The sequence below is a fragment of the Pongo abelii genome, chromosome 16, assembly GCF_028885655.2.
Source record: "Pongo abelii isolate AG06213 chromosome 16, NHGRI_mPonAbe1-v2.0_pri, whole genome shotgun sequence".
NCBI classification, from domain to species: Eukaryota; Metazoa; Chordata; class Mammalia; order Primates; family Hominidae; genus Pongo; species Pongo abelii.
Window position 1 is genome coordinate 49,410,016 of NC_072001.2, and position 72,089 is coordinate 49,482,104.

Sequence of the window (72,089 nt, forward strand, 5' to 3'; positions counted from 1 at the left end):
TATCAGCAGAGTAAATAGAAAACTAAAGAATGGGAGAAAATATTTGCAAGCTATGTATCTGATGAAGGTCTAATATCCAGCATCCATAAGGAACTTAAACAATTTTACAAGAAAAAATCCATTAAAAAGTGGGCAAAGGACATGAACAAACACTTTTCAAAAGAAGATATACATACAGCCAACAAGCATATGAAAAAAATTCAGTATCACTGGTCATTAGAGGAATGCAAATCAAAACCACAATGAGATACCATCTGACATTGGTCAGAATGGCTACTATTAAAAAGTCAAAAATAACAGATGCTGGTAGAATTGTGGAGAAAAGGGAATGCATATATATACACTGTTGGTGAGAGTGTAAACCAGTTCAACCATTGTGGAATGCAGTATGGAAATTTCTCAAAGACCTAAAAACAGAACTACCATTCCATCTGACAATCCCATTACTAGGAATACACCTCAAAGAATAAAAATTGTTCTGTCATAAAGACATATGCATGGGTAAGTTCTTTGCAGCACTATCCACGATAGCAATGACATAGAATCAACCTAAATGCCCATAAATAGTAGATTGGATTAAAAAAAATGTGGTACATATACATTATGGAATACTACACAGACATAAAAAAGTACAAGATCCTTTGCAGGAACATGGATGGAGCTTGAGGTCATTATCCTTAGCAAACTAAGGCAGGAACAGAAAACCAGATACTACATGTTGTCATTTATAAGTGGGAGCTAAATTATGAAAACGCATGGACAGAAAGGTGGAAACAACAGACACTGGGGCCTACCAGAGGTTCGAGGGTGGGAGGAGGGAGAGGATCAGGGAAAGGAACTATTGGGTACTAGGCTTAATACCTGGGTGACAAAATAATCTGCATAACAAATCCCCATGACACCAGTTGATAAACCTGCACACATACTCCTGAACCTAAATTAAAAGTTTTTTAATAAAGAAGTCACTACATTATTAAAATTGCTATTGTTATGGATTTGATTAGCCATACAATATGCTTGGTTTCAGGCACAAAACAAGAATTAGCATATGCTTTTACAGCAAAAGATATACAACCTAGTAGAAGACAGACATAAAATGAAATTAGAACAATAGAATAATACTTGTTCAGTAATTGACATCTTTACTGAGTATGTTACCTGTCAGGAGATGTTTTATAGAGGAAGTCACAAATTTTACCTAATTTGACTCAATAAGAAAAAATTAACAATTTTGAAATTCTATTTTAATCTCTAAATTTGTATGCATAAAAAGAGTCTCACCTGTAATTTCACCCATCCAGGAAACGACACTGACAATTCAGGTTTTTCCCCCAAGCTGCGAAACATATCTGTTGTTTCACATCTTTATGTTCAAAGCCTATCTCTATCCCCACCTAGCTTTTAAAGAATGAATGACATTTCTATGTGTGGTGTTTATAAACATCCAGAAATAATGTACATAAAGCACCTAGTTGGTGTTCCATACACTGAGCACTGAAGGAACATCATCAAACTAATAGGTTCTCTGAATGACAAAGAGATATTTCCAGCTGGAAAGGCTTGGTTAGACATGCTTGTGCTTCAGCAAATGCCCTTCCTGCCTTTCAGTCAAGAGGATAGAGGGTGTAGCTGGGTGTTGGGAAAACAGCTTGATTAGGGGCAGTTGATACAAGGGGTGGAGAATGTGGGAGCTTTCTGTTGGCTAGTTTAACCCTTTTCCTGTTTAGAAAAAAAAAGTGCAGCTTGCTACCAGAACTCATTTAATTTTAGATAAACACGCTCATTGAGGCTGGAGCAAATCTGATTTTCAATGTGAAAATAAAATATAAAAACTGTTCCTGAAGTTATTTCTTTACTTCTTAACAGAGAGCATAAAATCGTCTGAATCACCAGAATCATCTATTTAGGATGAATCTTTGGCCAACAACTGTTCGAGAATGATGTTAACATCATGTGTAGAAATGCAATGTTTTCTAGGATTTGATGTTTTCAGCTATCGAGCATTACTATATTTTATAAATGGAAAGACCACTACTAAAACCAGAATGGCTTAAATAGAATGATGTCTTGTTTCCAAAGTCTATATACTAGAGTGATGTGAAAATAATAATGAAAGCAAGATTATTCGTGGCAAAATTATCTCAGCATAAACACCACAGCCACAAGCACCACCGGCTAGTATTCTTGGGGCAAACGGGAAAAGGATGAAAAGAATGCTTGTTGAGTATTGAAAAGAATGTGACTTACATGTCAAGAAATCTTCCCTTTCTAATGAGTATCTATAAAAAGAAACTCTTGACTAGCAGTTTTAACTTGTTGGTAAGATTAATTAAAGACAAAATTTGCGGAGATAGCGCATGAAATAACATGACAATTGCATTCAGTTTATACCTGTGTACAATGAATCATATGACTTTTATTATAAAGGTCTGTGTGGCTAAATAGTTGATCTGACACACAAATATTTGCTAATATGTAAAAGAAAGAATGAGGAATGGATGGCATCCTGGGTAGTTTCCAGGAAATCGATACTTTCAATAGCTTGGACTTTCTTGTAATGTTGTCTATACTTAGCACATGTTCAAGTTCTTCCCCAGGTATGGGTACTTTTCTAATTTCTTGTCACTCCAAGAATGACATCCCAAGCCAGATCACCTTTATTGCTCAAAGAAATATGTATGGAGCTTCACAGGCATTCCTATTTCCTCTGACATTTATGTTTCCTACAGTGTCCCTTTCCAGCATGTCCTGAAATAGGACATGTTCAGTAATATGAAATTTGTTGTCTGACAATGTTATCAACGGAGCAGAAAACTTCCTCAAGATCCCCTGAGACCTGTGTCTCATATTCACAAAAGTAGTTATTACTTTAGGTGCTGCTAGACTGTGAGCTTCTCTATATTTATTAATTACAACTCTCAGCTGCACTGGATAGAAAAGAGCTGGCGCTTTATGAGTTTTCTCATTTCCCCAATCCTGCAATGTTTTGGACTCTGAATGGGGCAAAAAGTAATTCACAAAAGCAACAGTTGTTGTTTGTCTCATACAATTAAATTCTTGGAATTGACTCCAGAGGTGATGTTTTGAGGGGAAACAGAGTATATTGGTCATAAAATGTCTTTGCCATTTGTTGAAATTGGAGTTCGATTTGGAGATGAAATCTGATAAAGTAAACGGAAAGTTGCACTGGTGTTTGGAGACCTAGGTTATTGTCTGAGTACTTGTGCTGACTTTCTGGGAAGCTTTAGCTAAACATATTATGCTTTTCTGTGCTATAATTTCTTCATGTGCAAATGTCGGTAGCTGTGTCTACTTTTCTATCAGATGAAAGATTTTTACTTGTAATTGCATGTATATAGCAAGGTACTTAACTCTAAATTACAGTCATGGCATGCAAACTGTAGAGTCACACAGTGTCCTGTGCTTGGTTTAAGAGTCAGCTGCCACCGCATTGAAACTTAATAATTTTTGAATAAGGAACCCAAAATTTTTATTTTGCCAGACCCCAGAAATTATGTAGCTGGTACTGATTCTATTATTGTGATTACATTCATTTGTAACTAAGAAAACTTTATATATACAGATCTCCACATTAAATTTTTTTTCAGTGATATAAGTTAACAATTTATCCAATGTTTTAAAAGAGAAGTTTTTTATTAGGTTGGTGCAAAAGTAACTGCATTGCGGTTTTTTGCCATTGAAAGTAATGGTAAAAACCATAAATACTTCTGCACAAACTCTAATTGTTCCTATCCCATAATAGCACTCAATATTAACAAGTTTAATATACTACTAATATGAGTAATTTCTACTTGATTTTTTTATAAGATACAGCCATCATTGTCTTATGGGAAAACAAATTAAATCCTTGGGGACAAATGAATTGATGAACTTTTGAAAAATACACCTTGGGCCAAGGTCACATATTCTATACATCTTTATTACTTTTGAAAATACTGAAAGTTTTAGGTAAAAACTGTCTTCTATCACCCAAAGTCCCTGAGCACCTGACAGCTGTCAAGTAGAATCCTAGACACAAGTCAACTCAGCAATACCTAGCAGAGTGGTGGCCACTGCTGTGTCTGTCATAAGCTATAATTAATCAATTTTTTCTTGAAAATATATTACTGAATATGATGAGTAAGTGATATTTACAATATTTATGGGGGTGAGGAGTATGATTAACCAGTTTAGTTAATAAGACACATTTTCAGAAGAGCCATCCACATTAGGTTTTTCCTTGTGACTTACTTTCCCCTGTCATACAGAACTAATAAGTTAGAAGTTCCTATTTCTCTGGAATTGGAACTTTTTCCTTACTTTTTCTTTCTTTTGGAGGGGAAGGGAAGGAGGGTCATAGGGTTGCTATTTGCTTACGTTCTTACCCATATAATTGACACATGAACCAATCACAAATGTGTATCCTTGTTGCATTTCCAGTTTGGGGTTTATCAGCTTTCACTTATTCAGTTTGCCAATCACAAAACTCATGATGTTAAAATGGTGTTTGGAAGAAACTCCCCTCTCATATTATATGTGTGCTGTCATTATGTTCCTTTTGTCATATATGAAAACATTTTTGCTTGAGGGAGCTTATAGTTTTGTTTGAAATGTAAACATGCAACTGTTGATTTAAAAATTATGTCCAATTTGAAAATGAAATCTGATAAAGAGCTAGGCTAGAATTAGGAGACCTAGGTTATTGCCTGTGTACCCCAAATGATTTATTGAGAAGCTTTAGACACACCATACCTTTCTGTGTTACTACAGTAAAGTATAGAAGGACCACCTAGTTTGAAATGGAAGAGTAAGAAAGGAAACTACATTTCAGCTTATACCTGGATGACACTAGTACCTGTCTGAACTCCCCTGCTTGACTTTAAAGACAGCTTGTAAGCAGAAGGTATGAACCAAAGAGAATGGATATGTAGAAGGTATATGATGAAAACTACAGTCTGGTCAAATATAAGGAAATAAATTGAAGTTAAGGAGAGACTTAATTTTTTAAAAAAGGTAAGAAACAGTAGGTAGTGGGAGATTATCTGTATTAAAGGCCAGCAGCTTATGGTTGCAGAATCTGAGGATAAGTCAAATTTAGAGTATGCAGTGCTTCTGGGGAATGTTTTCTTTCTTTTAAAAGGTGCTATGTGAAAGCTCCATGAGGATGTAGGGTCCCTCTTATTTTCTGCCATGTCACAAGGCATATAGACAGTGTTCTCAAGAATAAACCCCCTATATCATGTGTTGAATATTTGAATGAATTGTCCAGCCAGTATTTAAGTAAGTTGAAACTGAGAAGACATATTTGTCTGATTCATACCATGCTAAAATCTACCTAAGTTGTATGCCTGGTAAATTGTCTCCCTGGATAGCTTCCTTACACTTCAGTAAAACACTTTGTGCACATAACTAAGGGCTATGCTTATTTTAGATGAACAGACAGAAAAGGAAAAGCACATCATGGATTATGAATGGAGTAAAAATGTCCAAGAATAATTGAACCTCTTACTTTACCATTAAAAATAAGTTTTAAGAGCTATTTCAAAGTCTAAAACATAATTTTTAACTCTCGCTTCTGTGTGTGATTTTAATATACTAACCTCTCCGTTGGCAGAGTGTAAGGGGTTCTAGGGGGTCAAGGACTTCTTAATGACAACCTAGAAACATTTGTCTCAGTGCTGAATAGACAGCTTCCAGAATTTTCATCTAGGTCACTTGAAGGACTCATAACCAAATCTAGGACCCAATATATTCTCTGACAGTGAATTTTTTTGGGGTAAAGTTATAGACTATTGATAAATGTTCTATAAATTTCCATTTGCTTTTCTTATATTGACTATTTTAAAAATACCTAATTCTGAACTCCGAAAGGGTGCATTTATGGATGTGATTTTAACTACAGAAAAACAAACTATACCAAAGAGAAGCTATTTATTTAGCTAATGACAGAATGTTAATATAAACCAGTGACATGCATCATGTGAGAAACCATTAAAACTAGATTAAAAAATGCCTTGAAGGAATAGTGGAATTCAAATGAAAATATTTTTAATGAAAACATTATAGGATAAGATCAATATAATTAGTTTTTTAAATATTTTGAGTATTGATTTTTAAAAAATTTTAGGGTATTTATTTACCATGAGGAAAAAAGAGTAATTAGTGACTGATTCTTCAGGCAGAATAAAATCTATTGTTAGAGAATATTTTAAAAATCTAATGAAGGAATGTGAGCTGGAGTCCCTTATATTAAGATGATTAAATGAATCATGTTTCATGTATTTAATCAAGCAAAATCATGTCAGTGAAGTAAAGGGCATTATTTTGAATCACAAGGGCTAATACTGAATGGCCTCAGATTCTCCTATCAATTACAGTCTCACAAAGATTTGCAGCCCTGCCCTGTGGGGCTCAAGAGAGGGCATGTGGGTCACTGTCAGAATCACATAGAAAGAAAAGTTCCTTGGAAGGTGGGCTAATGTTTTATTTTTCTTGTATGGACAGCACATTTAGCAGAAATGAGGAAAGGCAGTGAAGAACTAACAAATAAAAGGGACTTAATCTATTCTATTTTACTTTCTTAAAATTTTTATTCTACTCCTCCTCTCCAAAGAAAAAACTGTAATTCTTCCAAGGTATAAGTGACATAATGTGAGATATCTACTTAATCAGAGTTCCCTGAGCAGGGAAACTTGAAGATTTCAAAAATTTGAAAGTAAGTTCTGTGCTGGAATGTGAAATTCAGTAGGAAAACAGCCAGGACCTGTGTTTAGTCAATAGGGTTTGGGTGTCTCAGTACCAGTAGGGTCCATGCTGTGTAGAGTCCCTGGGTTTCTGTTGACCATAATGTGATAAACAAAAGAGCTATTCCTCAGAAATGTGGGGAACCTTTAATGGATCTCATTATTCTTGGTGTGGATATGACTGACTTGTTTGTTTGTTTGTTTATTCATTTATTGAGACAGAATCTCGCTTTGTTGCCCAGGCTGGAGTGCAATGGCACAATCTCAGCTCACTGCAACCTCCTGGGTTCAAGTGATTCTCGTGCCTCAGCCTCCCAAGTAGCTGGGATTACAGGTGCCCACCACCACACCCAGCTAATTTTTTGTATTTTTAATAGAGACAGGGTTTCTCCATGTTGGCCAGGCTGGTCTCAAACTCCTGATCTCAGGTGGTCCACCAGCCTCAGCCTCCCAAAGTGCTGGGATTACAGGCATGAGTCACTGTGTGACTTGCTTATTTTTGATTCCTGAAGAACATGAGCTCTGAGGTCCCTATTAAGGATATAAAAGCCTGTCTCTCCTCCCAGGTCCATCCTACCTCAACAATTGTGTCTTTGGGGATTTTAAATTATTGCTTTGTTCCCCTTTTTACAGCTCGACCTCTTTCACCTTTAGCTAGAGCTCTTCTGTAGTTCATTTTCAAATCCATCTAGCGTATATACATCATGTTTACCCTTTTCAGGATTTGTGAAAATAAAACAAAACATCTGTGGTAGATTAAAGATGGTTGAAAATACTTTGCTATTCCTCCAATTTAGGTGTGGAATCTAATTATGCTCCCCTTGAATCTGGCCTAGCTTATGGACTTATTAACCAGTGGATACTGCAGAAGTAATTTTATGAAGTCCTGAGGGTAGATCATAATAAGTCTTGCAGCTTCTGCCTGGACGTCTTAAAACATTCCTTCTCGGACCCTTGAGTCTCCATATAAGAAATCTGACTACTCACCTGGAGAGAACCTGTGGAGAGGGCCTGAAACCAAATGAAGAGGGACAAGTCACACAGGAGTTTACGTTTTCAGCCCTCCCAAACAAGGGACCAACCATGTGAGTAGCTATATTGGACCTTTGGTCTAAGATGGATGCTGGATCTCTTAAACTGAAAGAAGGGAAGAAAAGCAGTATGGGGACCTCCCTCCACCAAAAGACTGAAAATGCAGTTGCAGTTGAGGACTACGAAGAAAATAGGAGTTCAGGAAACAATGTAACCATAGCAAAACAAGATAATTCAACAACAGAGAGAATTACACCCTGAGTAGGAAAACTGCAATAGGGGGAGCAGATCTGAAAACTGATGAATAAAAGTGCTAGTTACTCAAGAATCAAAAGGAAGATAATTAAAGGTAGCCACAAATAGGAGAGATTTCTATAATCGCATATAAATGCTCCTCAATTTTTTTTTTTTTATTTGAGATGGAGTCTGGCTCTGTCGCCCAGGCTGGAGTGCAATGGCGCGATCTCAGCTCAATGCAAGCTCGGCCTCCAGGGTTCACACCATTTTCCTGCCTCAGCCTCCAGAGTAGCTGGGATTACAGGTACCTGCCACCATGCCTGGCTAATTTTTTGTATTTTTAGTAGAGACGGGGTTTCACTGTGTTAGCCAGGATGGTCTCAATCTCCTGATCTCATGATCCACCCACCTCGGCCTCCCAAAGTGCTGGGATTACAGGCTTGAGCCACTGCGTCCGGCCCAATGCTCCTCAAATTTTTGACTAGCTTTTTAGGTCTGCATTAACAAAAACTGGAAGACTGGCATATAAATAACTTATCTTTAAAGAGCTTTCTTAGTAAATGTTCTCAATGACTACTGCTTATATTTTACTGACCACCTTGTACAAGAATAAAGCTGCTAATATGTAGTATTCTTTTTTTTTTTTTTACCTTGTGGTTTATTGTCAGCAAAAAATAAAATAGGATTTCTCTCTATAAAGGGGAACGGAATACTGAAATCAGGTTGCTAACTAGAATTATTTGTCAAAAAAAGATAAGTACTGTCTAAGAACAAGAATGCTAAGAATGACATGATTGTGATCATGACCCAATCCCTACTCCCTCATTTTGTCTTTGAGGAAGACATGAATGATATTCTCTGAACCGATTTATTGAAAAATATTTAATTAAAGGAGCAAGAACATCTTTGGGAAGAAATGTAATGGTTATTATCTGTGCTAAGATACTAGTGAGAGACAATGAAATTGGAATAGATTCTTTGGATGCTATGATTACAAGAATGATATTGCCATAAGGAACTTTGGCCATGGCTAATGGATTATGAGGTCTCTTGGACTGAAATGATTGGTCAGATGATTAATAAATTATTTGATATACATTTTTAAATAGCACAAGAACTAGCGAACAGAAAACAATTTTCTATCATTTCTATGATAGAAAATCTTCACTCCTTTCCCCATTTTCCCACTTGGGTCATTTCAGTTTCTTTTCCAAGTATACAACTTTTCTGTTCGTTCTACTTATTTGATTATTCGTCATATTGCCTCTTAAACTTTTGTGTTATTAATTCATATTAATATGTAACTTTTGTGAATACTTTATTTCCAAAACTCATCTGTAATTTTTCTCAGGAAGGAGCAATGTTCTGTGCTTCTCATTTCCCAAAGTGCCTAGCTCAACAATGAACATATGCTATCCATCTGTAATTACTTTCTTGAACTGACTGAACACAACATCTAGACAGGAAATAGCTATTAATTTTTGCAAACACTACCTTCAATCAGAAATCCTTCCCCTATCCCTGGGATGATATATTTGAAAAACAATGGTTCCTATATTTCTCTTAAACATTTAAATAATCCACTTTGGACATTTGGACATTTAAATAATCCACCTTCAAGTATTTTCTACATGCAATTCTATTTTTATGTAGTATAAAAACAGCTAAATATATTTAGGCCAGGCGGTTGGCTTATGCCTGTACTCCCAAAACTTTAGGAGGCCAAAGTGGGTGGATCACTTGAGGTCAGGAGTTTGAGGCCAGCCTGGCCAACATGGTGAAACCCCGTCTCTACTACAAATACAAAAATTAGCCGGGTGTGGTAGTGGGCGCCTGTAATCCCAGCTACTCGGGAGGCTGAGGCAGGAGAATCAGTTGAACCCAGGTGGCAGAGGTTGCAGTGAGCCGAGATCCTGCTAATGCACTCCAGCCTGGGTGACAGAGTGAGACTCCTTTCCAAAAACAAACAAACAAAAAAGACAAAAAGAGGTATAAAAGATAATTTGAAAAAAATTGGACAAAATATTCCTAAATGAAGAAAAGTCATCAGTTCAGACATCCAGAAAATTCATCAAAACTTGAGCAGTATAAATTCAAAGGAAAACACATGTATGCATATCAAATAAAAATGCTGACAATTGAAGATAAAGAAGAAATTCTGTTTCATGTTTTAAATTTTTAAGAGTTTTATTTTAATTAAAGGACAATTGTGTCTATTTATAGGATATAATGTAATATTTCAATACATGTATACATTTTGGAATGATCAAAAATCCTTTCTTTAGCTTTTTGGAAATATACATTATTATTAACTATTGTTGCCTTACTGTACAAAAGAACACTTGAACCTACTTCTAACTGTAACTTTGCACCCATTGAGCAACGTTTTCCCTTTCACCTCCACCTCCCTGCTTCCTCTAGCTTCTAGTAACCATATATGTACTCTCTACTTTGTCTGTCAGTTTGACTTTTTATGATTCCACCTATAAGTGAGATTACATGGTGATATGGTTTGGCTCTGTGTCCCCAGTCAAATCTCATCTCAAATTGCAATTCCCATAATCCCCACATCAAGGGAGAGACCTGGTGGGAGGTAATTGGATCATGGGACAGTTTCCCCCATGCTGTTCTTGTGAGAGTGAATGAGTTCTCAGGAGATCCAGTGGTTATATAAGTGTTTGACAGTTCCTCATTCACATACTGTCTCTCTTAGTTGCCACCATGTAGATGTCCCTGCTTCCCCTTCTGCCACTATTGTAAGTTTCCTGAGGCCTCCCCAGCCATGTGGAACTGTGAGTCAATGAAACCTCTTTTCTTTATAAATTACCCAGGCTTGGGCAGTTCTTATAATAGTATGAGAATGGACTAATACATATGGTATTTATCTCTCTGTGCCTGGCCTCTCTCACTTAACATAATGACCTCTGGATTTATCCATGTTGTTGCAAATGACAGAATTTCCTGTTTTTATTAAGGCTGAATAGTATTCCATTGTGTATATATACCACATTTAAAAAATAAGTTTATCCATTGATAGACACTTAGGTTGTTTCCATATCTTAGCTATGGTGAATAATGCTACAATACACATGGGAGTATAGATATGTCTTCAGCATATTGATTTCAATTTCTTTGGGCATATATCCAGTACTGGGATTGCTAGATCAAATGGCAATTCTATTTTTAGTTTTTTGTGGAATCTTCATACTGCTTTGCAGAATGACTGTAATAATTCACAATACCAACAAAAGCCTATGAGGGTTTCTTTTTTTTCACATCCTTGCCAACAGTTATTTTTCATTTTTTGATAATAGCCAATATAACAGATATGAGGTGATATATATGACTGTTTTAATTTGCATTTATTTGATGATTTGAAATAATAAGGTTTTATTTTCAAATATCTGTTGTTCATTTGTGTGTCTTCTTTTAAGAAATCTCTATTCAAGTCTTTTGCCCATTATTTAATAGGGTTATTTGTTTTCTTGTTATTGAGAAGTTAGAGTCCCTTGAATATTTTGGATATTCACCCTTTATCTAATATAACATTTCCAAATATTTTTCTCTTCATTCTTAGATTGTCTCTTCATTCTACTAATTGTTCTCTTTGCTGTATAGAAGCTTTTTTTAGTTTGATGCAACCCTATTTGTCTGTTTTTGCTTTCTTTGCCAATGCTTTTGAGAACATATTCACAAAATCCCTGACCAGACCAATGTCATGGTGTTTTTCCCCTAGATTTTTCTTCTAATAGTTTTATAGTTTCAAGTCTTACATTTAGGTCTTTAATACATTATGGGTTGATTGTTACATAAAAGGGGAGATTTTCATTCTTCTCTATGTGAATATTTAGTTTTCCCAACACCATTTATTAAAAATAATGTCCTTTTCCAACTGTGTGTTCTTGGCTCTTTTGTCAAACACCAATTGATCATATATATGTGGACTTATTTCTAGGCTTTTTGTCCCATTCCATAGGTCAATGTGTCTGTTTTTATTCCAGTACCACGCTATTTGATTACTATAGCTTTGTAATGTACTTTGAAATCAAGTAGTGTGATGCCTCTACCTTTGTTCTTTTTGGCCAAGATTATTTTGGCTGTTAGAAGTGTTTTGTAGTTCCACAGGAATTTTATAATTACTTTTTTTTTCTATTCTGCAAAGAACAACATTGGAATTTTGATAATGATTGCATTGTAGAGCCCTTCGGGTATTATGGGCATTTAAACAATATTAATTATTTTAATTCATGAACGTGAGATATCTTTCCATTTACTTGTGTATTATTCAATTTCTTTCTTAAGTGTTTGGTAGTTTTCAGCGTACCGATATTTCATTTCCTTGGTTTAATTTATTTCTATGTATTTTATTATTGATGCTATTGTAAATGGGATTATTCTCTTAATTTGTTTTTCAGATAGGCTGTTGTTAATGTGTAGAAATTTTATTGATTTCTCGTAGTTGATTTTGTATCTTGCAACTTTAAAATTGTTTATCAGCTTTGATGGTATGTATTTCTCTTCTCTTATTGTTCTGACTAGGACTTCCAATACTATGTTGAACAGAAGTAGTGTAAGTGAGCATCCTTGTCTTCTTCCTGATCTTACAGGAAAAAGCCTTCAACTTTTCACTGTTGAGTATGATGTTAGCTATAGGCTTGTCATATATGGCTTTTATTCCATTGTGAAACATTATTTCTACACTGAATTTGTTGAATTTTTTCATGAAAGGATATTAATTTTATCAAATACTTCTGCATTTATTGAGATTATCATATGGTTTTTGACTTTCATTCTGTTAATATGATGAATCACATTTGATTTGTATATGTCGAACCAAACTTGCTTCCCAGGGTAAATTTCATGTGATCGTCATGAATGATTCTTCTTAAAATTTCTCACCTTTTAAAAAAATTATGACACATAATAATTTTGTGTATTTATGGGGTCATTTTAATGTACTTTTGAACAGGTTTGCTAGTATTTTGTTTAGAATTTTTCCATCTATTTTCATGAGAGATATTGGCCTATAGTTTTCTTTTCTTGTAATGTCTTTGTATAGCTTTGGTAGCAGAGTGATACTGGCCTTGTAAAATGAGTTTGAAAGTATTCCGTTCTCTTTAATTTTTCAGAAGAGTTTGATAAGAATTGGTACTAGTTTTTCTTTAAATGTTTGATAGAACTCATTCATGAAGCCACCTAGTCCTGGGCTTTTCTTTGACAGGAGACTTTTAATTACTGATTCAATCTCCTTACATGTTATTGGTTTGCTTAGATTTCTAATTTCTTCTTGGTGCAGACTGGTAGCCTATATGTTTCTAAGAATTTATTTTTTCTAGGCTGTCCAATATGTTGGTGTATAATGGTTCATAGTTGTCTCTTATGATCCTTTGCATTTCTGTGTTATTATTTGTAATGTCTTCTGTTTCTTTTTTTATTTTATTTATTTGAGCCTGCTCTCTTCTTTTTTCTTACTCTAACTAAAGGTTTGTCATTTTTTTTTTTTAGCTTTACAAAAAACACTTGATCTTTTCTATTTTGTTTTCGGGGTCTATTTTTTTTTCTGCTCAAATCTTTGCTTTTTCCTTCCTTATGTTAGCATTTGGCTCAGTTTGTTCTTCTTCTAGTTCCTTGAGGTATAATATGAGGTTATTAGAGATCCTATTTTTTATGTAAGTGTTTATTGCTATAACCTTCACTCTGGAACCGCTTTTGTTACATCCCATAAGTTTTGGCATGTTGTGTGTCATTTTCATTTGCCTCAAGTTATTTTTTAAGTTTCCCTAATTTCTTCTTTGACCTAATTGTTGTTCAGGAGCATGCTGTTTAATTTCCACATTTTGTTTTTTTTCCCATGATTCCTTCTGTTATTGGTTTCTAGCTTGTATTAAGCGAAATAACTAGAGAACTAAGAGAAACCAATGACATTGTTTTTGGAAAAGATATGTGATATGATTTCAGTCTTCTTCTAGTTGGACTTGTTTTGTGGACTAACAAATGATTTATCCTGGAGAAGTTTTGTGTGCACTTGAGAAGAATGTGCATTCTGTTGCTGTTGAGTGTAATGGATTCTTATATATCTGTTAGATCTGTTTGTTCTAAAGTGTAGTTCAGGCCCAGTGTTTTCTTTGTTTTTTTGTTTGTTTGTTTGAGATAGGCTGTCACCCAGGCTGGAGTGCAGTGGTGCAATCTCAGCTCACTGCATCCTCTGGCACCCAGGTTCAAGCAATTCCCTTGCCTCAGCCTCCCAATTAGCTGGGATTACAGATGGGAGCCACCAGAGCCAGCTTATTTTTCTATTTGTAGTGGAGACAGGGTTTTACCATGTTGGCCAGGCTAGTCTCAAACTCCTGGTCTCAAGTGATCTGCCCACCTTGGCTTCCCAAAGTGCTGGAACTACAGGCGTGAGCCACACACCTGGCCTAAGCCCAATGTTTTCTTAGTGATTTTCTATCTGGATAATATGCCTAGTGTTGAAAGTGGGCATTGAAATCTCCTACTATTATTGTATTGCAGTCTGTGCCTCCCTTCAGATCTCTTAATTTTTAAAATATATTTAGGTGCTCACATTTTGGATGCACATTTATATGTACAATTATTGTGTCCTAAAGAGAAAATTTTAAACATAACCAGGGGAAAATACAAAAATAGATACATTATAATAAGAGGTCAATGATCAGAATAGCAATTGCCTTATCCTCAGAAATAATGAGAAACAGAAAGCAAAAGAGTTATATGTTTAAAATACATAATTTAGAAAAAATATCTATCAACTTAGAATTTTATATCTAGAAATATATTTCAAAAGCTAAGGTGAAATAAGGATATTTTTAGATAAAAAAAGCCAAGAGAATTTGTTATTAGATCAATACAACAAGAATGTTAAAAGCATTTTTGGCAAAAGAAATTAAAAATTAATTAAATTAAGGGTCTATGGGTAGAAATGTAGATTACTGGAAATGGTAATTGGTAATGGTTGAAGATGAGACATAATTTTTTGTTTTTAAATATTTTTAAATCTATTGACTATAGCTATATATATGTTTAACTATATAGTCAAATGTTATTTATTTGTAAAATATATTTATTTATATATCTATGTCTAGGTATCTAGATATATAATATAGATATACAAATTTATATCTCTCTCTATATTTTAGATATAGATATATAGACTACATGTTCTATATATTGTAGAATTCAAAACATGTAGAATTATGACATAAACAAGAATATCACAAAGGATGGGAGAGAAACTGAATTATAATATTACAAGGTTCTTACATTAAGTATATATATTCTATAATAATTTAAAATAGAGATGGCAAATTAAAGAAGAAAGCATTTTAACCATTATAGTTACCATATATTAAAAACAAAACATTAAATACCAAAGATTATCTAAAGAAAGCTAATAGTGGGAAGGAAACAGAATATCAAAAATTCTTCAAAAAAGATAGGAAATTAGACATAAAAGAAGAGAGAAACACTGAAAACAAATAAAAATAAATAGCCGGGGACAGACTTAAACTCAACCACATAAATCATTACATTAAATGTAAGTATACCAAAAATTGTAATTAAAAGACAGAGATTGCCATAAGGAATAAAATAGAAAAACACAAGTATATGCTGTTTACAAGATACATTAATTGCAAAGACACACAAAATGCATTTTGTTTCAGGCCATTTAGAGTAACAGGGGTTGGATATACCCTATGACCTTAAAATAACAAGATAATTAAGAGAAATCTATAATACAATAGTTTTTAGACACCAGAAAACAGGCAGAGCAGGACTATGTCCAGAAATTTGAACTTCAAATGGAAAGCTACACACTATATTAGTGATCCTAATCAGTGTAATACAGTGAGAAAAAGAGGTAAAATTATTTAAGATTGGAATGGAAGAAGTAAAACTGTCTTTATTTGCCAATAGCATTACTGTTTATTTAGAAAATCCCAAGGAATCCAAAAAGAAGATATTAAAATTAATAAGTGACATTAGTAGGATTTAAGGATATAAAATTAATACACATAAAAACTTGATTAGAAAAAAAGAGGAGCAAGATGGCCAAATTTAACCTTCCAGTGATTGTCCCTCCCGCGGGAACAACTGAACAACTATCCACATGGGAAAGCTCCTTCCTATGAACCAAAAAATTAGGTGAGCAATCACAGCACCTGATTTTAATAAAACAACAACAAAAGAGGCATTAGAAAAGGTAGAAAGAAGAGCCTTGCATTGCCTACACCACCATTCCTCCAACCCTAGGCAGTGAAGCATCTAGAGAGAATCTGTGTGATTTGGAGAGGGAGAGTAAAATGCAAATGTGGGACTTTGCATTGTACTTCATTGGTTCGCTGTTACAGGGGAACACAACAGAGGGCAGAATTCTGCTGATGCCCACAGAAGGAGCATTTAAATCAACCCTGGACCAGAGAGGAATCCTCTACCTCAGCAGGAGGAAACTGGGTGCTAGCCAGCATCATTACCAGTTGACTAAATTGGCCAAAGATCCTGAGTAAATTTGAGTGGCAGTCAGGGCCACAAGTATTACAGTCTTTGAGGAAGCCCTGGTGCTGCACTGGTCTTAAAGGCAGTGAACTTGGGGCACCACCCAGTGTGACACAACCTGTGGTGGCCATGGGATTGCCTGTATCACCCCTCCCCCAACTCCAGGAAGTGCAGCTCTGTGATAGACTCCCTCTGCTTGAGGGAAGAAGAAGGAGGAGTATAGAGAACTTTGTCTTGCAACTTGGGTATCAGCTCAGCCACAGTAAAATAAAGCACTGGACAGATTCGTTAATCCCTTGATGCTAGGTCTTTGCTCCTGGATGGCCTTTCTAGACCCATCCTGGGCATGAAGGAAATCCACTGTTCTAATGGCATAAGGCCAATCCTGGCAAAATTTGCCACCCACTGCCTAAAGTGGCCTTGGGCCTTAAATAAACATCAGCGGCAGCCAGGCAGTAGTGATCCAAAGACCTGGTTAAGCCCCAGTACTGTGGTGGTCTGAAAAGCCATTTGCCTCAGTTATGACCCAGTGCAGTGCCAGCTGTGGTGACCACAGCAATGCTGACATCATCCCTCCCCCAACTCCAGGTAGCCCAATGCAGGCAGAGGCTCCTGATTGCGGAAGAGAGAGGGAAGAGAGGAGGTAACCCAAGGAATCCTCTTGTTATCTGCTCCAAATCCAAGGCTGTGTATGTAGGACTCCGTATATCAAGAGTTGTAGTGTTCCTGGGTTTAGGGTGCCCCTAGTGCTAAAACAGCTGCAGTAACCACAGCCTTAGGTCACAACACTCAAACCCCTTTGAGTTATTGGAAAGGCCTCTCAGAAATGATGCACACAAACAAGCCCAGACAGCACAAATTGGAATAAATACACAAGTCTCTAATGCCCAGACATGGACAAATGTCCAAAAACATCAAGAAAATCTAGAGAAACATGACCTCACCAAATGGACATCAGTGACCAGTCCTAGAGTGATGGATATATGTGAACTCTCTGACAGGAATTCAAAAGAGCTGTCTGGAGGCAGCTCATCAAACTTCAAAATAGCACAAAGAAGAAATTCAGAATTATATCAGAGAAATTTAACAGAGATTGAAATAACAAAAAGAAAGCAAGCAGAAATTCTGCCCCTGAAAAATTTAGTTGACAAATAAAAAATGCATCAGAGCCTCTTACCAGTGGACTTTATTAAGCAGAAGAAAGAATTAGTCAGCTCAAAGATAGGATTTAAGAAAATATATAGTCATAGGAGAAAAAAGAAAAGCCAATAAAAAAGAAGCATGCCTAAAAGAATCCAGAAACTAACCTCAAAGGACAAATCTAACAGTTATTGGCCTTAAAAAGGATGTAGAGAGAGATTGGGGTAGAAAGTTTACTCAAAGAAAATAACAGGAACTTTCCAAACCTAAAGAAAGATATGAATATCCAGGTACAAGAAAGTCAAAGAACAGTAAGAAGATTCAACCCAAATAATTATCTCAAAGTATATAATAATAAAACTCAAAGGTCGAATATATTTTTAAAGAATGATCTGAAAAGAAACAAGAGAAAAGGGGAAAACAGCATATAAAGGAGCTCTGATATTTCTGACAGCAGACTTCTCAACAAGAACCTTATGGGCCAGAAGGGGGTGGGATGACATATTCAAAGTGCTGAAGTAAAACAATTTTCAACTTAGAATATTACATTCAGCAAAATTATCTTTCAAATATGGAGGCTAAATAAAGACTCTCCCGGACTAACAAAAGCTGAGGGATTTTGTTAACACCAGATCTATCTCACAATGTATTTGAGAGAATTTGTCAATCTGAAAGAAAAGGATGTTAATGAGCAATAAGAAATCATCTGAAGATATAAAACTCACTGATAGCAGTAAGTACACAGATAAATACAGAATACTCTACCACTGTAATTGTGGTGTGTAAACCACTCATATCTTGAGTAGGAAGACTAAAAGACAAACATATAAAAAATAATAACTACAAAAAATTTAAAGTGATAGACAATATAAAAAGATAAATAGGGGCAACAAGAAGTCAAAATATGGAGTGGATTAGAATGAAAGTGTAGTTTTCTTATTTTTCTCTTTGGTTGTTTTTTTTCTTTGTAATAAGAATCAAGTTGTCACCAGCTTAAAATAACTGATTATAATAAGATGTTATTTGTAAAGCCATATGGTAACCACAAAAAAAACCTATTAACAGTTACACAAAAATTAAAAAGCAATGGATGAAAACATACTACCAGAGAAAATCAACTATACACAAAGAAAGGAAGAAGGAAATAGAGGACCAAAAACCAACCAGAAAACAAATGACAAAATGGCAATAGTAGGCCCTTATATCTCAATAATAATACTAAAAAGACCCAACTACAGGTGGCCTGCAAGACACTTCCATCTATAAAGACCAACAGACTAAAACTGAAGGGATGTAAAAATGTATTACATACAAATGGAAACCAAAAAAGAGGAGGACTAGCTATATTTATATCAGATAAAACACTTTTCAAGACAAATATGGTAAAAAGAGACAAAGTATGTCATTATATAAAAATGAAGGGATCAATTCAGCAAGAGGATATTACAATTCTAAGTATATATGAACCCAATGCTGGAGCATTTAGAATACTGAGTAAATACTATTAGAGCTAAAGAGAGAGATAGACCCCACTACAATAATAATTGGGCATCTCACCATCCAACTTTCAGCAATGCACAGATCATCTAGACACAAAATCAGCAAACTCCTAACTGAACCTGCACTATAAGCCAAACATACCAAATAGACATTTATAGAACATTACATCCAGTGACTACAGAATACCTATTATTCTTCTCAGCACATGGGACGTCCTCAAGGATAGACTGGAAGTTAGACCAGAAAATACATCTCAAAAAATTAAAAAAAAAAAAGAAAAAATATCAAGTGTCTGTTCTGACCACAAACAAATAAAGCTATGAATCACTAACAAGAGGAACCTTGGAAACTGTTCACACACATGGAAATTAAGCAATATGCTCCTGAATAACCATTGGGTTAAAGAAATAATGAAATTTAAAATTTTCTTGAAACAAATGAAAATGGAAATAAAACGTACCAAAAATCTATGCAATGCAGCAAAAACAGTACCAAGAAAGTAGTTTATTTATTTATTTTTCCTTCTTTTTTAAATTATTATTATTATTATTATACTTCAGGTTTTATGGTACATGTGTGCAATGTGCAGGTAAGTTACATATGTATACATGTGCCATGCTGGTGCGCTGCACCCACTAACTCGTCATCTAGCATTAGGTATATCTCCCAATGCTATCCCTCCCCCCTCCCCCCACCTCACAACAGTCCCTGAAGTGTGATGTTCCCCTTCCTGTGTCCATGTGTTCTCATTGTTCAATTCCCACCTATGAGTGAGAATATGCGGGAAAGTAGTTTATAACAATAAACACTTACCCCCCGAAGTGTGATGTTCCCCTTCCTGTGTCCATGTGTTCTCATTGTTCAATTCCCACCTATGAGTGAGAATATGCGGGAAAGTAGTTTATAACAATAAACACTTACCTCAAAAAGTAGAAAAACTTCAAATAAACAACCTAATGATGAATCTTAAAGAGCTAGCAAAACAAGAGCAAACCAAACTCAAAATTAATAGAAAAATAAAGATCAGAGTAGAAATAAATGACATTGAGAGTAAAAACTAAACATAAAAGAGTAATGAAAAAGAAAATTTGATTTTTTTTGAAAAGAGTAACAAAATAGACAAACCTTTAGCCAGACTAAGAAAATGAGAGAAAACCAGATAAAATCAGAGAAAAAAAAAGGTATACAGCTGATACCACAGAAATAAATGAACTTTTATCCTTCTACCCTTTATATGTACTGAAATTGAGTTGAAAAGTATTATAAACAGATGTTTAGAAACTATGAAATAAAACATTTAGAAGAAAATGTTAGAGAAAGAATAAGATTTGTTAGATAAGGCAGCAAAAGCTTAAAGCATAAAATTAAAGAATTAGACTTCAAAACTAAAAAAAAAAGTGATCTTCAAAAAACATCATTTGGAAAATAAAATAATAATATACAGCCTTGGCAGAAATATTTTCAAAACACATGTCTAATAAGCTTCCATATCTCAAAAATTTTGGCCCCTCAAAATTGGGAAAACTTTGGAACAGAAACATCACAGTTACACAAATGTCTAATAATCACATTAGTAGGTGCTCAACCTCATTAGTTATCAGAAAAATGTAAATCACAAGCACAATGAGCTATACCCATTAGAATAGCTAATATATGTATATACAATATATATATACTATATATATATTGTATCTCACTAAATGTCCTTATCACAATATGTTTATCCATTCACCTGTTGACTGACATTGTCTTTTGCTAAACAAAAGAAGCCAGACACAACTAAATGATTACTAATTACATTTACATAAAACTCTTAAGAAGACAAATCTAATCAATGGTGACAAAAAGCAAATGGGTCGTTACCCTGAATGTAGGATTAGAGTTGAAGATTGACTGGGAAAGGGCACAAGATAACTGCTGCCTTAGTGGTTATATGAGTGTATATTTTTGTCAAAACACATCAAACTGCATCCTTAGAATTGGTGCATTTTTTTCTATGCAAATCATAGTTCAATTGCATTGTGGATTTTTTATAAAAGAAAACTAAATAGCTAGAATTAAATTAAAAACATTCACAAAACCATACAAAAAAGCTGTGCATTCATTGCAGCGAATTAAGAAAAATTAAATAAATATAGCAAGCTCATATTGTGTAAATCCGTGTTACAAAAATAAACAATTCTCTACAAACTAAAGAATAGATTTAATTCATTCACAATGAAAATCCTAAGAGAGATTTGTTTGTTTACAGATTCATCCTAAAATTTACGTAGAAATTTAAACAACCAAGGATAACTAAGGCAAATCTTAAAAAAAGAAAACAAAGCTAGAATACCAGCTATTCAGGCTTATTATGCAGCTATTCCAATTAAAACAGTGTATTCTAACTTAAAAGCAGACTGATAGGCCAATGTAACAGAATAAAGAGTCCTGATCCACAAATACTGTAATCTGATTCATGTCAAGACTAACATTACTGAGCACAGAATTTTTTGATTAATAAATGGTTTTGGGATTATTGTATACTCATATATAAACAAAGTAAATCTTGATCTCTTTTCACTGTATACACAAATTTAGTTGCAGAGGGATCGCAGATGTAAACATAAAAGATTAAACAATTAAAGGAAAAATTAGAACATCTTTATAATTTTTAAGTAGGTAAAAATAAAATCTAGTCTAACCTAAAAGAAAAAAAAGACAAATTGGACTATATTAGAATTAAGAAGTTTTCTTCTTCAAAACACAACCCTAAAAGAGTAAAAATATAAAATACAGTATGTTAGAGGATATTTATAATACACCCAATGAAAAATTCATACCTAGAATGTGCAAAAAAAATCCTTTAAAAATAAGGGCAATATGAACAATTCATTTAAAAATTATTAAGAAATTTTAAGATGTACTTATTATAAAAGTATATTCCAATTGACAATGAACATATGAAACAATGTTAATGCTTACCATTATATGCCACCAGAATGCCTAAGGAGAAAAAGTCAGAAATATCAAAACTTGGTACAGAGGTGGAGTAACTAGAACTCCTATAACACTGATGGTGGGAGTGTAAGTGGGTACAAATAACTTATTTGGAAACTGCTCGGCAGTGTCTACTAAAGCTGAAAGAATAAATCATGTGGCCCAGCATTTTACTTTTAGGCATATATATCCAACAAAAATGTCTTCATATTTCACCAATATATTTGTATCAAAATTGTCATACTGTCACTATTCAAAATAGCTCAAAACTCACCTTTATTTGAATAGACAAATATTAAGGTATTGACACAATAGAAAACTGTAAACATATTGAGAAAAAAACAATAGAATCAGAAGAATTTATACTGTGTTATTACACTGATATTAAATTAAATCATCCCAATATAAAATGTAGTGTTAGACATCAATACAGTGGTTATACTTGGGTGTTGAGTGAAAACTGGAGGACAGTTGTAGAGGAGCTCTAGGGGCTAGCAATAATCTTCTTAAACTGAATGGTGTATATGGGCATGCCTATTCAGGTATGTTCAGTTGGAAAAATTCAGCAACATGTAAAAGTCTGATTTGTATACTTTCCTTTATATATGAGGTACTTTGATTAGAAGTTTATAAAAATGAAAATTTAGGGAAAACTGCATTTCTAACAAAATCAAAATTCATTGTTCTCAGCTTTGGCAACTCAGCTCAAATTCTGAAATAATAGAAAATGTTCTTGCTATACAAGCTATAAATATACTTAGAATTCCTAATCCTGTATTCTTGTATGCATAAAGGCAACAGATTCTGGCATAGCCCCATGTTAGAATTTATGCTATTTAAAGTTAGAACAAATCATTACAATATTTTCCATAAAACTACTTTGAATGTTCTGGCTCTGAGAATAATTGGAAAAGCATGTTATTTACCAACTCATGTGAGGAGATGAGGAAGCTAAGTAAAATGAAGTGTTCTGTAACCAATACTTCAGTTCCATTAAGATTTCGGGGGGAGGGATAGCATTGAGAGATATACCTAATGCTAGATGACGAGTTGGTGGGTGCAGCGCACTAGCATGGCACATGTATACATATGTAACTTACCTGCACATTGCGCACATGTACCATAAAACCTAAAGTATAATAATAATAATAAAAAAATATATATATATAAAAAAAAAAAAGATTTCATGGAGTCTGGGCAAGAAAAAGGATACTAGGACTTTGAGCAAGATACTAACCATGTTGGAAGAGTTTATTTCTTTTGAGGCTTCTCTCCTTGACTTGTAGATGACTGTCCTTTCCCTGTGTCTTCACTTCGTCTTCCCTCTGTATATGTCTGTGTCCTACTACTAATTTCTTCTTCTTACTAGGAGAGCAGTCATATTGTACTAGGGCTTACCCTAATAACTTCCTTTAACTTTGATTACTTTCTTAAAGTCAGAATCTCCACATACACTCACATTTTTAGGTACTAGGGTCTAACTTCAACATATGAATTTTGTGGGGACACAGTTCCGCCCATAACACCAACTAATTTGAAGACTGTTGCAGTACTCTTCATTTCACACCCAAGAACTATTAAAAAAAGCACCTCCCACTTTCATGCTAACAGCACCCAATTTTGCTAGGTACCAATTATTCCTAGGCTTTCTGGTTCCTTCCAAGACCTAGGATATGAATAATCTAGGCCAACTATTGTCATATCACCTCCCTTTCCACTCTAGTCATGGACAAGTGATATAGCCCTGGCCTATGAGATATACAGGAACTGCATAAAGTGAGCATCTTAGAAAGGGTTTCTGTTTTTAAATACAGAGAGAATGCAGGAACTAGTTTAATTTATGACTGCAGATTCTGTTGCATGAGGATTTGAAGCTCGAAGTTAAGGAGATATCTTGCCGCTTTGAAGGTAACGTTTCATACACTCTAATAAAGCTTAGGGAAGAATGAGGAAAAGCCAAGGAAATCTCAGTGAAAAAGCTGATGTGTAACTGTGACAATAGGGAGTTGTTGAATTAACCTTGTAATTGTCTTGCCCTGACTTCTTGTTGAAAAAAAATGAATATCGTCTTCTCTGTCAAACTAATCTGAGTTGGATAATCTATTTCTTGCAGTCAAAGGCATCTTAATTGATAAAAGGATAATATAATCTATACTTTGAGAGTATTTCTATTGCTCATTTCACAATTATTCTGTGGGAAATGGAAGAAGGGAATTGTTTCTTTTCTTTTTACACAGCTGCTGAAAAAGCCTAGACACTTCACTACAGATGGAAATAAGACATCACACCTACTTTGTTTTCCAGCAGTATAATTTTACATGGAATAAAAAGTTCATGCTTAGGGAAAGAAATTTTTGTCCAAAAAGTGCTTACAGTTGTTCTGTTATGTTCTTATCTTTGTCCCAGCCTACCTCCTGAAAGCTTTGGTTATTAATTTTAGACTTGCCGGCATTGACAAGATGACTTACGAAAGTTCCTAATGCCTGGTCTTGTCCAATGTTGTGAAAGCAATAAAAATCTCCTAGGTTTTCATTCTTTACACTAATGCCAACAAATTTCATTCCAACAGACATCTCTTACAAGAGGCGAACTTCCAGGTTTCTCTGTCAGATCACTCATGCATATAATTTATGTGAAATCACCTCCCACATTAAGTGCTAAATAAAAGTCACTTTATACTTCAAGAAGTGTCCCTAACAACTTTAAGATCCACAAAAGATCTATCATAAATGCCACGCAAATCCGGATTCTCTCTCGCTAGGTAGAGGGTTCTACTTCTTCATTGCTTCCAATTTCTTTCCAGTGCTTTGCTCATATTCAATTTCAAACTGAAAATTAACATCAAGGCAAGTATTTGAAAGCTTGTTTGGCTTCAACTTATATTCATCTGATATAGTTTGATGAGATGACATTTTATGTTTCCTGAGGACTATGAATGTTCTTCTAGTCACTCAATCTAACAATTACTGGATTGGTTTTTAGAATAAACATAGATAGATTTCAACGAAAGGAGGCTACTCTCTCATCAAACTTTAAATAAGGTAGCTGGCACTATATATTATACTTCTCTTTCAAAATTGTTTCTAAAAATGTGAAGAAAAATGACATCTAAATAAATCCATGTGAAAGTCATCAGGTTGTTTATGCTCAGTCATTGATCTTCAACAGATTTAAGATTATTGGTGTCAGATGAGACTGCTAGTTAAAATCAAAATTGCCAATGCCCATTTCAACAATCTCTCAGTTATCTTCTGCATCTATTTTGCTTCCTATGAACTTTGGCACTGACATATTCATTTGATTAGGTGGCACATCCAAGCCAAGTTTTTACTGAGATTAATGATTAATCATGTAACATGTGTTTCTGGAACAAACTTTGAGACTGAGAATCTGGTAAACAGTTTGGGGGAAATTATCACAAGGTATATACCTATATGAAAGCTAGAATGGAGAGAAACCAACCTGCAATGAGGTTGCAACAAAGACCTCAATAGAGCCTACAGATTGAAGGAAATGTCACTCTAGAACTGCAATAGCATTATGGAGTTGTCTTAAATAGAGGGGCTGGGGACTCACGCTTCTATATCCATTCACAAACCAATTATTGGCTGCCAGACACTCCCAGGAGGGAAAGAGTATAATCTCAGGAAGACTACTTCCTTGTTGCTGAGGGCGATTCCCAGTGAGTGAAGCAGCAACCATTCACAGTAGCTAGCAGATGAGTGCTTCACTCCAGAAAGAAAATATGGACAGAATACGGCTCTTATTGACAGCTTGTTAAGGTAATTCTATCTGGGAACAGCTACTCCAGGATTTGTCTTATTCTTATTCCTTGGGTTAATGGGAAATACTGTAAGCTCTACCACTAATAGTGGTCTTGGGGTGACAACTTATGATATAATTTACGTACTCTACAATTCTTTTTAGATTCTTCTCACATCAGCTTGCACCTCTCCTGGTGTAAATGGCTTGCTTGTGTGTGCACACAGATTCTCATCCTTGAGGGATATGGGCCACAGGTTACAATGCACTTATCAGGCTATGGCTGCTGCACTTACTCATCTACCATTAAATCCAAACATGAAAGCACCAAAAGGTACCCTAGTGTATCACCTGTGTGTCAAACATATTCTCACCAAACTTCTGAGGATCAGGGGCAATTACCCCTGCAAACATGATGATTCCTTGCCTTCCCTTCTAGTCTTTGGTACAAATGACTGAGTGGTAGTCACAGTTTAAATTTCAATGGGACTCTTACTAAATTCTCTAGTGGCAGTGATCACCATCTGAAGCCAGGTTCTCTCTATAGATGTACAAAGCCTAAAATGTTACATGGCTAAAAAGCACACATTTCCCCAAGCAGATCAAGAGGGTGACATTAAGCAGGGTTATTTCTACTTTTACTTGTTGATTCCCAGACCCATGTCTTCTGCCTATTAAGGAAACAACACTTAATTTATGAAGATCAACACATTCTGGGCTGGGCGTGGTGGCTCACGCCTGTAATCCCAGCACTTTGGGAGGCCTAGGCAGGCGGATCACGAGGTCAGGAGATTGAAACCATCCTGGCTAACACGGTGAAACCCTGTCTCTACTGAAAATATAAAAAAATTAGCCGGGTGTGGTGGCAGGTGCCTGTAGTCCCAGCTACTTGAGAAGCTGAGGCAGGAGAATGGCATGAACCCGGGAGGGGGAGCTTGCAGTGAACCGAGATTGTGCCACTGCACTCCAGCCTGGGCAACAGATCGATACTCTGTCTCAAAAGAAAAAAAAAACCCACACATTCTGGTGGATTTTATGCATTCAGAGTGCCATCTCTGAACTGATGCCTGAGCAGTATTTTTTAGATGTTATTTCAGTGACCTCTCAGGCTGGAGCTTCTGAGTGTTTGCAGTGTGCAGGAGCTTCACTATAGATCCCATGATCCTTTAGTCAATTCCAGACTTTCTTTGCTATTAATTAGGCCCCTTGATCTGAGATGACACTGTGAGGGATCTTGTGTACATGTATCAGATACTCTGTAAGCCCTCAGAAGTTGTGCTGGGCAAGGTCCTGAGGGATGAAAAGGCAAACCTCTATCTCAAATCCAGCCAATCCCAGTGAAGAGGAATGAAACTCTGTCCCTTAGGGGTAGAAGGTTCCTAATCTAGTCAACTTGTCAGCAAATTGCTGGTTGATCTCCTCAAGAAATTGTGCCATACTGGTGATGTGTGTTGTTCTTTTATGGGCAGTTTGAGGCATTCAGCAGTGGCAGTAGCCAGATTAGTTTTGATGAGTGAAAGCCTGTGCTATTAGGCCCATGCATAGGCTTCATCCTGCCACCATGCATGAGCCCATTATGCCAGGAATGGGGTGATCATTGATAAAGGCTATCTGATGTCAACTAATCAAGTCATTCTGTCTATTCAGTAGTTTTATGACTCTTGTGGTGGATGCTGTCTGATGGGAATTAACATGTGATACAAAGATCCTCACATGTTGTACCCACTTTCACTCTTCCCCACACTTCCCTGACTTCAGTCTTTTAACATTTCTTTTTTAAAGCCTATAACCAACCACCCAGGTCATTTGCCATTGACCATGAGACTGTGCACATTCTTATTTTGTGCCATTTCTTTATCCAGACAAAATGGCTGACCAGGTACACTGCAAAGAGAACTGCCCATTGGGAGGATTTTATCCTCATTGCTCTCTTTCAGAAACACCTGAGTAAGGTTTAGCACACTTGCCTTCAATTTTTGATTCACACTAACATACCAAGTCAATCTGTCTGGAAACTAAGTCTGTACTTCTTTCTTCTTTGTTAGCTGATGACTAAGCCCCTATATAAGATCATGTAGACATGAGCTGAGGGGGAAGCACCCATGAAACAGTAGTGTAAGGACACATGGGATCAGATCAACTGCTTATGCGTTTACTTGTGTCTTCCAGCTTTGCTCATACCCACTCACAAACATACCACCTCCAACTGAAGATAGATTGCTGTTTTCCCCTAACCTATGACTCACAGGGTCTCACATAACTGACTAAAGTTGAGAAGTTGGTATTTTCTGGTCAGATGCTCCATCTTGAGAGGCATTTAGTAGCATATTAGAACAATTATATTTTCTCTGCAGATGGTACACCCTTGCTACAGAACATCAAGGATTTATATTGTCGTTCTCCTGTTGAAGCTTGCCATAAACTCCATATGGCATCTTTTTCCATCACAGACACATTTTGTATCATAAGGTGTGTCAAATTGTATGGCCCAGTTTTCAGAAATACATATACTGCAGGCTGAATTTTACAAAGTTATCCATTTCTGTGCCATCTAGTAAACGAGTCAGAGCAAGATTTTCTTGTGCAGAAGTGGGAAGCTGGGCAGATCTCCACAGGATTTATTTCAACTAGCTTCCCTGACACAATGGTGCCTTGGCAGCACTTGTATCAGTATTGCCCAAGACTTTTTAAAATGCCCTACGTTTTTAATGCTACATTATAAAATCTTTTTAAAATTAAAAGCATCTGTGAATAAGAATAGGAAAAAATATTTAAATGCAGATGTGGAATGGCCAGATAAATTACTTGTTTTGGTAAATAACTCACCAACACTAACAAACTCATGGGATGCTCCACGCAACAACTTAAATTTATCAAGTGTGGTGACAGTGTCAGAGAGACCCCCTTGAATCATTAAAACTGTGAACATTAAATAAGCAAAGTCAAGAGCTTACAGCTGAAGTGCTGGTGGAGTATGTACATTTATGTATTTATTTATTTATTTTATTATTATTATACTATAGGTTTTAGGGTACATGTGCGCAATGTGCAGGTTAGTTACATATGTATACATGTGCCACGCTGGTGCACTGCACCCACTAACTCGTCATCTAGCATTAGGTATATCTCCCAACACTATCCCTCCCCCCTCCCCCCTCCCCCCACCCCACAACAGTCCCCAGAGTGTGATGTTCCCCTTCCTGTGTCCATGTGTTCTCATTGTTCAATTCCCACCTATGAGTGAGAACACGCGGTGTTTGGTTTTTTGTTCTATAAAGACACATGCACACGTATGTTTATTGCGGCATTATTCACAATAGCAAAGACTTGGAACCAACCCAAATGTCCAACAATGATAGACCGGATTAAGAAGATGTGGCACATATATACCATGGAATACTATGCAGCCATAAAAAATGATGAGTTCATGTCCTTTGTAGGGACATGGATGAAATTGGAAATCATCATTCTCAGTAAACTATTGCAAGAGTATGTACATTTCTTGAGTGAATATCTAGTTTCCATTCAATCAACTGCCATGTCTTACTTTGTTTTAATTTCTTTGACGAATTAAAAAGCTGAGCACTCCTGCACTGCCAGGGGAGCTATTTTGGCTGATAACAGAGGGCATTTTTCTAGGCATCTATTAAAATTTACCAGAAAGAAAACTGCCTAATTAGACTATGATTAATACTGGTCTGTGATATATTATATTTATTCATACTCTGGGAAAAAATTTTAAAAGTCAGAAAAATAAAAACAACAAAGAAATCACAACAACAACAAAGTATGTTCAAATGCTTAGAGGCAAATAGTATGATTGAGAATCTTAAATTCTTCATCAGGTCAAGAAACTATGACAGCCAAGTGTGTCTGCGGAAATGAACATTGATACAGGTGAAGTACAAAAGAAAGTGGCAAACAAGGCCTGATTCAGGAACGAAAAGACTTTTATCATTTTGGGCAAGGATAAATCAGTCATAATTATCTATAATTTATTATTGTCCTGTTACTTAACTCTGAAAGTAAGACTATTCGCTGATGACATTTTAAAATTGAGATAAAAGTTAGCTGCAATAAAATTTACCCTTTAGTATATGGTTCTATAACTTTTGACAAGTGTATACAATCAGGTAACTACATTAAAATCAAGATATAGACCATTACCATCACTCCTCAAATTTTCTTCATGCCCATTAATAGTTAACCCTTGCCTCGACCAGTAGCCCATGGCATTCACTAATCTCTTTTGGTACCTATATGTTTGCCTTTTCTAGAATGTTACATAAATGGAATCATAAATGGTTTTATTCATGCTCTTGTTTATTTTAGACATTCATTTCTTTTATTGCTGGTAAATATTCCATTGTACGAATGTACCATCATTTGCTCATTCATTCACCAGTTGAAAGACATCTGAGTTGTTTCCAGTTTGGGGTGAATATAAATAAAATTGTCATATATATTTAAGTGCAGATGTCTCTGTGAACATAAGTTTTCATTTCACTTGGATAAATACCTAGGAGTGAAATTACTGGAAAGTATGGCAAATGTATATTTAACTTCTTATTAAATTTCTAAACTCTGTTCCCAAAGTTATTTTACCATTTTTTCAATCCCACCAACAATGTATAAATTCCAGTTGCTCCTCATCTTCACTAGCATTTAGTCTGGTCAGTTTTCTTTCCTTTTTTTCTTTAGTTATTGGAAAAGTTAATGAGTGGTTTGTTAAGAATGTTGAGAATAATTTCATGCCCTTATTTGGACATTTGTATATCTTCCCTCATGATGTCTTTTCAAAAATTTCTTCACTATTTTAAATTCTGTTCTTTTATTACTATTATTATTATTAAGATTTGGAGGTCTTTATATATTCTGGATACAAATTCATTATGAGATATGTAATTTGCTGAAGCTGAGAATCAAATCAAGAATTCAACCCCTTTTACAATAGCTGAAAAAAATACTTAGGAATATATCTAATGAAGGAGGTAAAAGATCTCTACAAGGAAAACTACAAAACACTGCTGAAAGAAATCATAGCTGATACAAACAAATGGAAACACATCCCATGCTCATGGATGGGTAGAATCAATATTGTGAAAATGACCATACTGCCAAAAGCAGTCTACAAATTCAATGCAATTCCTATCAAAATACCACCATCTTTCTTCACAGTACTAGAAAAAACAAGCCTAAAATTCATAAGGAACCAAAGAAGAGCCCACATAGCCAACGCAAGACTAAGCAAAAAGAACAAATCTAAAAGCATCAGATTACCTGATTTCAAACTATATTATAAGGCCATAGTCACCAAAACAGCAAGGTCCTGGTATAAAAATAGGCACATAGACCAATGGAACAGAATAGAGAACCCAGAAATAAACCCAAATACTTGCAGCCAACTGATCTTTGACACAGCAAACAGAAACATAAAGTGAAGAAAGAACACACTATTCAACAAATGGTGCTGGGATAATTGGCAAGCCACATGTAGGAGAATGAAACTGGATACTCATGTCTCAGTTTATAAAAAATCAACTCAAGATGGATCAAGCATATAAATCTATGATAAAAATCCTAGAAAATAACATCAAAAAACCCTTCTAGACATTGGCTTAGGCAAGGATTTCATGACCAAGAACCCAAAAGCAAATGCAATAAAAACAAAGATAAATAGCTGGGACTTAATTAAACTAAAGAGATTTCTCAGGGCAAAAGGAACAGTCAGCAGAATAAAGAGACAACCCACAGAGTGGAAGAAAATCTTCATAATCTATACATCTATATATGTAGATGTATACATATGTTGAGCACATGAATCTACATATATATGTTGAGTATATGAAAACATGCTCAGCATCACTAATGATCAGGGAAATGCAAATCAAAACCACAGTGCAATACCACCTTATTCCTGCAAGAATGGCCATAATCAAAAAATAATAGATGTTGGTGTGAGTGGGGTGAACAGGGAACACTTCTATTACACTGATGGTGGGAATGTAAACTAGTACAACCACTATGGAAAACGGTGTGGAGATTCCTTAAAGAACTAAAAGTAGAACTAGCATTTGATCCAGCAATCCCACTACTGGGTATCTGCGAAGAGGAAAACAAGTCATTATATGAAAAAGATACTTGTACATGCATGTTTACAGCAGCACAGTTTGCAATTGCAAAAATGTGGAACCCACCCAAATGACCATCAATCAATGAGTGGATAAAGAAACTGTGGTACATACGCATATGGAATACTACTCAGCCATGAAAACAACTTAATTAATGGCATTTGCAGCAACCTGGATGGTATTAGAGACTATTAATCTAGGTGAAGTAACTCAGGAATGGAAAACCAAACATTGTATGTTCTCACTCATAAGTGGGAGCTAAGCTACGAGGATGTAAAGGCATAAGAATGACACAATAGACTTTGGGAACTCAGTGGGAAAGGGTGGGAAGGGGTTGAGGCATGAAAGACTACAAATCAGGTTCAGTGTATACTGCTCGGGTGATAGGCGCACCAAAGTTTCACAAATCACCACTAATGAACTTACTCGTGTAACCAAATACCACCTGTTCCCCAAAAACCTATGGAAATAAAAAAAAATAAAAAAGAAATATATGATTTGCAAATATTTTCTACCAGTTTGTGATCTGTCTCTTTATTCTCTTCACATTGTCTTACATGAGCAGTTCTCCATTTTGATGGAATTCAACACAGCCAGTTTTCTTTTATGGAACATGCTCTTGGTATTGTTTCTAATCTTTCCCTTTTCCAAAATTTCAGATAGTTTCTTCAATATAATATTTTAGACTTTAAGTTTAATATTTGTACCTATTACCTATATTTAGTTAATATTTGTATATAATTTAAGGTATAGAGTGATGTTTGTTTTAATTTAATAAAAATGTAATTATTCTAATGCCATTTGTTGAAGAGAGTGTACTTTATCCATTGATTTGCCTTTGCACCATTGTTAAAAATCAATCAACTGAAAAAGTGTGGGTCTATCTCTGAATTGTCTATTTTGTTCCATCGATCTATCTATCTTTTCAACAAAATCCCACACACTCTTGATTAGAGTAGCTTTATAGTTAATCTTGAAATAAGCAAACTTCTACTTTGATCTTTATCAAAATTATTTTTTCTATTCCAGCTCCTTGTCTTTTCACATAAACTTCAGAACTAGCTTGCCAATTTCTATTCAAAAGATGACTAGAATTCATATAGAAATTTTACTGAATTAAAGATCAGTTTGGAAATAGTTTCTCCCTTAAAATATTGAATCTTCTAATCTATGAACATGATATAGCTCTCCATTTTGTATATCTTGTTTCCTTTCATCACTGTTTTGTAGTGTCAGCATATAAATTGTTAATTATTTTGTTAGATGTATACGTACATACTTTATATTTTTGGTACAGTTGTGGATTGCATTTTTTAAAAATGTTGAGTATCAACTGTCTCCTGCCAGTATATAGAGATGCTATGGAATTTTGTTGCTATTAATACTATCAAATTTTATTGACTCATTTGAACATTGACTTTGCATTCTACAACTTTACTAAGCTCATATTTGTTTTAATACTGTTTTGTAGATTATTTGTGTTTTTTATGCAGAGAATTACGTTGTGTGCAAATAGAGACAGTATTATTTTATCCTTACTGAAATCTTTGCTTTGTATTTATTTTCCATGCATGATTACATTGGCTAGAATACTGCATAGTGTTAAATAGAAGTGATGAAAATGGACATGCTTGCCTTGTTTCTCGAAGGGAGAAAGCATTTGGTTTTTTACTAATAAGATGTTAGCTAGAGACTGAGCTGAATTTTGTTTGTTTTGGTAGATACTCTTTTTCAAGTTAAGGAAATCTTCTATTACTTATTTTCTATATCTACTAATATTATCATTGTTTTCTTTAGTCTATTGAAGTGGTAAATTACATTTTTTGAATGTGGAAGCAGCCTTTTATTTCCAAAATAAATCTCACTTGTTCAAAATATATTATAAATTTTACATATTACTGAATTTGATTTGGTAATATGAAATATTTTATGGATTTGGATAGTATTTTATGGAGTATGTTTGTATTCATGATAATTACTGATATCTTTTCTTGAAATATCTTTGTCTAGCTTTGGTATAGGGTAATTCTGGCTTTATTAAAAGATTGTAAAGTGTATCATACTCCTTATTTTCTGGAGGAGTTTGTGTTACTTAAAAAGTTTAATAACTCATATTATTTTGTCAGTGAAACTATCTATATCAGTAGTTTTCTTACTTAGCATGTATTAAATGCAAACTATTTTAATAGATAATGGACTATTTAGCTATCTCTTTATTCTTTAGTAACGATCAGTTCTTTATATCTTTGAAGAAAATAATCTTGCATATTCTAGTTGCCAAATGTATGGTCATAAAGTTGTCCTTAATATCTCCTAATTACCCTCTTAATGTTTGTGGAAATATAGTTAAATGTTTATTCCACTGATCTATTCAAATAAGTAGCTTTTTGGCTTTGTATAATTTTTTTCTATTTTTTAAAGTCTCCCATTTCTTTTAGTTTTTGCTTATATTCATATTTTCTTCTGCATACTTTGTTTTTTCACTTATTCTTCAAATTTGAGTTCCTTAACATGAAAGATTAGATTGAGTTTTTCTTTTTTAAAAAATAAGGCTTTATTTTGTAGAACAGTTTGAAAATCACAGTAAATTTGAACAGAATGTGCATGTCCTCCCTGCCCCCTACATGCATAGCCTCATTATCAACATTCCCACCCAAGTGGTTCATTTGTTATAATTAATGAACCTACATTGACAAAAATTATCACCCAAAAGTCCATAGCTCACATTAGTTTTGTGTTGTACATTCTAAAGATTTGGACAAATTTGTAATTAAATGTAACCACCATTATAGTATCATAGTAAGTAGTTTCACTGCCCTAAAAATCCTCTGTGCTATGCCTATGCGTGCTTCTCTTCCTACATGCCTGGAAAACACTGATCTTTTTATTGTCTTAATAGTTTTGCATTTTCCAGAATGTCATGTAGTTGAAATCACACAATACGTAGATTTTTCAGATTAGTTTCTTTCTCTTAGTATTATTTACTCAAGAACCTTCCATGCCTTTTCATAGCTCAATAGCTCACATCTGAGCTCATTATAAATAGCTCAATTGTCTGAGCTGAATTGAATGTACCACAACTGCCTGAACGTACCAATTGTCTGAATGTATCACAGTTTATTTATTCACTTACTGAAGAATATTTTTGTGTATTCCAAGTTTTGGCAATTGTGAATAATGTTGCTGTAAGCATCTGTGTGCAGGTTTTGGTGTGAGCCTAAGTTTTCTGCTCTTTTATGAATATACCAAGGAATGCAATCATTGGAAAATATGGTGAGTGTATATTGAGTTTTGTAAGATACTGCCAGACTGTCTTCCACATGTAACATTTTATATTTGTATTAGCAATGAAAAAAAGTTCCTGTTGCTCTACAACCTCTCCAGCATTTGTTGTCATCAGTGTTCTGGATTTGGTTTATTCTACTAGGGGTGTAATAGTATCTCATTGTTTTTTTAATTTTCATTTTTCCAATAACATATGATACAAAGCATCTTTTCACATGCTTATTTGCCATCTGTATATCATCTTTGGTGAGGTGTCTGTTAAGGTCTTTGGCCTATCTTTTAAGTGAGTTATTTTCTTATTGTTGATTTAAAAAAGTTATTTGTATATTTTGGATAACAGTACTTGATCAGATATGTGTTTTGCAAATATTTCCTCCCAGGCTATATCTTGTCTTTTTATTATTCTGACAGTATCTTTTACAGAGCAGAAATTTTAAAATTTTAATGAAGTCTAGCTTACCAATTCTTTCTTACATGAATCATGTCTTTGATATTGTAACTAAAAAGCCATTGCTAAACCCAAGATTATCTACATTTTCTCCTATTTTACCTTCTATGAGTTTTATAATTTTGCATTTAACATTTAGGTCTATGATCCATTTTGGGTTAATTATTGTGAAGTGTGTAAGATCTGTGAGTCACTATTTCTTAAATGTGGAATTTCCATTTCTTCAGCGCCATTTGTTAAAAGAACTATCTTTTCTCCTTTGCCTTTAATCTTTCATCAAAGATCAGTTGACTATGTCAGTCTATTTCTGGGCTCTCTATTCTGTACCATTGACTACTTGTCTATTCCTTCACCAATATCACACAGTCTTGATTACTGTGGCATTATGGTAAGTCTTGAAATTGGATAGTGTTAATTCTTCATTTTTTTCTCCTTCAATACTGTGTTGGCTACTCTGAGTCTTTGCCTTCTACATATAAACTTTAGAATAGGCTTCTTGATGTAAAAAGAAACCTGCTGGGATTTTCATTGGGATTGCATTGAATCTGTAAATTTAGCAAGAACTAGTTATCTTGAAAACATTGTCTTCTATAAATGAACATGATATTTATTCTTTTATTTCTTTTATTTATTCTATCAGAATTTTGCAGTTTTTCTTATATAGGTATTGTACATATTTTGTTATATTCATATCTAAGTATTTTATTTTGGAGATGCTAATGTAAATGCTTTTTTTAAATTTAAAATTTCAGTTGTTTATTTCTGGTATATTGAAAAGGAATTAACTGTTGTGTATTAACCTTGTATGCTGCAACATTGTGCTAGTTCCAGGAGAATACTTTTTGTCTACTCTTTCAAATTTTCTAAATAGACAGTCATGTCATTTGTTTAAAAAATGACCATTTAATTTTTTCTTTCCCAATCTGTATTACTTTTGTTTCCTTTTCTTGTTTTATTGTATTATCTAGGACTTCCATTATAATGTTAAAATCAGTGATGAGAGGGGCATCCTTGCCTCATATTTTATCTTACAGGAATTTTTTTAGCACCATTGTAACCATTTTTTTTTTAACACCACTAACTGTGGTGTTAGCTTTAGAATTTTTTGTAGATGTTCTTTACCAAATTGAATAAGTTCTTCTGTATCCCTAGTTTACTAAGAGTTTTTATCATGAAGGATGTTAGATTTTGTCAAATGTATTTTCTGCATCTATTAATATGATTAGAAGTTTTTTTCTATAGCCTGCTCCTTAAGTAAATGATAGATTACATTAATTGATTTTCAAATTAAGCCAAACTTGGATATGTAGAATGAATCTCACTTTGTCATGGTATATAATTCTTTTTTATACAGTGTTGCATTCAATTTGCTAATATTTTGTTGAGAAATTTGAAGCTATGCAAAACTTTGATCTAGGGAAAGTAGTGAATGCCAAGCCTCTTCATTTGTCAGATCTAAGTGTGTTAGAATGCAGTCCTTCAGGTGCGAGCTATACAAGTAGCTTCAGTGCATGGACAAAACTTTTTCCAGGGAAAATCTATAGAGCTGGATTTATCACTAGATCAAGCCAATGACAAGACTTGGGAAGTGCCCAAGCCCCACTTCGGTTCCCAGGGGCCTATTGTTTGCTGCCTCATTAACTCTGAGATTCAGGCTAGTTAGAAGATTTATCATCAAGTAACAACTACAAGAGTGTGCAGGGAAACCTCCTTCAGGAAATGGCAGCTATGCATTTTAGCTCCTTCTCTTCACTGATCTCTGGAGATGTAGCCCCTGGAAGTGCTCGTGTGCCCACTTAAAACCACCTCTTTGTACTGTGATCTGAGAAGAATTACACGTTTAGTCCTTTCTACTCCCAGAAGTAGGTGGCTTAGGATGCAGTCTCTAGTGTGGGAGCTGTAGAATTTGGGACATTCAGTGCACGGACACTCTTCCCAGCAAGAATTGGATTTATCACTGGGGTGGGCTGGGAAAAAGTCTTGGGAAGTGCGTGAACTCCTGTTCAGGATTTTTTGTCTGCCTTATTAACTCTCTAATACAGGTTAGTTAGAAGCCCAACTGACAGCAGCAGCTGGTAGAGTGTGCTGACAAATTCCTTCTGGGGAGAGACTGTGAGCTGTGCATTTTAGCCCCTTTTCTGCCCTGATCCCATAGGATGAAGCCCCTAAAAGTGCTTGCACACTCATATAAAACCAGTGCTTTTTCTGTGGTCTAGAGAGATTTATATATGCCTGGCCCTTTCTTCTCCTAGTTAGGTCAAAAACTAGCAAACCATAAAGAACGTTAGAGTTAGAGCACTATATGTATAGCCCAAATTCTCTCTTCTCAGTAAGACACTGAGTGTTGAGGATTCTTTCCTGATTGTATGGCACGGTGCTGGGATAGGGTTTGTGCTCAAGTGTGCCTCCACTTTTTCTATCCATTTTGATGTGGATTTTTTTTTTTTCATTTGGCCAGGTGTAGGAGTCTCTCAACTCATTTCTGACTTTCTTCTGGAGGAACTTATATATGTATAGATGTTTACTTGGTGTATCTGTAGGAAAAAGGACAGTCAGGAGCCTCCTATTCCACCATGTTTTTTCACATCACTCTTCTCAGGATTTCTATTTACCTTAGATTTTCTGTAGCATGAAAATAATATGCCCAGGTGTTTTTATGGCATTTAAATTGCTTGGGGTTTTCTGAGTGCTCTGGATCTCTGGTTTGTTAACTGACATTAATTTGGGGAATATTCTCAGTCCTTGTTTCAATTGTTTTTTCTGTTCTTTTCTCTCTTTCTTCTCCTTCTGATATACCCATTATGTATATGCTATACCTTTTGTAGTTGTCCCACAGTTTGGGATTCCTTTTTTTTTTTTTTTTTTTTTGTCTTTTTCTGATTGATTTTCAGGTTTGAAAATTTCTATTGAGATATCTTTAAGCTCAGAGATTCTTTCCTTAGTTATGTCCACTCTATTAATAAGTCCATTGAAGGTATTCTTTGTTTTTGTTACAGTGTTTTTGATATATCACATTTCTTTTTTCTTAGAATTTCTGTCTTTCTGCAACTTGCAGCTTACAATGGTTCTTGCAAGCTGTCTTCTTTATCCATTATAGATAGCCATTAGCATATTAATCATAGTTGTTTTTAACTTCTATTTTGAATTTTTCATATACCTACCATATCTGAGTCTGATTCTGTGTGTGTGTGTGTGTGTGTGTGTGTGTGTGTGTGTGTTTTCTTTTCCTGGTTTTTTTTTTTTTTTGCCTTTCAGTATGCCTTGTAATTTTTTCTTGATATTTGGACATGATGCATTGGGTAAAATCAGCTGCCGTAAGTAGGCCTTTAGCAATGTGTTGGTAAGGTGTGGTGGGAGAAGTGTTCTATCATCCTCTGATTAGGTCTCAGACTTTTAGTGAGCCTATGCCCCTGGATTGTGAACTTTGCAAGTGCTTCTCTGCCATTCACCCTTCTTTAAGTGGAACTGGACGGTCCAAGTGGGCTCAATTTGTGTACTTCCCTTCTCCCATGAGGAAGGCTAAAGGATGCTAGAGTTGGGTATTTCTCTTCCCTTGTGTCAGTTAGTCTCTGATAAAAGCCTAGCAAGTTGGCCTATGCTTAACTAGTTTCTGTGGAGGGCAGACCTTGATAAGAAGAATAGAGTGCTCTGGTGTATTTCAAAATGGTTTCTTTCTTTCTCCCACCAGAACCATGAGGGGATTTTTTTTTTTCTGATTATCACTGTGAGGATTTGATAGAGCTCCTGGAGATAAAACTCATAAAAACATGGGCTCCCCCTTTGACTAGCTCCCCCTGAAGGTTTTAACTCTCATTCATATCCCTGATGAGCCTCCAGCAATTCATCAATTATAGTTCGGATTTTCCTGCTTTCCACAGGTTACTGTAGGGCTTCTGTTTTGATAAGCTGTGATTCTCTGTATTTGCCTGTCTGACTCAAGTGTTAGGGGCAATATTCACTCTGTGACCTCATTTTTCTTGCAGATTTTAGAAAAGTTGTTGATTTTTTAATTTGTTCATTTTTGTTGTTGTTGTCACTTGTTAGATGAAGTGAGGACTTCCAAGCTTCTTATTTGCAGGACTAAGAGCTAAAAAGTCCTTCTTATTTTTCTAATATAAATGTTTAATGCTATAATGTTCCCTCTAAAAACTCTTTTAAATGCATCTCCTCAATATAACATATTGTATTTTTAGTTTCATTAAACTGAGAATGTTTTCTAGTTTTCTCATTGACTCATCAGTTATTTAGAAGTTTTGTTTTTAAATTTTCAAATATATGGGATTTCCCATACAACTTTCTGTTACTGATTTCTAGTTTAATTTCACCATGGTCAGAGAACATACTCTGCATCATATTATTTAAAATATATTGATGTTTTATTACCCAAAATATGGCCTCTTGGTGAATGTTCCATGTAAACTTTAAAGGAATGTGTATTCTGCTCTTTTTAGATAGCTGAGTAAGAAATGTTAATGTTATCAAGAAAAATTGTAGATTTGTTTATTTCTTTTTTTGTTTCTATCAGTTTTTGCTTCATGTATTTGAAACTAACTTGATGGGTACGTAAACATTAAAAATTGTCATTTCTTCTTTTGAATTGACTCCTTTTATTATATGTGATTCTTTATTCCTAGTAAATTCCTTATACTAAAGTCCACTCGGTCTGATATTAATATGGTCATTCTAGCTTTCTTTCAGTTAATGAATTCACTTTTCACCTATCTATATTCTTATGTTTAACTTAGATTCTTTTTACATATGTAGATATAGTTTGAGATAGTTTGGTTTACTTTTTCATCAAGTTATAAGATACCTGTCTTTTGTGTTTAAATGTTTAATTATTAATAATGTAGAATTAAATTTTACTGTTAGTCGTTTTCATTTAATATGTTATTTTCTTTTCTTCTTCCTTTTTGCCTACTTTTGATCAACTGAGTATTTTATTCAATTTTATCATCACCATTTGTTTATTACTAAATACTTTAAGTTGTTTAATTGTTTCCATGGTTTACAATATTTATTTTTTTAATATATAAATATTATATATGTATATATTAATAGTACTCTATCTTCGTGTAATATACTACTTTACATGTAGCATAAGAACCTTCCATCAATATATCTCCAATTGTTATTCTCTTTTATGCTATTTTTGTCATACATTTTAACTTTTTATGCACTATAACCCACAATACATTACTATTTTTGTAATAGTCATTTATGTTTTAGGGTAATTACAAATAAGAAACAGGTGTATTTTACATTTACTTTTATTTTAACCATTTCTGTTGATCTTCATTTCTTCATGTAGGTTCAAGTTTCTAAGTATTACCACATTCTTTCTGCCTGAATAACTTCCTTAATTATTTTTCAAAGTACAGGTGTTCTTGTAATAAATTATTTCAGCTTTGGTTTGTCTCAATATTTATATCTTCTTTATTTTTTAAAAATAACCTTTTCCGGTTATTACTTTCTTGATTTGGCAGGATTTTTTTTTCAGCATATTGCTAATGTCACTTGATCATCTATAGTTTCTAATGAAAAGTATGATGTCTTTCTTCTATCTTTGCAACCATATGCACTGTGTATCTGTGCCTTTTTCTTTCTGGCTACCTCCTAGATTTTTCTGTATTTCTGGTTTAAAGCAGTTGAAATATGATATGGAAGTTGTGTATGCATGTGTGAGTGTATGTATCTCTGTGTGTATGCATTTATTTAGCTTAGGAATCTCTTACCTTGTTAAATCTGAGGTTTGATATCCTTTATTTTTGTGAAAATTATTAGCAATTATATCTTCAGATATTTTTGTCTCCTGTTCTGTTGCTCTTTCAGTAGTCTGCTTGTATGTATGTTACATTGTTTGATGACATTCCACAGCTTTGGAAGCTCTCTTTTCTGTTTTTCTCCTGCTTTTCTTTTCTTTTTATATCTTACTTTGGAAAATTTTTATTGACTCATTCTGCAAACTCACTGATGTTTTACTCAGCTGTGTGAGTTTACTCATTAGCCCATTGAAGGCATTCTTTATGTCCACTGTTTTGGTTTTATTCTACTATTTCCATTCAACTTTTTTGTAGTTTTCATTCTCTGTTGAAATTCTTCATCTGTTCATTCATGCAGTGTATCTTTTTCACTAAAGCCTTTAACATAATTATCACAACTATATTATTTTCCTGTTTGTTTTAATATCTAGTTAATCTCTGAGTCTTGTTCTATTGATTGCTTGATCTCTTGGGATTTTCTTTTTTATTTCCTTAATTTTTTTGGTGTTTCTCATAGTTTTGTTTGATTATACTATGTAGCACATAGAAGTATTGAGACTAAGATAAATCATATTTATGTCTGGCATTGGGAACACCTTTTCTTCTGCTAGGCCATTAATATTATGGGTTGAGTCAATCTACTTAGGATTTCTTTGACATCTGGATTTTGTTGTTGGTATTTTACCTTCTTTATACTTTTTATGTGGTGTGGGATTTGGTTTGTCAGAGAGTTTTTCTCAATGTTTATGCTCAACTATGAACTTTAGTTTACCCCCGCACTCATGCTTTTCAAATAGAATCTCTCTCTTTACCCTTGTCCTTGCCCCCACCCTTCCAGCAATAGTAAAATGCCATTGCTTCTTCCTCATTACTTGTTAGCTTCGTGCTGGTCATTGTGATCATTTTCTTGGAGGTGGAATTTCTCAATATTCCTGCCCCTCATCTAGCAGTAAGATATCTCTGTTTCCTGTTCTCCATGCCAAGGGCTAGATTTTCTTTTCTTTTCTTTTAACCTTCCCCTAGACACAAGAGATCTTTTCCTGCACCCCAGGAACTACAGGGTTTACTGCTGCTCTCTCAGCCACTTAAGGCTTTGTTCTGTGGAGAAAAGGTACTAGGTGTGAGCTTTGCGCTTTCTAACAGTGGCAGTCACATACTACACTCAGACCTGCAGCAAGGATGGAGTCTTTCTCCATCCTTGCTTTTCTCCCTAGCCCACATTTGCCATTTTGTGTTTCTTCAAACCTTTTAGCTAATTTCCTTTTATATGCTTATATTGCAAAAAACACCTATTCCTTATTCTACCAGAAATGAAAACAATCAAAAATACAGAAGACAAATCCTGCCCTTGTGTAGGTTCACAAACTCTCAGGAATGTTCTGTACTGACTGCTTTTTCACTTCAAGTCCGTATTAGTTGCTTTAGTTTTTGTAGGTTAACATAAATTCTGGGCATTTAACACTGTAGTTAGTTTATCAGATAGGATGTATTAATTTGCTTCTTGCTCCTAACTCTAAGGGTAACCCAATTCTACTTTTTGACTAATGTCCCAAATCACTACTTGAGTTTTTCTAGTAGATTTACTTAATGTCCAAGCAGCTAAGATAATAAAAACAATCTGTTGAATGAGTTCTTGAATCCTTCCTCCAAAAGCCCATAATATTCTTCTACCAATGGGATATGGTAGCCTTGGGAACCACCCCCATTATCATTCAACTACACTTGCCTCCCAAAACGTCTAGCACTAAGATATAATAGAATTACTTTGCTAACCTCTTTGTTCTTGATATTTTGCAAATTGGCATAGGCCTCTTGGAGAATTTTCATTTTTCTTAAATATAACAGTGCAGTTCACAAAGTTAGAGAATTTTTTTTTCCTTATAACATCTGTTTCAGAAATCATTATAGCTCAAGTTTCTTCATGGCATAAATTGCCTTATTTTGATTTCATCAGTTTTTATGTCATTTCTTTTTCATGTCAATATGATTAAGGCTATATTTAGAAATCGCATTTTCAGACAACCTTTGCTTATCTGGCTGCACTTCTTATGCACATGTTTTTGGGCTTTAATTTCCATGCAGACATATTCTTTCTCTTGGCAACTTACCTTCCTTGTTCCCTCTAGCTACCTACACACAAAATCTAGATAGATTTAATACTTTAGTGCTTTTAAGTCAAAATGGTGGAACACTTTTATTTCTCATTGATGTTTGCTTTCCTACTCTTCATAAACTTGTTTACAAATTATATAAATGATCTCAAAATACTGTTTAAGTAAGATTTTGTTTTTCTTTTTACATTGCTAACTTGAAGAATAGCACACATGTTCTCAATCCGAGTGATCAGGGAAGTAGACAGCCTCCCACTGAGGTCCCCAAAAGCCAGTGCTAATGGACCCATACAGAGAAGTTATTGTGCTGGGGTGAATCTCTCAACCAGCGCAGCACAGCAATATTGGTTTTGACATGTATATATTCGTTACATTGACTTAGTGATACAGAAGACTTATATCTATATAAAATTGTACATCCTGTTGGCTAGGCTGTAGTCCTAAAAATGTGGCCAGAAGAAAGGAGAATGACAATAGGAAGTGGTGAACATACTAAATAATATTTCCTTTTTAACCAAAAATTTTAAAAGTATATTTTCGCTCTTTATGCATGCATTTAATTTGTTTGTTTATTTATTTATTTATTTGAGATGGAGTTTCACTCATGTTGCCAGGCAGGGGTGCAATGGTGCAATCTCGGCTCACTGCAAGCTCCAACTCCCGAGTTCAAGCGATTCTCCTGCCTCAGCCTCCCGAGTAGTGAGATTACAGGCGCCTGCTACCACGCCCAGCTAATTTTTGTATTTTTAGTAGAGACGGGGTTTCTCTGTGTTGGTCAGGTTGGTCTCGAACTCCCGACCTCAGGTGATCCTCCCGCCTCGGCCTCCCAAAGTGCTGAGATTACAGGCATGAGCCACTGCAGCCAGCCTATTTTTTGTTGGTGGTGGTTGAGAGTACTTTTGAAGTTTATAAAAATCTACTGAACTCCTTCCAAATAGTGATGTAGATGGAGAAACTTCCATTTTGGTATTGGCTCTTGGAAAGCTTCCCCCATCCCTCTTTGAGCTTTGTAGTTAGTGCTACCTCAAGCACCAAGTTATGAGTAAAATTGCTTAATGAAAGTCCCACTCTCGGAACCTGCTATGGGCAGGTGGAATATAGGGCTGCTAAACAAGATTAGATAGGAAAGGCCAAAAAACAGGCATTTCTCTTGTCTACTCCCCAAATGCTAATTTCATTACAGCATCACAGTATCTCAATTCTTCTTTTTGATTGGGCCACTGGAGATTCCTTCAAAGTCTTTATTTTATCATTAAGAGGGACTATGGCCCAAATCTTTAAGAACATGGGCCATAGAACAAGATCCTTTATGCGATAATCTTTTTTTCTGATATTATGGGAAAATTATTTAATCTTATCTCTAAGATAGGAGGTCAAGAGACCTCTTAAGATTTCTATGAGTAAATAAAATATCCATAACCCATTCTTAAAATAGCCCCTGACACTTAGTAAACACTCCTTAAATATTAGCAATTAGTGTTATTATCTAAGAGGAGAAAGACATTCATTGTGAAACACTTAAGTCCTTTCATGGAAAGTACTTCTCATTCTAGCAGGATTCTGCAGGGATGAAACAGAGAAGGTCAGGATATGTCTTAAGCACTAAAAGCTGATAAGAAAATGAAAACTTGGTTTTGTCTATTATATCTAACTATACATACACATATTTTATGAATGACATTTAAGAATATTGAAGAACAATGACAAATTGTATATACATATGTGTTATGTGTACACACAAAACAATAGCTATACTTATATATACACATAATATTTGTCTTTTTTGTGTGTGTTTTGAGACGGAGTCTCACTCTGTTGCCCAGGCTGGAGTGCAGTGGCGCGATCCGGGCTCACTGCAAGCTCCGCCTCCCGGGTTCACGCCATTCTCCTGCCTCAGCCTCCCGAGTAGCTGGGACTACAGGCGCCCGCCACCATGCCTGGCTAATTTTTTGTATTTTTAGTAGAGATGGGGTTTCACCGTGTTAGCCAGGATGGTCTCGATCTCATGACCTTGTGATCCGCCCACCTCAGCCTCCCAAAGTGCTGGGATTATAGGCAGGAGCCACCGCATATTTGTCATTCTTAAAGATGGTTTCCAAAATTGTATTTCAGGCCCAAGACAAGGATCCTCTCCTGTCAAGTTGAGCAGTTTGACTCCAAATTTAATGCACCTATGAACCACTTGGGGATTTTTTTATAAGATGGATTTTTATTATATAGGTCTGGAGTGAGGCCCAAGATTCTAATGGGCTGATAACAATGCTGATGGTCTCTCAGGGAGAATATTATGTGTAACAAGGACCAAGAGCATTTTGAGTAGAGATAAAAGTCGAGCACAAGACTCTACCTACTCATTCTCTACTGTGTCCCATCAACACTGCCAGCACAGCTACCCTGATCCAAATCCCTTAATAACCAGTGCTATTAATGAGCCTGCACTTTCCCTGGGTGATGTACTGTGCTGTCAGAACATACTCAGCATAGCTGAAGAGTGGAAATGCAATGAGATTGTCACTTGGCTGTTTGGGTACTGATCCTGTTGCCTTTGATTAAAAATGCATAAGCTTTCCTGCTTCCACGTCATACCCTCTGGGGACATAATGCGGCTCAGGGAAGGGTCTCTAATGCCTCCATGGAAAACACTCCATTACCTGACCCTCTGATAATTATAAACCCCTTGTGAGGTCAGAATCTCATTATCCAACACTTTCAGGATGTTTGCTATTTGGCACTGGATAGGCCACAGTTTCACAAATAGTGGCACTAATAGAAAGATTAGAGACCCTTTAATCCAACTCTCTCTACTCACAGATACTACATGTGAAGTCTGGAGGTATTGACTGACTTGTGCAAGATAACACAGCAAGTTAGGAACACAATTTTCTCCTGAGCCCAGCTCTCCTCTAAGCAATGTTATGGCTGAGAAGATGGAGGATAAGCTTTACATAGGAAAAGAATGCTAACCACCCATGGTAACCTGTAACATGCAGAACAGTGGTGCCTTTACTGAGGCATTTGAATGGGAAATTCTACAAGCACAGAGATGGCCAAGGAAAGTCTTAAAGGATATATGGGAATGAAGTTGGACTTTAAAGGAAGAATGAACAAGATCCAAATTCAGTCCTCCAATGAGAGAATCACATTAAAAAAGGCTATGCTTGATGCTCATCCTGGAACTTCGATGGTTACAATGAAATCTATGAAGACCTCAAGAAAGCATCTTCATTGGTATAATTGAAAACCATGCCAGCTGGTCAGATAAATCATGTAAACTGCATCACTGCTATCAGAATATTTTAAGGAAATGAGGAAAGGCTAGGTATATTTCTATTCATGGAACCAAGGGGATGGCTATGATAAAGAGACTTAGTCTTTGGAGAGACCACCAAACAAGGTATGTCTGGGTTCTAAAAATTTGAGATATCGATGAACACCTCTCAGATGCAGGAGCAGAAGGTCCAGGCAGATCCTGGAGATGACTCTATTCTTGGTGACTGGGATTTAAGTAACAAGAGCTTAATCCCCAGGAGGATGTTTTGAGTAAATAGATCCTGGAAAACAAAGGATACTGGAAGGAAAACAAAGGCAGGTTTAGGCATAAGGATGTAAGATATGCTGGAACCAGGATATTAAGAGGTTAATTAATTTCCAGAAATAAAACAATATCAGGGGTGTTGGCATTCAGACACATGGTCAGAGCAGGGCCCAGGACATGGCTAACGTGGCACTTGCCTGCCAGCCTAAGGATTTGAGGACAAGGACAAGATTTTCTACAGGTAGAGATGGATGAGTGAACTGGCTACAATTTGGATGGTTATGGCAATGAAATCTAGGATTGAAGCATTTCACCATAAACAAGGACAAGCTTCTCTCCATGAAGTTCATCAGCTACGTTAATGTGCAAGAGTGTGCTGTAAAGACAAAGACATCACAACACTAACACTAGGTAGATAGAGCTTGGAATCTGAAGCCAAGTCATTATGTCATTTTGCTGCTTCCATGTACCTAGGGATGATGTGCTTGGCCTGTGAGCAGATCACAGAGATCGGAAGTAAGTCTGAGTTAAAGTTTGGAGTCTGACACTGATCTATTGTGTGATCTAAATCCAAGCACCTTTTTTTTTTTACTCCCCCAAGCCAAATTTGTTAATCCGTAAAATTGAATAGGGAGGCTGACTTAATCATGCCAAACCTTTTAGGGTATTGTTTTAACATTTTTTATTTCAAAATAATTTCAGATTTATGAAAAGTTACAAAAATAGTCAATAACTATATACACTATACACCTTTTAACCATATTCCCCAAGCATCAACTTTTTAAAAAATCATGTTTGCTTTAACATACTGTGTGTGAGTGTCACTTTTTTCCAAACCATTTGACAGTAGGTTTCAGACATGATGTCCTGCTATCCCTAAATACTTCAGTTTGTAATTCCTAAAAGTAAGAACATTCTCTTACATATGCACAAATAATTATAAAAATCAGGAAATTTACTGTTAAACTATATCATTCATCCTAAAAGGAATTATTCAGATTTTGGCAGTTATTCTAAAATCCCCTTTAGGGAAATCTGCTTTTTGGGAGGTAGCAAGGTCTGGTGTAGGCCCAATCCAGGACTGCATGTTGTATTTAGCTGTCATATGTCTTAAATTTCTTTTAATCTAGAATAGTTTCTGTCTTTGTATTTCATCTTCTTAACATTTTGAAGAGTGTTAGCCATATTTTTTTTGGTAAAATATCCCTCAATAGTGTTTTTGACGTTTCCTCATGGGTTAATTCAGGGTATGTGTATTTAGTCCATCCTCATGCTGCTATAAGAACATACCTGAGACTGGGTAATTTATAAAGGAAAGAAGTTTAATTGACTCAGTTCCACACGGCTGGGGAGGCCTCAGGAAACTGACAACCATGGTGGAAGGGGAAGCAAACATGTGGTGGCAGGAGAGAGAAGGGCAGAGTGAAGTGGGGAAAAGCCCCTTATAAAACCATCAGATCTCGTGAGAACTCACTCACTATCACAAGAAGAGCATGGGGGACCACTTCCATCATCTAATCACCTTCCACAAGGTTCATCCCCCAACACGTAGGGATTACAATTCAGATTACAATTCAAGATGAGATTTGGGTGGGGACACAGAGCCAGACCATAGCAGTACGAATTTTTGACAGGAATAATGTTGACTTCATATTTGTCATCAGAATCAAATGCAATAACGTATACGAACGTGCTTTGGTTAAATGTAAAGTTCTATTACAAACCTAGTGTTGAGGACCGAATTCTCTATCTCCTCTCTGTTCTTATCTCCTAGAATGTGTGAAAAGTACCCTGGGGAGACAAATGTTTCATTTAGGTACAGTAATGAAACTGGAGGATATAAGTCAGTTCTGCATCATGTTCATCGTGACAGAAACTTTAAAATACTGGCATTAGAATAACCTAGAGGACCCCTAGCCTCCTCTGGACCTCTATGTTTTTTCCTTACACAGGCATTTCTCCTTGTAAAATCCTTACACATTTAATTCCTTCTTGGTATTTGAGGACCTGAACTAATACAGGGAACTACTGTTCTACTGAACGCTGTGGGAAAAATATGAGAGGAAAAAAATTGTCTCTGACTGAAGAGTGGAGCATACTACTGAAATAGACAAGTTGTCTGGCAGAGGACATCTCATGAATACCTCTCCACGCCCCAGTCCAAACTACAGCATTTGACGAAGTAAACAGTGAAATACCCCAATCATTTGCATTTCAGAGAGCGCAGAGAATGCCAACTTTATCCCAGAGTGAACCACCAGTTTGGTCAGGGATAGAAAGGCAGAACAGAGGCCCCAGGAAGGGAAAGGAGAAGGGAAGATATATAACATGGATCCAGTAATTTGCCATAATAACAAGTGTCCCCTTAAGCAAGAAGAGTAAAGTTTATTGGTTTTATATTAGTTGATAGTAAGAACAATGATTAAGAAAGAGAGGAGAACATCCACCTCCCCTAAGGAGATTCTAAATGGGGTTTCTAACATTTCCAGCTCTTAAATGAGGATGGGTAATGATCTCTCATATTTCATTCTTAATGTGTCATATAAACAACTAGGAGACAAGCCTGCCTGGAGTTGCAGCCAACATATCAGTTTTCTCTAGCTAAGACTATATCTGATGTGTGAAAGGCACATCAGCCTTTCAGAGGTGGAAGAGTCAATGTTCCCTAGGGCTTCCTGTTGGTTTGCATCTTTGGTGATGCTTGGAAGCCAAGTATGCTAGTCTCAGAATCACCCACAGTCTGACTTGCACAGCCTTAGAGGACTGCTCCGGCAGCGTTTGTGAGGAGTCTAAAGTGCCTCTGGCACTCCTCAAAGTACTGAATGATCCAGGTGGAAACCTGGGAGTGAAAAAGAAAAAAAAAACATTTGACTTATGTCTGCATTTATTGAAAAAAAAAAAGGATGCTGTGTTCAGTTATAAAGATCTCAAGAAAACATCCTCATTGGTCTAATTTGAAACCATACCAGCTGGGCAGATAAATCATTACATAAACTGCATCACTGCTGTCCGAATATTTTAATGAAATGAGGAAAGGCTAGGTATGTTTATATTCATGAATTCTCTTCATCACACACACACCAATGCTGAATTTGCTATAATTAGTTTTGTTCTCTACAGAAAACTTCATTTATTGGGGATGCCATTAAACAAGTGAAATACAAATTACAAGTGACATTGATATGATCATAATCACTCCTTCCTGGCTGCCAGAGATATTTTCTGAGAGGAGCCTGCATTTCTACAGATGGCATAAAAAAATGAGGCCTGCAGAACACACCATTATTCCTGCGAGGCCCTCAGTTCATTAGTTGAAGCAGCCAAGTCTTCACGAGCCGCAACTGATCAGCAAATGGGAAATGAGCAAGAATATAAATTCCCAGCAAACCAAATCATTAACATTTGCTGCCTGCATCCTGGAAACACAGTAAATCAAATGTGTCATCATTTATCAAGACAAAATATCATTACTAATTGGGATTAATTTGCTGCTGTGGGATTGCTAACCTTTGCTGAAAGAAAATAAAACTGCTCGTTAGCTGTCTTCATTTAATTTTCCTTGAAGAAGGGAGAGGGGAAAAGGCATTCTGGCTTAGGGAGGAGGGAGAGGAGGGAGGAAAGGTAGGGTGGGAGTGTTCTTATCTTCCTAACACTACACATTTTAAAGTCACAACTTGATGAGAGAACCTGCTCCTATGCTGTTGCCAATCCATAATCCAGGGTTTTCTATTTGTGATAACAATGCCTCTGGTTGTCATTGTCTGTGATTTAACACTGTCTTGGGAAATAATAATTAAAATAATTGCCAGGGTAAAATTATACCTGGTTTCATTTATAAATAGGAAAAGGCAAGCCCATTGCCACTCTAGGATTTATCTTTCTGCACTAACATTAAAGGTGATTCAAAAGAAATAACACATATGTTTGAGCATCCCCAGTGATTCTACATCTGCCTGGGGTCTACATGGAACCATTGACTCAGTTATTTTGGGTATTAACTTTTACTCTAGTAAGTATCAATTTTTTTTAGGGCAGATGAAACGTGTGTGCTATGCTAAATGGCTGTAAATGTTTGCGTCAGGATTCTTGTCTTTAGACTCTGAGGAAACTGTGGATCCTGAGATGTCAACTGTTGACTCAAATCAACACATTAAACACCACTGATATTTACATTTTGTAAAACATTGCATACAATTTTTATTTATCTTGATTGTTGAGTTATTTGATGCCCCCTTAAATTTTGCTTCTGAGGAAAGTATCTCATTCACCTTACCCTAGTTGTGACAGGCAATGTTGAAGTTTAAATGATTTACTCATCACAACAACTAATGGGAAAACTGAAGATGAATAACCTTCCAAACCTGGCAAACAGTAAAATCAGGACTCAAATGGAGAGCATCAATGCCTGGTTTCAGCATCCATGCTCCTAATACTGCTATTCCTCTTAGCTACTGCGAGCAAATCGGAGTGGGTTAAAAAGTGGACCATGCCACCAAGTGGTGTCATGGGAATTGTAGACGCACATATACTAACATGTGAACACACATACACATAAACACACACACACATACCTGAAACAATTACATACCAGGCAATAATTAAATTAAGAATGTGTGGGTGAGCCAACGTGTGCTACTGTGAAATTGAAGGTGAAAAAATGACACCTCAATTGTTTTATTTAAGAGTTCTACAAAGCACTGCACTGCCAAATCTGAAAGTCAGTGCTGACCATTTGCTATGAAGAACACAAAATTCTGGACCAAAGCAGGAACGGGGTTAAGGCAAATGTACAGTCCAAGGCCTGGACACATCCTAAGTCTCTGATCGAACTGTTTTGGGAGTTTGCAAATTTCCAATTCAAAAATGCCTTACTTATTTTGTTGTCAACATAAGCTAATACTTGCAGTGGTAGGAAGCATATTAATATTTCTTCTTAATTGTTTTAAAACAATTTTCTCCTATTAGGAAAAACATTCTTCTCATATTTTTGCACTGTAGTGTGACTTGCAAACTTTGTGTAACTTTTATTTTTTAAATTTTTGTGGGTACATAGCAGGCATATATATTTATTGGGTACATGAGATGTTTTGATACAGGTGTACAATGTGTAATAATCATATCATAGAGAATGGGTTTAATTTCATTCTTCTGCATATGGATATTCACTTTCCCAGCACCATTTATTGAAGAGACTGTCTTTTGTCCAGTGTATGTTCTTGGCACCTTTGCTGAAAATGAGTTTACTGTAGGTGTCCGAATTTGTTTTTGAGTTCTCTATTCTATTCCATTGGTCAATGTGTCTGTTTTTATGCCAGTATCATACTGTCTTGGTTACTGTATCTCTGTAGTATAATTTGAAGTCAACTAATATTATTCCTACAGTTTTGTTCTTTTTGTTTGAGATAGCTCTGGCTATTCTGGGTCTTTTGAGGTTCCATGTAAATAATAGGATTTTTTTTTCTATTTCTGTGAAGAATTTTAATGGTATTTTGATAGGCATTACATAAAATCTGTACATTGCTTTGGGTGGTATGGACATTTTAACCATATTGTTCTTCCAATCCATGAACATGGAATATCTTTCTGGTTTTGGTGTCCTCTTCAATTTGTTTCAACACTGTTTTATACTTTTCATTATAGAGATCTTTCAGGTATTTGGTTGATTCCTAGGTATTTAATTTAATTTTATTTGTGGCTATTTTAAATGGGATTACATTTTTATTTCTTTTTTTTAGATTGTTCACTTTTGACATATTGAAATGCTACTAATTTTTGCATGCTGATTTTGTATCCTGCAACTTCACTGAATTTGGTTATAAGTTCTAATCATTTTTTTGTGGAGTCTTTAGGTTATACCAAATATAAGATCATGTCATCTACAAACAAGTATAATTTAAATTTTTCCTTTCCCATTTGGATGCCCTTTATTTCTTTTTTCTGTCTGATTGCTCTAGGTAGGACTTCCAGTACTATGTTGAATAACAGTAGTGATAGTGGGCATTCTTGTGTTCCAAAACTTTGAGGAAAGGCTTTCAGTTTTTCCTATAGCTGCAGGTCTGTCATAAATGGCTTTTATTCTGTTGATTTATATTCCTTCTATACACAGTTTTTTGAGTTTTTTTTTCAAGAAGTGATGTTGAACATTATTAAATGTTTTTCCAGCATCAATTTAAATGATCATATGGTTTTTGTACTTCATTCTATTGATATGATGTATCACATTGATAGATTTGCATATGTTGATTCATCCTTGCATCTCTGGGATAAATCCCACTAGCTCATGATGAATGATCTTTTTAATGTACTGTTGAATTTGGTTTGCTAGTATTTTTGAAGATTTTTGCATCAATATTCATCAGAGATATTGGCCTGTAGTTTTCTGTTTTTGATATGTCTTTGTCTGGTGTGGTATCAGGGTAATACTGACTCCACAGAATGAGTTTGGAAGTATTTCTTCCCCCTCTATTCTATGGAATAGTCTAAGTAGGATTGGTATTAATTTTTTAGATGTTTGGTAGAATTCAGCAGTGAAGCCATTAGATCTCTGATTTTACTTACTGGGAGATTTTTTATTATGGCTTTGATTACTGTACTAGTCCATTTTCACACTGCTATGAAGAACTACCTGAGACTGGGTAATTTATGAAGACAAGAGGTTTAATTGTCTCACAGTTCTGCAGCCTTAACAGAAAGCATGACATGGAAGCCTCAGGAAACTTACAATCATGGCAGAAGGTGAAGGGAAAGCAAGCACATCATACCATGGCAGAGCAGGAGAGAGAAAGAGAGAGAGTAAAGGGGGAAGCCCTGCACACTTTCAAACAACCAGATCGTGTGAGAACTCACTCACTATTATGAGAAAAGCAAGGGGTAAATCTGTCCCACTATTCAATCACCTCCTACCAGGCTCCTCCCACAACATGTGGGGATTACTGTTCGAGATGAGATATGGGTGGGGACACAGAGCCAAACCATACCAATTACGTTTCTCGTTATTGGTGTGTTCAGGCTTTGGATTTCTTTCTGGTTCAATCTTAGTAGGTTGTATGTGTCTATGAATTTGTGCATTTCTTCTAGATTTTCCAATTTATTGGTAAGTAGTCATAGTAGCCACTAATGATCCTTTGAATTTCTGCAGTATCAGTTGTAATGTCTCCTTTTCATTTCTGATTTATTTGGATTTTCTCTTTTTTTTTTTTTTGTCAGGCTAAAGTTGTCAATTTTGTTTAATTTTGTTTTTTTTTTAGTTATCAGCTTTAACTTTTCAAAAAAACCAACCTTTTGTTTCATCAATCTTTTGTATTGTGTTCTTCATTTCAATTTTATTTATTGCTCAGATTTTCTAGTTCTTTAAGATGTATCATTAGGTTATTTATTGGAAGTTTTTCTTTCTTTATTATAAGCACTTATACTGCCTTTGCTGTATCCCATAGGTTTTGGTATGTTGTTCTTATTCTCATTTGTCTCAATAATCTTTTTTTTTTCTTAATTTCTTCATTGATCCACTGGTCATTCGGGAGCATATTGTTTAATTTTCATGTATTTGCATAGTTTCCAAAATTCTTCTTGTTGCTGATTTCTACTTTTATTCCATTGTGGTCGGAGAAGATGCTTGACATTATTTCAATTGTTTTGAATGTTTTAAGGCTAGCATTTGGAGATATACCTAATGTTAAATGACGAGTTACTGGGTGCAGCACACCAACATGGCACATGTATACATATGTAACTAACCTGCATGTTGTGCACATACACCCTAAAACTTAAAGTATAATAATAAAAAAAAAAGACTTGTTTTGTGATCTAACATATTGACTATCCCTGAGAACAATTCATGTCCTGAGGAAAAGAATGTGTGTGCTGCAGTTGGATGAAGTGTTCTGTAAACATCTATTAGATACATTCGGTCTATAGTGCAGATTAAGTCTGACATTTCTTTGTGGATTTTCTGTTTGGAAGACCCACTCAATATGGAAAGTGGGCTGTTAAAGGTTCCAGCTATTGATGGTATTGGGACCTATCTCTCTCTCTTTAGCTCTAATAATATATTCCTTTATATATCTTTATATATGCACTTATCTTTATTGGGTGCATAAATATTTAGAATTGTTATATCCTCTTGTTGAATTGACCCCTTTCTCATTATACAGTGACCTTATTTTTCTCTTATTTTTTTTTTATCTTGAAATCCATTTTGTCTGATGTAAGGATACCTATTCCTGCTCTTTTTTTGTTTCCATTGGCAGGGAATATTTTTTCCATCCCTTTATTTTCAGTCTGTGTCTTTATATGTGAAGTGTGTTTCTTGTAGGCAATAGATGATTGGGTCTTGTTTTTTCATCCATTCAGCCACTCTATGTCTTTTTATTGGAGAGTTTAACCCATTTACGTTCAGCGTTATTGATAAATAAGTACTGGCTTCTGCCATTTTAAAATTTGCTTTCTGGTTGTCCTATGGCTTTCTTTTCCTTCTTTCTTTCCTCCCTGTCTTTCTTCTAGTGAAGGTGATTTTCTCTGGTAATATGATTTAGTTTTTTTCATTCTATTTTTTGTGTATCCATTATATGTTTTTTGGTTTGGGGCTACATGAAGCTTGTAAATACTCTTATAACCCATTATTTTAAGCTAATGACAACTTAAAACTGTTTGCTTAAACAAATAAACAAGCAAATAAGCAAAAAGAAAACTGACATATACTCTACACCTTAATTTGGTACCCCTGCTCTTTAACTTTTTTGTTTCTATTTATACGTTATTGTACTGTCTATGTCTTGAAAAGTTGTTGTAGTTCTTTTTGTTGTTTTGTTGTTACTGGCTCATCCTTTAGTCATTCTCCTAGGGATAAGAGTAATTTACATACTACCCTCACAGTGTTGTAATGTCCTGTGTTTTTTTCTGTGTACTTACTATTACCAATGACTTTTATACTTTTAGGTGATTACCTATTGCTCACTGATATCCCTTTCTTTATGACTGAAGTACTCTCTTCAGCATTTTTTGCAGGAGAGGTCTGGTGTTGATGAAATCCCTCAGCTTTTGATTGTCTAGGAAAGCCTTTATTTCTCCTTCATGTTTGAAAGATATTTTCACTGGATATACTATTCTAGGATAAAAGCTTTATTCCTTCATCACTTTTAATATGTCATGCCACTCTCTCCTGGCCTGTAAGGTTTCCACTGAAAAGTCTGCTGCCAGATGTATTGGAGTTTCATTGTTTGTTATTTATTTCTTTTCTTTTGCTGCTTTTAGGATCCTTTCTTGATCCTTGATGTTTGGGGATTTGATTATTAAATGCCTGGAGGTAGTCTTCTTTGGGTTAAATCTGCTTGGTGTTCTATAACCTTCATGTGTTTGGATAGTGATATCTTTCTGTAGGTTTGAGAAGTTCTCTATTATTATTTCTTTGAATAACCTTTTTATCCCTATCTCTTACACTACCTCCTCTTTAGGGCCAATAATGCTTAGATTTGCCCTTTTGAGGCTATTTTTTTTTTTTATTTTAGATCCTGTAGGTGTGCTTCATTTTTTTAAATTTTTTTCTTTTGTCTCTTCTCACGATGTATTTTCAAATAGCCTGCCTTCAAGTTCACTAATTCTCTTCTGCTTGATCACTTCTGCTATTAAAAGATTCTGATGCATTCTTCAGTAATGCAAGTGCATTTTTTCAGCTGCAGAATTTCTGCTTGATTCTTTCAATTTCTTTGTTAAATTTATCTGATAAAATTCTGAATTCCTTTGTGTTATCTTGAATTTCTTTGAGTTTCCTCAAAACAGCTATTTTGAATTCTCTATCTGAAAGGTTTGATATCTCTATTTCTCCAGGACTGGTCCCCCGTACCTTATTTATTTAGTTCATTTGGTGAGGTCATGTTTTCCTTGATTGTTTTGATACTTGTAGATGTTTGTCTGTTTCTGGGCCTTGAAGTTAGGTTTTTCTTATTGTTTTCACAGTCTAGGTGTTTGTATGCATTCTTCTTGGGAAGTTTTTCCAGATATTCAAAAGGACTTGAATTTTGTGATCCAGCCTGTATCTGCTTTAGGGGCCATTCCAAGCCCAGTAACACTGTGATTCTTGCAGACTCATAGGGGTACCATCTTGATTGTCTTAGACAAGATAGACACAGGGGGATTCTGTAGATGAACAGGCAGAGACTCTTGCTTTCCTCCCTTACGTTCTCCCAAACAAATGGAGTCTCTCCCTCTTTTCTAAGCCACTTAAATCTGACAGTAGAGTGACACAAGTAGCCCTGCAGCCCCCACCATTATAACTGCACTGAGTCAGATCTGAAGCCAGCACAGCACTGAGTCTCACCCAAAGTCTGGTGTAACATCTCCTTGGTTATTGTCTGTGTTTGCTCAAGGTCCTAGGGCTCTACAATCAGTGGTGTCAAAACCAGCCAGGAACATGTTTTTCCCTTTGGAGCAGTGAGTTTTCACAGGCCCCAGTAGGGTCCAGAGGTGCTGTCCAAGAGCCAGAGACTACAGTCAAAAATCTTAGAAGTCTACCTGGAGTTCTATTATTGTACTGTGGCTGAGGTAGCACTCAGACCACAAGACGCACTCATTCTCATTCTTTACTCCCATTTCCAATGGCAGAGGAGCTTCACTCCATGGCCACTGCCACCATAGGCCCATTAAGGTCCAAGTGCTCTTCAACCAGTTTGCAGTGAATGCTGCCTGGCCTGGGACTCATTCTTCAGGGCAGTCCCCTCTGGCCTAGGAAAGGTCCAAAATGCCATCCAAGAGCCAAGTCCTGGAATTGGAGACCCCAAGAGCCTGCTTGGTGCTCTACCCTGTGGCCAAGGTGCAAGAAAAAGCCCCCTCTACTTTCCCTCTGCTTTTCTCAAGCAGAAGGTGTCCCACACCATAGGCACCACAGCTGGGAATGTGTTGTGTCTCACTGGAAGCTGGGAAGTCTCAGAGTCTCATCCAAGGCCTTTGACATAGTACCTGGGTATCACTGCTGGTTATTCAGAGCCCAAGTCTATCCAGTTACCAGGTGATGAATTCTGGCAGGACTGGATCCTTCCCTTCAAGGCAGCAGGTTTGCTTCTGGCCCAGTGTATATCTAGAAATGATGTCCAGGAGCTAGGGCCTGGAAAGGGAGCCACAAGACTCTGACTAATACACTATCCTGTGGTGGCTGAGCTGGTATCCAAGATGCAAGACAAAGTCCTTCCTACTCTTCCTTCTCAAGTGAAGGAAGGGATCTCTTTTGGAGCCATAGTCTGTGCAGCCTGTGATTAGGGGAAGGGTGATGCCAGCACTCCCTTAGCTACCCCAGTTGGTGTCTAAATATGTCACATACCCACCCTGTGCACTGTCTTTTGGCCCAGTTCAGCACTAGCATTTTCCTGAGAGTTGCAGTCCTTGTGCCCTCGATTACCTTTCACATTTATTTAGATTCTCAGAGCACTTTTGCTCATGGTGGTGAGGCTTGAGGGAACTCAAGTTCTAACCACTGGGAACAGTGATTTCCCTCTGACTAGGGCTGGTTTAAATGCTCCCTCTTTGGGTGGGCATCAGCTGAGTTTGGTCCAGTTTTTCTTTGTGCTATAATAGGGCAGCACTGAGTTCAATGTCTCACAATTGCTGTGCTCTCCCTCCCCAACACACAGAAATGCTCTCTGCACCACGCCGCTACTGCCAGGGGTGGGGATGAGTGAGGGGTGGCATCAGCAATTCAAGACTGTTCTTTCTACCTCTTCAACGGTATGAAGTTAAAACCAGCTACTGTGAGTGCTCACCTGATTTTTGGTTCCTATGAAGGCGCTTTGTTTACGTGTAGATAGTTGTTAAATTGATGTCCTTGCAGGGGGGATGATCAATGGAGTTTTCAATTTCACTATCTTGCTCCAACTCCTCCCTATAATAACTTGTGTAACTTTTAAAAAAGATGTGTGAGGTGGCACATTGAGGTTGGGCGGGAGGAGGGAGGCAGGGGTGTCAAACCAGGCCAATTTCCCTTAATTCTGATATAATAAATTATAATTTTGCTAAAATGTGTGATATTTCATAGCTCAGTGTCATGGAGAGACCCCAATGCATGAGTTGTAGAAATTCTTGAAGAAGATGAGTAGTTAAGCTCCTCTGAAGGAGAAGAGCTGTGAGTTAATGCACTGCCTGCTTATGATAGAGAGAACTTGCAAAGAAGTGAGGACCAGGTGGACACGTTTCGAAGTCCCACAGCCCTTACCAAAATGATGTTCCTTCAAGCCTTGTCCAAGTGCAGCTGACTTTAGGAAACTGAATTGATGACTCTGCAATACTTAAGAAAAAATAAGTTTATGTACCTGAAAGTTATTTTAGTTCAAGATGGTCTTGTTACAGATTTTTCTTCTTCCTATTCACTCAAATCTAATCTTAAATCTTGTTGATGTTAGAATTCTCAGGCATTCAACCTTGGTCCAAATAGGTCACATAATTTCAACCACATTACTTTGTTTTTATCACTGATTGCTCTTAGTGCCTTTATCTTACCCTGAACTCAATATGGGACAGCCAAGGATTTCATGAATTTGATTTGCTAGTACCCAGATTTGACTGCCTAACATTGTTAGGAGTTAAGAAATTCCTATTCATATACAAACTTTAAAAAATCTCCCTCCCCTGCACCAGCTACTAGTTTCAACTACATGATGCACAGAAGTAGTTTTAATTAAAGATAATATCTATAGAGACATCAATTTTATAACCTACTCCTTCTCCAAAACTAAATTAGACTCTGAAAGTTTTAGTTAACAGCATTATAATAACTGGATTGTATGCTGAATCCTCATGGGTCCTTGTAGTTCTACCCTAAATGTCATGTAAATATATTTTTTTATTTGGGAGTTAAGAAATAAAGACAGCATTTTTTTTTTAAAAAAAGCATAAGATGAGGTAAAAGTTTATGCAATTTTGCTAAATCCCCTAACATTTCAAATTATAGCTACAGCTCTAAAATTTTGTCTGCCAGCACCTTTCTAGTGGGGAGTGGCTAGTGATCCTCTAATTAAAAATTAGATCAATGCCCTCCACCTTCAGACTTGGGGAGGCTTCTGGTGGGGCCAATTGAATGCAATGTATGAAAAATTAAAGCCAGATTTGCTTGTAAAATTTTACTAATATTTAATAATCTCATGGTATATAGCTCAAAGGAGGAAGCTTTGACAAAAGTGTAGCAGGCTCAGACTTTCCATATTACAGTATCACTCACAGTCCTCTATGAGTTATGCCCTAACATATTCACACTACTCACACCACAGCAGAGGACATGGGGTCTACAAGATTTGCACTGTGTCTGGGGGTTATCTTGTCTAGTGATCTTGCACAAGCCTGAGGCCAGTGGTTCCAGACACTCAGAATTTCAAGACCTTTTATTAAATTGTACATATTTATGGGATACAGAGTGATATTTTAATACATATATACAATGTGTAATGATTAAATCAGGGTAATTAGCATATCATCACCTCAAACATTATTTGTGCTGTGAACAATCAAAATCTAGCTTTCAAAAATATACAATCAATTATAGTTGATCATATTCACCCTATAGTGCTGCAGAGCATCAGAACTCATTTCTCCCACATAGCTGTAATTTTGTGTTTGTTATTTAATCTTTCCTCATTCTCCCCTTCCCACTACCTTTCCTTGCCATCTAACACTCACAATTCTACTCTGTAGTATGGCTTTTTTTATTCTGGATTTTTCTGGCAAAGAATGCTGTATTTCTGGCAAAGAATGTTGTCCAGGGACATATTAACTTTGTCCCCCCCACCCCATGATCCAATTCAAATAAATAAGGCAACACTAAAATTGTATAGGTCTTCCAGAGCTAGTATTGTGAAAGTCAGCAACTTCATATGTGCTTTATACTAATTCCCTTCCATCTAATCAGTAAAGTAAAAAGGTCTATATATATTATAATGTAAAGGAAAAGAAAATATTATATACTATAGAGATATGTGTGTATATATCCTATACACTGTATATGCTATAAAGATATACTATATAAAGAATCACATTATAAATAGCTTGCAAACTTCTAGAGACAGAAATGATGACATAAATTTCTTGTTTATATGCTAAAGATATACTATATAAAGAATCACATTATAAGTAGCTTGCAAAATTCTTAGAGACAGAGATGATAATGTAAATTTCTTGTTTGGTTGTTTTGTTTTTTGAGTGCCAGGCGTTGTGATGGGAACCTAGAAGTCCTCAATAAATTCTTGTTGATAATTTGAAAAACTAAATAATTTAACTTTACCTGGCTAATGTTGGTCCATTCAGAGTCCAGGAAAATTTGACCACAAATCCCAATATAAGCTCATCTTTTGCCCATCTCTGAAATGAAGGTTATTACAACCATATGAATGGGTGGGACACATTTTTCATACAAGTTTGTCAGGATCGTAGTGTAGACAATCTCACATGTTTTCTTTCTCTTAACTATCTCTTAGTTTTCTCCACTGCAAGATAATGATCCCTGAAGTCATAACATCTCCTGCCTCAGGGTAATGATCCCTGAATTCCTATCTCCATTTGATTTTACTCATTTTTCTACTACATGTTTTTTATAAAGGATCTGTCACATTTTGTTCTCTTGTGTCTATCTCTGTATTTCTGTCTTGTATTCTCCTTCTATTTTAGCTTGATTAAAATTCAAAATGAAAAATATTATTGATATCTGGTCAAGTAACTACACACTTCAAAACTCCTGGTTAGATTTTGAGACCTAATTATTCTTCTAAGCCATTCTTCTGCTTTACCTATGGATAACCCACAGGAACCTGATAAACTGATGAGAAAAGATTGAGCTGCCACTCAAGCACGCCCACTGCCACGCCCCCGTCTTCCATCTCAAGGATGAAATGACACTATTTATGGTATTTTTCAATAACATTTTAGATTTAGCTCCAGAGAGCTGACCTTTATCTAAATAAGTTCTTTTGTCCCATGTTCATGTTTATGGTAGCATAAAAAACCTGCAGAAGCAACAAGCAGGCAGCAAATGATATCTTTGAAATATCATAGGGTATCTTGGCAGCAATAAAACGTACTCAGCCTTCCAAGAAGATGTAAAGTCATCCCTCAAAGAAACGACAGAATTACAGGGTTAGCAGCTGCTGATTAGGCTTACAAAGGGAACTACTCAAAGGGAATCATGGAGTGCTTTACTGAGCAATCCCTTAAAGCAAAGAGGTCTGGAGAGTTGAAACAAGCTTTAGTCTGCATTCTCCTTATTTCCCGCCTCCCCCATTTCCCTTTTAGGCTCTGTAGAACTTAATAACAAGCCATATTGTCTTTGATCCAAGAACTCAAGCCAGTCCAAAGAGAGGTTTTGTTTTACAATATATAATTTTGTTGTCAAACTCCATACTTTTCATTTTTCTTATTTTCTTGATAAAAGGAAGACCTGACAATATCAGGCCCACATTTCCACAGGGCAACGATGGTTATTGCTGGGCAATGACTTTCTCATTTGGATGGTTCCATGTCTATTTTTACCATAGTATTTACTATCTCTTAAATTATTTCACTTAATAATTCATTTATGTAATACAGTTGAACTCTGAAGACATTTGCAATTTCTGCCTTAAACCTTCTGAAAGATAAAAGGTAACTTATTCAGGACTTATCCCTTGCAACCTGGCCTTCTCAAGCTCCATAGAAACTGAGTATAGTCCAGTGATCATGGCAACCAATCCTAGTCTGAATTCTAGTCCATCTCTCAAAATACTAAAAAACAAGACTGATGCTTCCTAAACCATGGATACTTACATGATGAATTCTGCTGTTAGCATGCCATGTCACATAACTGCAACTGCAAAGCTTGAGACTAGCTTCTTAGTTATTCCAGGAGAGGGGTTGGTTCTCACCATTAACCATGAAAGTTCAGTTGGCAAGATATGGCCAAAGGCATAATTCTATGATGCTATGTTACTATTGCATCCTGGTCCTTCACCAAATCAGCATGGGCTGATATTATTCTTATCATGAAACTGAGAAGCTCAAGAGCCCAAGGGTTAGGGTCTTCTGCCCAGAGTCTGACGTTTCATGTTGCTAGATCTCTGTGCTCACACCTAGCACATAATAGGCAATAAGAACTTACACACCTGCTACTTCTTTCCTTAATTTTTCTCATAAACAGGCTTTATGAGAGTGCCCCTTGCCTACTTCCCCTTGTTTCCATAACAGCTGGTACTGGGAATATTACCAAGAACCCACCATGGGCTGTTTGGTGTAAATCAAAGGATTAGAAATCAACGTTCTGCCTTGGGGATGGGATCAGTCTTGGGGGTGTCTACTTTGGGCTGCACAACTGTCTATTGGCATCGCTGGTCACTGTTTATAAAAATTAGTCCCACAAGGTCCTGAGAAATGGCATCTTTTCAGAAAATGATAAAACCTGGAATGAATTCCTAGGTTGTTAATAAGGGCCTTAGAGAGTCACTTAGAAAGGAGTGAGCTCCATAGAGATGAATATTGAACTATGTTCCCTGATAAACCATGCACAAACACTCTCTTTCTCTCTCCCTCCCCAACACTTCCACATACAAACACATGAACAATGGAGTATAAGGACCCACTGGATATTTGCTGAAAGTCTGACTAGTTGGTACAAGGGAGCAACAATATTAGGGAACAGCACAAAACACCTGTAAGAAAATAATAAAGAGGTCTCCAAAATATAATCCATGAGAGGGGAACTAGCTGAGCACTTCTTTGAAATTCCAGGGTTATCCAGTGACTCAGACGTTGATACAGAAACACAGGCTGTGTAACTTGAAATGCCTCCACAAATTACTGTGTTGGATAGATAACTCAATTTCTTATTCAATTAGATGGTGAAACACCAGAAAACACAGCACTGTGATGCCCCACAGTGATGAGCTTCTTCAGCTAATGTGTTAAAGGGAGAATTGGTAGCCATTTTAGTGTTTGCCAATGGAACTACTGTGCTCCCAGTTCCTCTCACTCATTTGCCCAACTCCATCAAGACATATCATCAGCACATGCCAATAAAAGTGACTGCCAACAATGGGTCCTAATAAGAGAAGCTGGCAGGGCACGGTGGCTCATGCCTGTAATACCAGTACTTTGGGAGGCCAAGGCGGGCAGATCACGAGGTCAGGAGTTCGAGACCAGCCTGACCGACATGGTGAAAGCCCGTCTCTACTAAAAATACAAAAATTAGCTGGGTGTGGTGGCGTGTACCTGTAATCCCAGCTACTCAGGAGGCTGAGGCAGGAGAGTTTCTTGAACCTGGGAGGCAGAAGGTTGCAGTTAGATGAGATTGTGCCACTGCACTCCAGCCTGGGCAACAGAGCAAGACTCCATCTCAAAAAAAAAAAAAAAACAAAAAAAAAACAAAGAAGCTAAGTCAGTCATACAGTGTAGCTCTTCCTCCCTCCAAGAATATATGATTTCCTCAGCCACTAGAAAAGTTCTGGAAGCAATGATGCAAGCTCTGGTTAACCTCTACTTGATCTTTCAGTCACAACCTTATTACTTTTTCTAGACTTGCAGATGTGACCCTCCTAGGCTATTCTTACAAATGAAGGTGCCCTGTTTGCCTTGGGGAAATATAATCTGAACACTGTGACTAATGAATTGGTCAATAATCACCATTTTTTAGAGTCTCCCACAACAATAACAATAAGTTGCACTGCTCCTGGGTTGAAATGGTACATGTTGCTAAAATAGGGAGGCATGCCACATGTTTAGAGGCCGCCTTTGTGAGGTGAACCAAGTTATTAAGAAGGCAGTTATTTAAGACTGAGTGCCTGCAGGCTCTTTTCCTGGACTGAGTTGAATTCCTTCAGAGTTCAATGGAGACTAGATACAGCCCAAGCTTCCTGATTAACAAACGTACTTGAATCTAGTCCTCCAAGCTGCCTCTGACATTATATCTAGGCAGGGTTAGTGCTGTCATGGTGACATCTTCCTGCTAGGTTGCCAAAGTAATTGGCCAAGTCATATGGCTAGTGTCAAGGCTTGTGCATCTGCCCTGGATCACCCCAGAAGAGAGACTACTTATTTCTAATCATACCACCTGGAAGCCCCACAACCCAAGAATAAGGATCCATTTTCTGGAGCCCAATATCCAGTCAAGCAAAATTTCTGTGGGTTGTTGTAGAATGCAGTGGGTCATTGAGGACCTGTACACCTATCACTGCTGCTGTGAGCTTTCCCTACTGAGGGGAATCAGGCCTCCTGTGAGAGCTGCTTGGGTATGTATCTTCCTTTGCAGAGCAACACCTGAGGAGTTTGCATTTGAGCCTTCCAGCCCCCGCCCCCAGAAAACGTCTGTAACAGCCTCTATATTGTTATCTATAAATCATGCTGAATTCTTCAACTTTCTCCTATTTATATGTACAATTCTCTTTTATAGGCTACTAACAATATTGATATTGTCTTAATATAGAAATGCTGACTGTCAGAGAAAACAAGGATGGTTTTAACCGATATCTTTGTGGCCAAATACTGAAAGCCCTTATATCCCTGGGGATGTTTACAGTTCTAATGGGAAGGTGTTGTTAAACACAAAATGTCAATAGCCACAGGAAAATCAAGAGAAGCATTGAATTTTCACTCTTTCTTTTGTCTCGAGAATAGCTTCATCTGGGCCTATGGGTTCCTGCTCTCTGGGCAGGTTGCTGAAGCCTAGCCTTGTGAAGGGCTGTAAATATCCTGAGGATCTCCCAGGAAGAAGCCCAGAAGAAGGAGAAAGGGGTTCAGTGTCCTTGTAATTTGAATATAAAAGGATTTTTTAAAATTTTATTCCTCAAACTGATGAAGCAGGTAATATCCATAACTTATTTCAAATGTGTAATGAATTTGGGTAGTTGATTTAGTTTACCTAGAAAATGTTAAACATTCATAATTAAACTATTTATAAGCCAGAAAATGTAGGCAGTAAATTCTGAGAAACATAAAATACAGAGTAATATTAAAATTGTTATATAATCTAACTATATATATTTTTGCATCTAAAAATAGCTTTTTTAATAACTGCTAGTGTCATTTGCTTATTAGTTCTTAAACTGTGATTTCAACCTTTTTATTTTTTTTTATAGTAGGTTAGGTGAAGCTTAGAACTGGGTCACTCAGTCCTTTGTTTGTTTTCTCCTGGTTCAAGATACATGTGTCCCTAACAGCTGACATACTCATATGGGTAAAGTCACAGCACCAATTTACTTTGGGAAACTCTTAGAATACCCACCTTTTCCCTGACCACAAGAAAGAAAAAAGGAAAGAAGGAAAGGAAGGGAAGGAATGGAGAAAGGGACGAAGGGAGTGAGGGAAGAAAGGAGTAAGGGAGGAAGGAAGGGAAAAGAAAGAAGAAAAAAACAAAAGAAAGGGGATTTAGCTGAAAGGGCATTTAGTCCCCTTTCACTTCTTGTCTTTACCTAACAGAATTGGTATTACTGCACCTATTACTCATTGCTAGCAAGTCAAGTAGCAAAGGCCAGAAGGAATGATGATAAAACTGCTTTGGTGGTCTTAATCAGGTCTGAAAAAACGATGTCAGTGGTTTTAAAGTAAGAACAAAAGCTTCATATCCTCAAAGTCACCATCATTTTACTATTGCCATCACTTTCCATTACCAAGGCATTTGGGCATCTCTTTAAATAGTTCAGATATTAGTAATTAATAAAACAAAGGGAGTAATCAAACATGCCATTTTATTTTAGCCTTGCAAAAATCCCCAGATCCCTCTGATTTTGTTTCTCTTTTGCTGTGCAGACAGCCTCAGGGAATTAGATCACAGCCAGCCTCATAAGGCTGAATCAATCATTCATATGTTATTTGAAATCTATTGAACAAATAAGAGAAGGGAAAAAAAAAAAGACACCAAAATGCCTGCTCAGTTCTTAGTATTTGGCTACATGCTGTATTTATCTGAGGTCATCCTTCATGGACCCAGAGCCCCTTGGAGAGCTTTTGGTTGCTACGTAAGCACTTAAGTACCCTCATATAATTGTCTGTAGGTTCATATTCTATTTTGTTCTCTGTCCTTTTGTGTTTCCTGGGCCATGTGATGAAACCACACAGGTTCAAAAACCATGGACTGAGGGCCTGAAAGAATTTGTGAGAGGCTTGTAAAGAAATCAGGTTGTTAATGTGCCAAAAGGGTTAAAAAAGAGAAAAAACAAGACAGACCTTTCCCCAAAGTAACTGTGAATTGAAAGAAGGTGATAGAGAAATTGGTGATAGATGAAAAGAACACAGTGCTGTTGTTTTATTTTAATGCTGCAGGTTAGAGAAATTGAATGGATGCTCATCAGCAAGCGAATGTACCCAGAGTACCTGATCTTCATGTTGCTTAAGCAAGCTGATGGGGTTCAGTAACAAAAAATAAAGTCATATGAGTTTTTAGAGACCCTGTGGCATCAGAAACACCCTAAGGGGAGCCCCAGGAGTTGACAGACAATGGAGCAGCTGAGACAATGGAGCAGCTAAGTACTGATTTATTACTTGAATCAGTAATAAGGCCGGTGGTGGCGGCTCATGACTGTAATCCCAGCACTTTGGGAGGCTGAGGCAGGCAGATTACTTGAGTCTAGGAGTTCAAGACCAGCCTGGCCAATATGGTGAAACCCAGTGAGCTGATATCACGCCACTGCACTCCAGCCTGGGTGACAGAGTGAGACTTTGTCTCAAAACAAACAAACAAACAAACAAACAAAAATCAGTAATAAGAACTGAAGAGAAAGAAAGCTGAGAAAACTCTGAGGGATGTGGGGTTTCCATCTGGAGAGGCTCAGCGTCCACAAGGACCTCTCTCCTTCCTGTCACCTACTGGGCCTCTTGCACTGTATCTTAGCAGGCCCTGTGCGACTGGGAACAGATTCCTCTACCTTTGTGGGCTCTTGGTCTTTCACTCATACATTATCTGGACTTGTAAGTCCTGGCTTTTCCTTGATGGTGGTGCCTTCTCTATTCCTGTAACACCAATGCATGGAGATGAAGGAGTAAGGGACACCAGTGTTCTTGTTCTTCACTGCCTCTACCAGGCTACTCAAATGAAGAAATTTCATAAAGGTTAGTAAGGTGAAGTCCATGCCATCCATATGACACATTCTTCTTCATCATCTTTACCTGCAATTCAAAGGCATTCTTGCAGGAAGCTGGGATCACCTGAATTCATGTATCAGCTCTTCCACTTTTCTGCCTTTTGACCTTAGGCAAATAACTGGAAATATCTCACCAGTTTATGTGTCTGTAAAATGGAGATAATGACACCTATCTTAAGAAAATGTTGAAAACAATAATCTAATGTGAAATAAACTTTACTGTAACTTCCTGGACAATATAATACTTTGTGGCTATTGATAAGATTGTCAAAATTATAAAATTTCTCAAGATTTTAGAATCAGTTTCAGTCTTCTTTCCCAGTCTATCTTTTAAATCATCCTCCAGGACTTCCATATCATGTGATGGTTCTAGAGAACCATTATAACTGCCTAGTCACAATACTGTACTCAACCTTTGTATACCCACATTTCTTTCATTCTCAGGCATACATCTTTCAAATGTGTAAATTGCAGGTGGGTGCATTTTACCATGGATTTTTGAAAGTTTCAATCACTTATTCACCTTAAAATCTTGTTATTTAGACAATTATGCTTCTTATAATTGATGGCCTCTTAGAACTAAGGAAATGTGATAATTCTCTTTGGCTTAGCTGACATTTTTACCATCTTTTCCTCACTTCATGTTTACAGCACCTCATCAATAACGTCCTCTCATTGCCAGCTGCTGCTCAGAAGATGGTTCTAGGCATCTCCTCTGTGCATTTCTCTCATTCAATCCCGGATTCCTCCAATTCTATAGACATGCTATTCAGAATTTCTCTCAAGGCCCACTGTATCCAACTCAGTGCAAATGCAAGAGACCTCTTTGCCTTCAGCAGCCCTGGCCTACCCTGTCAGGGCTTCATTCCTCTATGCGTAACTCTGCTGCTCTAGGCCTGCCACACCCAGCCCAGGCATCTACAGTTAGATACCAATCCTTAGCGAGGAAGTCAGAAATCTTTTTCTGCCAGAAAGTAAATATTTCTGACATAAAAAGGGTGAGATAGTAAATATTTCAGTCTTTCTGGTCTATATAGTGACTTTAACAACCATTTAACTCTGTCATTGCAATGTGAAAGCAGCTATGGAGAATATGTTAACAAATAAGTGTGGCTGTGTTTTGATAAAATTTGATCTACAAAAACAAGTGGCAGGGTATCACTCATACATTACTGGTAGGAACATAAAATGATATAGTTACTCTGTAAAATAATTTAATAGTCCTTATGGGATTAAACATGCAATTACCCTATAACCTAGCAATTGCACTCTTGGGCATTTTTCCCAGAAAAAATAAAACTTATATTCGCACAAAAGCCCAAATACAAATGTTCATTATCACTTTAATCACAACAACCAAATCCTAGAAACAACCCAGATGTCCTTCAACAGAGGAATAGTTAAACTGCATAAGATCTAGTCCATGGAATACTACTGAGCAAGAAATGACATTAACTTTTAGATACAGGCAACAATTAGGACAAATCTCCAGGGAATAGCACCCAGTGAAAAAGGCAGTTCTAAAAGGTTGTAAACTATATAACTGCATTTATAAAACATTCTTGAAGTTACAGAATGATAAATGTAGAGAACTGATTAGTGGTTGCTGGGGGTTGGGACTGGGAGGGAAGGAGGTGAGTGTGGTTATGAAGCAGCAACACAAAAGTTCCTTATGGTGAGGGAACTGTTTTGTGTCTTGACTGTAGTAGTAAATATATGAACCTACACGTGTGAAAAAATTGCACAGAACTCTCTCTCTCTCTCTCTCTCTCTCACACACACACACACAAAAACACATAAAGGAATACAAGGAAAACTGAGGATGTTTGAATAAAATTGAGAGACTCTATCATGTCAACATTCTGGTTATGATATTGTACTAGACTTCTGTAAGATGTTACTGTTCTGGAAAACTCAGTGAAAGTTACACAAACCTCTTTTAGTTTATAACTGAATGTGAATATACAATTCTTTGAAAATAAAAAGATTACTAAATGATAATAAACAGGTGCCAGGTCAAATAATACCTTCAAGCTGGAGTTTGCTAAGTCCTGCCATAGAGCAGTAGTCTTGTTTCCTTTCTAAGTGAAGCCTCTGGAGATGTGGTTCCCAATTTTCTATTTCTGGTCTTTGCCTCTCTCTCGACTCATATACTTATTTACAATTGCCTTTTATTTGTATGGCATTCTTGTACCTATATGCTCAAACTATTCACAATGAAGTTATCATCATTGCTGATCCTACCCCTCAAAAAACTACCCATTTCTTCCTGTTTTCCAGGTTCTTGCTCTGGAAAAAGCAGCAAGAGACATCTCTGAATCAGACTTGGTCCAAAACCAGAAGTCTGTGTTCTGTCGAAAACCAGAAATCTGTGACTTCTCCTGATCCCTCTGTAGCAGTCATGTGACAAGATCTGTAGGTTCTGTTCCCTAAAATGCCTCTTCTCCTGCTGTGACTCTGGGTCAGACTTTTCTTATTTACTGTTTAAACTACCGTCAGCATCTTCTCTATAGATCCTTCTTGCTTGTTTCTCCCCATTAAGCCATCCTATGCTGACTCACACCCGGGAAGAAGGCATTGCTCTCTCAAGCCCACTCTCTGGCTCTCCCTTATTTAAGAAGGGATGTCCTGGCTCCTCAGCCTGCCATCTGGGGTTCTCTACATCTTCACATCTTTTCCATAACTAGCCTTTACACTCTTTTACTTGCCTATTCATCCACTATGAATTAGTCACAATGGAAGGATTTCTACTTCTTGCACATTTGTCTCTTGATGTCTTTGCTTCTTCTGGTTACATGTCTAGGTTTCCATATCTCCCTGGCAATATTCTTTGAGACAGTCATAAAAATAAATCATTCTCTCAGTCAACAAAATAGCCCTTCATGGATATAAACAACAGGAACACTAGAAGAATTTAGTTTCTGAGAGGTAGTGGCAGTGATATTGATTTATAACACAATACGACCCTGACAAACTCAAACCTCACAAAAAAGATGCTTGTGTATGCTGGTGTGCAACACACAGATTATGTTTAACTAAACAAAGTTAATTTGTGTTTGTGATGGAATGCCCAGACCCAAGGGGAAGACAAGTTAGATATGGTCCAAAACCATTCAGATTAATTTTGTTTAGATCACATCAATGTCCCTCTTGGGTGTGTCCCACTCCTGCACCACATCATCACAGGATACCCATGTTACCGCCCTTCTGCTCTCCAAATACTACTGAATCAAGGATGATGTACGTATGGATTTTTACTGACAGTCTGGGGTAATCAAAATTCAAGGATGGCCAAATCCAGATGTACAGACTATGTAGGACTCTTTCTCCATTTTTTGACACTGCTTCCCTTTGTTTTGACTTTGTTTTAGATAGGTTTCCCTTTCTGATTATAAAACAAAATGAACAAACAAAAAACAGTAACAAAAGAAGCTTGAGGCTATTGTATTCTATCTTCACAATTCCATCAACTAAATATAGTCATCTCTGACCTTAACCCCCATACCAGTCTGTTTGGGCAGCTTTTATGGAACTTATATTATTTCTTTAATTATAGCTGTGTAAACTATTTATTAGACAACCTTCATCTTATTTATTTATTTATTTATTTATTTATTTATTTATTTATTTTTCAGAGTCTTGCTCTGTCGCCCAGGCTGGAGTGCAGTGGCATGATCTCGGCTCACTGCAGCCTCTGCCTCCTGGATTCAAGCCTCCTCAGCTTCCCAAATAGCTGGGATTACAGGTGTGTTCCACCACATTCGGCTAATTTTGTATTTTTAGTAGAGACAAGGTTTCACTATGTTAGTCAGGCTGGTCTTGAACTCCTCAACTCAGGTGAT